Here is a 72,089-nt window from a genome sequence, read left to right on the forward strand (position 1 = left end):
TCGGGCCGTGGCGGGCCCCGGCTCCTGTGAGCGGCCGGGAACGACCTCCAAGCAGCGGCGGCAGCGCGTCTGCGGCCCCGGCGAACGACGGCAGCGGGCCGGTACCGAGGGCTGGTACCGAGGGCTGGATGTCACGGATCGGTACCGGGTGCTGGCTGTCACGGGCTGGCTGTCACGGGCTGGTTCCGAGGGCCGGTACCGGGTGCTGGCTGTCACGGGCTGGTTCCGAGGGCCGGTACCGGGTGCTGGCTGTCACAGGCTGGTTCTGAGGGCCGGTACCGGGTGCTGGCTGTCACGGGCTGGTTCCGAGGGCCGGTACCGGGTGCTGGCTGTCACAGGCTGGTTCTGAGGGCCGGTACCGGGTGCTGGCTGTCACGGGCTGGTTCCGAGGGCCGGTACCGGGTGCTGGCTGTCACAGGCTGGTTCTGAGGGCCGGTACCGGGTGCTGGCTGTCACGGGCTGGCTGTCACGGGCTGGCTGTCACAGGCTGGTTCCGAGGGCCGGTACCGGGTGCTGGCTGTCACGGGCTGGTTCCGAGGGCCGGTACCGGGTGCTGGCTGTCACGGGCTGGTTCCGAGGGCCGGTACCGGGTGCTGGCTCCGGGCAGCCCTCACTCTCCAGAGAAATGCCGAGCACTCGGCCGTCGTGGCGGCTCCGAAGCGGCGAAGCACGGCAGGACCGGTGCGGACGGGGAGGACAGCCAGGGAACAAGCGGGACCGCAGAGAAAAAAAGGCGAGGAGGGGAGTAAGGCCAAGCTAACAGTCGAGACGAGCCCCCGCTCCCTCCAATAAACCCAAAGAAGATGGTCCCCGGTTGTGTCACAGTTCCGTGCTTTGATGTGCTGGAGCTGCTGCCGTGGCCCGAGTGCCCCGCCGCGGACACTTTCTCTCCCCCGATGGACTGCCGGGGACCGGGCTGCCAGCATGTGTGTAATTATTCGCCTCATGTATAACATATGTTGAGGCATAAATAAAAATCAGATTGGTCCGTCTCAGACGTCGTATACCACAGACAGGACCAGGACAAGTTTTGGATGGCACAAGGCATCAGTGACACAGATGTCTGGGTTGGGGCATGCTGAGAGAAGCAGCAGAATCCAGGGAGAAGAGGGAAAGCGGGTTGAAATCCCGATGGACAACTTTCTGCACAAGGTCCTTCTTGCACACTTAACCCCCAATCTGGGAAGGAAGTGCTCCATTTGTCATGGCAATCTTCAGAGGGTGCTGAAGAGTGAGTCAGCTGAAAACGCCCCTTCCAAGCCATTTGCAATTTGGCTACTACGACTACTTCTTTCTCTCCTGGCCTTTTCCATTTCTTTGTGCAGCAGTTCAGAAGCAGAGCCAGTTCCAGTTCCAGCTGTGTTAAGGACGCTTAATGGCTGCTCTTTTTTTTCTTGTTGTTTCCATGCTGTTGCAAAGGACTGCTTGCTGGTGGCTTGTATTCTCAGACAACTGTTTATTTTCTTGTCATTTTCACTTCACTGGTTGACAGAAAATGGCCCTAATAAGCAATGACAATTGTTAATCTGGCAGCAAATCCCTCTCAGCTAGGGGCCAGACACAATATACCCCAAACTAACCCAGCGTGCCTCCCAGAGGCTGATCCCTGTCTCCACTGGCGAGAAATTCTCAAACACTTCATCACCCTTACTCTCCTTGAGGGCTTCTCTGTGTTCATACTGTGAATTTCTGCTCTTCTGGTCCTCACCCAGCAAGCTGGTGAGGTGCTGTTGGAGTGGAATGTTCATACAGATCACAGAAAACAATCAAAAAGTACATAGAAGAGAAAATGTGATTAATTTTGGGGGGTTTCACTGATTACATGTACATGTCACCTAGGTAGCTTATAGAACAAAATGTCTCTGGATGTTATTAAAAGTTGGAAACAAGCTGTACAGTTGAAAATCTCAGCAAAGAGTGGCCTCAGGCAGCTCTGCTTTTAAATCTTGATTTTATTTGTTGAACAGAACGTAAATAACATATCAGGAAGATTAAAAGGAGTGAAAGGCAGAGAAAACTCAGTTATGGTATGCTTTATATTAAGTAATTTCTTCAGTCAACCAAAACATGTTTCTCAGAGCTGAAGGGAACTTAGACATTGTTTTGGGTGCTATTTTTGAAAAATATTCTTACTGTTAGACATACAGACATCTGATTTAGTGAAGGGATGGAAGAACATTGTGTTCATACAAAATAGTAACTTTTCAAGCAGTGTGGTTGGCATTCTGTGATTTTTCATTAAGATGTGTCCTTACTGAAGTGATGAAGTATCTAGATAAATCTCCAGACATGAAAGTCTAATTTTTGATTAAAAGCAATAAATTCATGAAAATATGCTGCTGATTTGCATTTGTGATCAAAGTGTAAGTCATGCATGAGTCTGTGAAATGTGAGTGAATGGCAACTCCAGTAACCTTCAGACTTAAAGAAAGTGGATTAAATATTCTCATAAACAGCCAACAACAACAAAAAAAGAAAAAGTGAATTGCATGGAAAATGAGAAAACTTTTGGGAATATCCTGCTGTAAATAGGAATAGTCTTGGATGTGACACATATAGGTAGCCAAGATTAATAAAAACACACTGGAGTTACTGGTGCATGTTGGGCCTCTAATGTGACAGCATTATTCAGTGATCTTTTAGTCCTGTCTAAAAATTTGAGTGATAATTAAGAGTGATAGTAGGACAGGTGAATAGTGAAGCAGACTTAGAAAAGTAAAATTTCTTCCACCAGAGTGAAAACTTCATAGTGCTACAAGTGGCTGATACCTGCCTGGGGGCCAGTTAGCTGGGAGTGATGGTGCTGCAAATGAACCTGCCATGGGACCAAACTGCTGGAGCCCAAACTGGTCTGGACTGGAGTTTGCCTCGTGCTACTGCTTGGATAAGCACTGTCTGTTTTAAAAACAACAAAAAAGACAAAGACTGCTAAGTCTTCTCAGATGCACTAGTAATCCTGTCAGCAGGCAGTGATAACATATTTTAAGTGAAATGTCTGGAATCTGAGTCACTTTCACGTTGTTTGTTTAGCTTTTTTTCTTTTTATTTTTTTTTTACTCCAAATGTGTGAATCATGTGAAATAATTTGCACTTCAAAAGATGTTACCCAAGAACCTATCACTAAGTTCCCTGGAAATTACAAATTCTGAAAACAGGGTGGCATAAGGGCTTTTCTAAGTAACCAATTTTTGTCTTTCTCCATAAATATATACGTTTAGTAAGACATTTATGCACTCCCTTAGCCCTGTAGGTGTGGGATACAGGAAAACTTGGCTGTTTGATCTAGGTGAAAGAATGAATACCTGTTGTGTTTAACTGGGCATCTGTATCACCAATATGACAAGGAAGGGATAAAAGTCAGTTGAATGTTTATGGCTGCTTTAGAGAAGAGAGGAAAAGAGGATGAAGACTGTGAGTCAAGTAAATTTATTTCATAGCTAATGAATATTCTTTTTTGCGTTACAGAGCCCTCTTTTGTGGTATGGGAGAAGTAGGTATTGACTGTCCTTGTAGATGTGAGAGTGAGGAGCAACGGATTGCTATAGGAAGACTGAGAAATATGGAAGCTTTAGCTATTGGAAATCAATAATAAAATACACATTTTTTAAATAATAGAAATGTAGAAATCCATTCCTGGAACATTTTAATAGCATAATCTAATAGCAGCACTAGGCTCTTGAGCAGAAGCACTGTGGCTTCTCTCTTTTCAACTATGGAACTAATTAACTGTTGCTACTTCCAATTTTTAACCTCGGTCTATTGGTTCATTTCATTTTTATTCTGTCTTTAATCGTAGCACGTCCATCTCAGCTTTATGTGGCATCCAGGCTTAAAACGCTGTGAATGAGTGAAAGAGCAGACAGGAATGCCTCCAAGCTGAGCATACCCTGTGTGAAGGTTGTTTTCTATGGAATCGCTGTAGACACCCAACAGAGACAATTAGAATATATCTACTCCAAAATACCCTCTGGTAGAGCATTGGTGACTGGCTGATTAGAGGCACTTTTACAGCCCATGGAGATAATGAGACTCTGCTGCCACCTCAATAGAAGGGCACACAAAGGGCCAGAAAATTCCTTGTTGCTCAGCTTACAGAGGGCTGAAATCTGGCAAAGGACTTGCTTCCTTTTAGGGTTATATCCTTTAATTCCCATACTGATGGCTCATCTGGCTCATGGGCTCTACTCACTGTCCTTTAGAGCCTGCACTATTTTCTTTGCTGCATTTCTGCTGCACTACTGACTTAAAGAGGGATGTGTCTGCCAAACTCTGCTGCTGTCTCTTCTGCCACCTCTATGATTCTTGTTATTTCAGCAACGTTTGTGTGGGAGCTTTGGGGCTTTTCTTCTGCTTTATTGTTGTCCTGATATATTAAATTCAAAATAAAAATTAGGGATAATTACACAGGCTGTGATTATAAATAATTGATGTTTAGCAGCTAGTAATACAGATTAATGCTTGAGACATGAGGTTTGCAGCAAAGCTTGTTTATGTGCTGGTCAGATAGGATTTGATCAGAGTAGAGATTGACTCAGTCTTTGCAGGAGCGTGTTTAAGCTGGCATGAACTCCTCAGGGCACTAATAAAAGGTGTGGCACATGTCTAAGGCTGCAGAGTTGGGGACATTTTTGTTCTTTAACTCGGCAGTGACTCCTGGGGCTCTGGTGCATCCCTGTGTGAGCTGACTCCTGTGGCACCAGAGCTGATTCCCACTCTGAGGGTGGCTGCCTCCATCCCACCTGGGGAATGCAGAGTTAGAGCCTGAAAGTATTAACTAAGTACATGTTAATAAAAAGAGGTGGTGGAGGCTGAAAGCTTGCTTTTCCCACCAGTTTCCTCGTGTATTACAAAATGTGTGTCTGGAGAGGCAGTACAGGGTCTCTTGCAATAAATCTAGATTGGCCCTTGGCCAAGAGTAGTTACTGAGCTCAAGGATCTGGGCTTCTCCTGAGGAAATAAAAAAGCCTCAAACTCTTGTGTTTCTAGTTGCACAGTTTACATTGAATTAAAATATGTTTCATCTGTTTAGCAGTCTGAATAATAAAAGCTGTATACAGCTGCACTAGCACTGTGCTATGCATTTTAATGACAAGTTTGTGACTACACTGGAATTGTAACTGCTATTCAGATGTTTCTTAATGCAGCCCAAATATTTTATTAGGGCTTCTTTTAAGTATGCATGCCAGAGAGGGAGGGGAAAAGGAGAGTAAATAGCATTTAAGATTTTAATAATCTTTTGTTAAAGAGAGTTAATGTAAGGGAAATATGGAAATTGTATGTTTTCAGACTGACAAGCATAATAATTTTGCCACAACATGATTAAAATGACTGTCTAAATATTTGGAGTGTCTTCTAATAAAAATATATTCAGCCTGTTTTCCATGCTCAGATTAATTTGAAAGCAATAATGACATACAGTTCAAAAGAAGGTATTAAATCAGAAAGGACCACATTGTTCTCTCATGGAAACCGTGATTTAATATTCAGACTAAAGTCTTAAATGTTTGTGTATTTTGCCAGCTGTTTAGCAGCTTGAGGCACTTTGAATAGTTTCAACAAAATGACAATAAGACTTGGGCAAAGTAAGATTCATTAGTGGAAAAAACAGAATAAAGTAGACAAATAACACAAAGGAGGGGGGAATAGGAAGAAAAAAGGAAAATGGCAAAATTCCTTCGCTTCAGGTTGGGTTTTGATTTCTTTTTTTTAGTTTGAAAGGAGTATGTCTATAAATTGGAAAGCATTCTGCTCACAAGGGAAAGCCTTTAGACTGAAAAGTGATAATTACATATGGCTTGCAGTCCTCTTAATAATCTGTGGCATTTCCTTATGATGGCTTTTCCCTACAAACACAATAGGTACAAGTTACGAAGAGAACGCAGTTGTAGATGTTTCAGGCTTTAAAAAAATATCAGCTACTTACTGAATTAGTTAATAATAAAGCTTTATTCTAGTAGTATTTCTCATGATAGAAATGGATGGAGTGCCATGTGTTTTAGTACTTTAGTGCAAACATAGCTTGAACAGCAAAGAATGGAGCTGCACCTTGACTCTACCAGTGAGACAATGTACCTGTGACTTGTGACCTTTTGGTCTCAAAATTTGCTTAGCTTCTGAAGTGCTTTATGTGAGCATGTGAAGTAAATATTTTGAATTAAAAATGTAGTGATTGTCTGCAAATACAGAACACAGGATCAGGATGGTCACTGGTACTTTTGTCTTACAGCTTTGTGTTGTGCATTCCCTCTGATCGTGTGGAGTGTACTTTTATTGGGCTGCTCCTCTTTGGCTGTTGTGTCAGGTTTATCTTGTGTTGAGGAAGGTTTTGGCACTTAAGTTACTCAGCTGTTCAGTTAAGACTGAAGAATTCATGTCTGTAGAGAGAAGTGTTGAGAGCATTTGTACATGGTAAGGCCCAGTGGAGGTCCCCAGCCACCCTGGGGAGAATCAGAATAAGCCATCTTAGTGCAAGGGAAAGGATAATAAAACTTGTTTAGTCCTTGTCACACCGTATTGCAAAGCAGCATTAGACAAACATAATAAAAGTTGCATAATTAAATTCATTGCCATCAAACTATAGAAGCTATTCCTCACTTCAGATATTAAGACAAATTTAGAGTTCAGATTTGAGACAATGAAAAGCTCAGGTTTAGCTTGCTCACTTAGCCCTGGAGTTGAATGTTCTCTGAGGAATGTAGATTTTGGATCCCTTTGAACTAAATAGCAATTATGTATTTACCACTTTTCATAACCATTCCACTCCCTTTACATACAGAACACTGCCATGCATGCACACAATACCCCATCCCCCTTTTTTCTTTTAGGCTCCAGTTCATCACAAAAAATGCCTCACATGTGCCTGCCTTGCAGCTATAAATGAGGAATAAGAACACCTCCACACCTGTCCGTTCCTCAGTCTGCTTGTTAACTTGCAGTGCAAGGAGAGCTCAGTAAATCTAAGGCTGCATCTGGAGACAGTTTCTGGTGCTTTGGAAACATGGAGAAAGCTGCCCAGGTAGTTTTAATATGAAGGTAAATGGATAAAATGCACTTTTTAACGAGGGCAGTTAATTTTCAGTCATCATCAGTTTTCTTTCCCAAGGCAGGGCAGGCCACTGCCAAGCCAGGAAAGCTCTTTGGAGCCTGATGTAGGCAGCCATGGGATGTCACTGTTGCACTGCTCAACTCAGGCTCAGGGACAGCTTCTCTAGTAAAAATTCTCTCTCTTAAGGAAGATAAATAGATAAGAACTGGGGGAGGGGGATTCTGAGTCAGATTCATCCCCGTGAGTAAATTGAAGGCAGGAACTTAGAGAAGATTGAAACAAGATAGGCAGGGCTTTTTCCACCGGTGTCAAAGGTAGCAGAGTCCATTAAGGCACGGAGGTGAGCAGTTGCTTGATTGTGATGAAGGAAGGAGAAGGCTTTCACAGTGACAGATCCTTGCTTGATTGTTTTTAATTTTTATGGATGTATGAGGGACCAAAGCACAAAAAACTTTATTCAAGGAAGGGAAGAGGGACTAGGCAGTGTAGAATAGTTCTTCCTACGTCAGGATGAAGGCATTTTTTGTGCTAAATTTGAGTCTGTCCTGGTCCTTCCTTCATTCTTTAGGACATTGAAAATAAATCATTTGGGCTAATTTTAGTCCCCCCATGGTTACTGTATTCTTTCACTATTTCTGACAGTGGTATACTTTGAATAATAAACTCTTAATTTGTGTCTTGTGAACATGTGCATATTGTAATATTTTTCTGATAAATTTGATCCAAGTAGTGTGTAAATGTGTTTGTGAACAAGATGTATTTTGGATCTAGTAAGGAAAGAACAGATTTCCTAGTGTCATTATAGGTCTAGTTACAAAATAAAAATAGGCCTACTCATGCAGAGAAGATCAACAGCAATGGTTAGTCAAGAAATCTGTGTCAAAACTTATCCCCCATAGACTACACTGGTTTTATGTTTTGTATTTGCATAGTAATATCCAGGACAAGAACTTAATCTTGTAGCTTGCCATAGCTTACTTGTGAAAAAATAGTTTCAATTAAATTAGAAATGAGCACTATCTGTCACAAAAGTTGGTAAATAGATACACTGAGTTATAGGGAGATATTTCTGACTTTATTGGTGCACCTGGTTTTATTTAACACCTTAATAATCCAGAAGGTACTGTAAGCAGCATGGCAAATAAATTCACAAGTTGTATTACATTTTGAAAGAACTGTGAGATTGGATGATAACTTAAAGATCCTGCAGTTAGAAATAGGACAGAAATGAATAAATAATGTCATCTAGAAAGTATGCAAATGGAGAAACTAGTGTTTAATGTAGTAAGAGAGCAATACTTCAACACGGCAGAGATGAGATAGTGGAAACAGTATGGTTTTACAATGTGAAATGTGTGTGAAATAATGGGGAAGGGATTGTCAAGGAATAGTTAGAGGACTGTTATGTAATGAACTAGGCATAGAACAATGGTGAAGACTGAATTTCTACACTTGCTTCAACTTGCTGTGGATTTGGCAAATGAAATTCAAAATCATTAGTATCTTCTTTTTTGAAAGCTCCTATGTTCCTGATGCTATTATAAAAGTATTTTTTTATTTTCAATGAGATTTTAGCTTCTGGCATTTAAATAAGAAAACAAATTACCCCATAAGACAAGTAAAAAGAAACTGTTGATTATTAGAGAGATGCCTCTGCCTGAATTAAGGTGCAAATGAGGCCAAAGTCATAATAGAGATTTTATTTAACAGTAAATATGAGGTAGGGATAAAAATAAATGAAAAATAGTGGGTAGTGGGGGAAAAAGAGTTACAGGGAGACAGATTTAGTAGAAAGATATCACTGCTTATGGCTCCAGTGTCCTGTTGGTCCTCTCCTTCTGGGTTTCTTGGTGGTGGGGGTCCCACAAAACATGGATTTCAATGGGTTCAGTATGTTCAGATGTACCTGAAATGCCCAGCACCCCCACTGGGAGAAGTTTTACACTGTCTTTTACAGCACTCTGGATCTGTTCTAGCACAGGGGTTCAGGTGCAGTCCTTAGATGGAAAATGAATCTGGGGGAGTTTTGGGGGTCTTTGGTGGTTGATGATGGTTTCTGAAACATGACAGCTGCCTGCCTCACATCACAGCTGAGCCACTTGTGCTCCCTCAGGAGGGATGAATGTCCCTGGCCTGCATGGGAATGGGAATGGGAATGTCCTGTGCTCGGGGGTGGGTCAGTTTGGTGGTCACAGAGGAGCTGCTGCTTCTTTTCCCAGTTTGATATAATGGGAAAAGTCCTCTGATGATCTTCAACAGTGTTTAAGGCATTTATGATCTTTAATTTAATCTCCTAGGGAGATTCTAGTTTGGTTTTTTTGTGAGATTTTTTTGTGGTTTTTTGTTTTGTTTTGTTTTGTTGGTTTTCTTTTTGGTTTGGTTTGGTTTGGTTTTTTTTTTAAAGCACTGTGTTTTTAACCCTATCTTGGTATATTTAAGACTTAAGTTTTAAGTACTACTTTGGCAATACTGATCTCTTATGCACATCAAAAGTTGACATCAGTTACCAAAAGTAAAGGTGCAGGAGAAAAGTTCAGTAGAAATTGTTATTAAAGAACAAAAATTGCTGATACAGAAAAAAACAGTAAAATTAATAAATAATTTGCCAAAATGATGATAAAACATCTATATAATAAATATCTTAAAACACTGAAGGATAACAAGGTTTAGAAAACACAACAGCTTGCTTAAAGGACAAGTTGGAATAATGGGTGTTGTGAAACAAAAAGTAAAAAGGAATCAATATTTATTAAAGTGATGATTAAATTATTTTAGATAGTATAAATAATTTGAGGATGGAAGTGGGTTTAATAATTTTTGAAATGGAGCATGGAGTACAAAATTCAGAATTGGTAAGGGGATAAACCAGACACAACCTGTCCTGTTGCTAATACTGACCGCAGTGTGATGGTCTAAAGGCTTTGCACTTCTGCACCATCATAATGTTCACTATACTTTTATTGTAACATGTTGTTTGTCCTGAAAGAATAGCAAGATTGAAGGGAACTGATATTGGTGAAGACTACAAAATTAGGGTTGTTGTTGACAATATGATTACAGCAGAAAGTACTCTGAGAAGTCTTTAATAGGAAATAGGCTTTCTGAAAGACAAATCAGAAGACTGGAAAAGAAAGCTCCATTGTAAAACTAAGATAATCCATGTGGCTTTGGAGCAGGTTTTAAGAAATACATTCTTCAACTCAGTATTTTCCTCTATTAGAGGCATGATTTCTGTCTGCCACGTTCAGGAGCAGATGGGGAAATCCCAGAGATTGGTTTGTGCCAGCCCTTTTCCTGCCATAGTCGCTTTTACACATCAGCACTTCCTGGCCAGAATACATCAGTATGTGCCTTTGGGGGTGTACCTGTGTTCCTTTTTCTTTCTTTGAGAGGTCAAGGACAATATCAAACAGCTGAAGTTTTGGGGTCAAAATACCAAACTGCCCACTGTGAGAGAGCCAGCTTGACTATGAGGAAGCTTGCTCTTGGTACAATGTCAAAGACTGGCAAAAACCCATGTTCAATATTCCCAAGAGGGATATTTACCACTTAATGACAGTCAGGGTAGAGTATAAAACATCATAGCATGCTGCCTGTATACCCAGGAGTGTGATGGCAGGGGACACAAGAGAATTTGTATATTTTGTTAAAAAGAAGTGCCATCTTCACACAGAATTGGAAATGTTGGCCTCGACTATACAATGATGCAAATAAATGCTAGCAGCAGGTTTTCCATAGGTGGCTTTAGAAAGGATGGGAGTTCTTGTATTTAATGAATTTTTAGAGTTGACAAGAGCATTAACAGTTTTTTACTTTGAATGTTCATGTTTTAAAATTTGCTTTCTGATATATGCTGGTGACATTTTTTTCTAGCCCCATCTGGTTCTGTGCATATTTAACTTGTTTTGCCTTCCAGTCAATTACTGGAAACTTCCATTAACATCCAACCATGCGTTCTTCTCCCCATTATATCTTCAGCTACATGTGTTCCCTCAACATATATATTCAAATTTATGTTGCTAGAAAGTTTTGTCTCTGTTTACAAACACAACTGCTTTTAAATGTGTCAAGTAGCCTGTTGCAAAGTCTGAATGAGTGTATGCATGTATAAACTAGAGGAATTCCTGGGTAAATGTATAATGATTAGGAAGGAACCTTTAACTGAGCCAGAGAAAATGGCAGATGTGCATTTACAGGCTCTGATGCAGCAAAGCGCTTAAACACCTGTTTCACTTAAGAACACAGGCAACCCAATTGACATTAATGGGACTATTCAGGCTTAAAAATAAGTGCATAGATTGAAGAGCTGGATGGGAGCCAGGAATATTAACAGGCAGCAGCCATGGTATTTATGAATTGTCTTTTTCTCAGGCAGTAAGTTCATAAACCAGTATCTCTAACATTGGGACTGCTTCTGCTTTGTGCAGCCACAGAAACAGAAGAAACAGGAAGGATGGAATAGTTCTACAGAAAGGAATTAAAAATCTCAGAATCTTCTGCCAAACATGGAATACTTCAAAGATTGAAGAACCCATTTGAAAGTTAGGGATTTGGATCAGGCTGTCCACTTGATGTAGTAACTCAAACACAGACAAAGCATACCAAGGCCTGAAGTTTCCCTTCTATTAGCTGTACTTGTATGATGTCAGGTTAAAATACCCTATGCCAAACTTTCATGTTTTACAAGGATCTATTCTAAGGCTTCTAGCTGTGATGGGAAGAAACCTGTATTGGCTCAGAGTGGAACTTTGGTGAGTTTTTGTTTGCTTTTCATCCAATGAAAAGTGCCTTTCTAGCATGATACCTTTCAAAAATCTGTAAGGCATGTGTGTGTTTATGCTCTTACCTCTCTTTGGGCTAATGCTGCATCTTCAGACTGATTTTACCTACTGCTCAGTACAAATCTCTTTGGCTGTCTTGCAAGCAAAGAAAGTGATGCTGATAAATAAAAACAGAAGAATTTGCTGACTCTTCTGTCTGAAATCACACCAAGTACTAATGGAAATGCTGGTCTGCTTTGTTGGAAAGCAACTCAACACAGATTCTCCACTCTGTGAATCCCCCACTTCCACTGATAATGAAGAGAAATACCTTTCCTTACATCCTAATAAATCTGAAGAACGTTATGCAAATTGAAAAATGCACCTTTGTCAGAATGCTGTCAGGTAGCACCTTTCACTCTGGAGAACTATTTGTAAGCACAGGGAAACATCGAGAAAGTAGTAATAAATTGCTCTGGTACACTGTTCTGGCAGCTGTTAATAAATCAACGTGAAGGGGAGTTCTGAAGGGCAAAATGTTGCTGTCGGTAGGTGTCCAATTTAATTTTGCTCAAAATTAATATTTCAGATATGATAAGTGAGCTGGCAGGAACAGATTTCATGATTAATTCTATGGAGTCAGAAATGCTTTGATGGCACTTTAATAGCAGCTTCACTGATCTAAAAGTCCCTTCAACTAGCTGGTGTGCTTCAGTTCCCAAATTACATTATTAAACCTCTTTTGTTGGTTTGTAAATAATGAAATGTTGTGTCTTGAAAGGTGAAGTTTATACTGCTTCTAGTTCTACCCACGTAAAGTGATGGGGACTTGACTTGGATGTATAGTGGTTTAAACAAAATCAGTTAAAGGTCAACCCTTTTGAGAAAACAACCACAGGTTGTTTTGTTAGGTACCTAATTCTCTTGACCCTGCCAAGACCTTGATTTTGTGCTGGAGTGAAGTAGACAATGTCTGAAGGTTCATTAGTATCTACTTTGGGTCGACTGGGAAAGCTTTTAAATGTAGGATGATGTTAATAACAAATACGCATTTTGTTTCATAGTGAAGACCTTTCATCTCTGCATCTCAGGGACCTTTGCAAATGCTAATCAGTGAAGATTTGCTGTACCCTTGTCAAATTTCTTACCTAACATTTGTATATACAAACACATTTCTTTAATGGAGTTGTCCTTTGTATTGGACATTTGCTGATATGCCAGCTTCTGAAGGAGATTCTTCTATTATCATTTCACTGATAGAAAAACTGAGTTACAAAAGGGCAGGTTCACATCTAAGTTAAATGCCTTCTTGAATCTGTAAGTATTTTACAACCTTTTGCTGATAATTTTTCTTGTAAACCATAGACATTTTAAATCTTGAGACAGGCGTGGTTCTAGAAATTTGTAAAAGCAAATAGGAATGAGTTGAGTGTTTGGATGTACATATGCATATTAAAAATGAGAAGATGATTTATGCAATACAGATGAAAAATCATGCGGATGCATAAAATGTATAAGAAAACTGATTAACTTTAGCAATGTAAATTACCCTTATGTTTATGCATTTCTTCAATTTAGAATATTCATTAAAAGCCATAGGAACAAGACATGTTGCTAGTTGTTTCCAAGAAGGTAGCACTCAACCTGATTAACTTGTATTATTTTGAGCATAGTATATATATATATATATATATATAATTTGTGTAGAATTTACGGTTTGTGTCTTTCATAGAAAAGAGTGCACAGGATAAGTGAATGAAAGCTTATGTCAATTTTGTCCTGAAAGGAACTATTCAGATGGAGTTTACAGCAGCTCATCTATCCCTAATTTCCTCTGTTTATGTTAGAAGCTGGATTATGCCAGGTTCAACAGAGAGCCAGTAAAGTCAGCAAGCACCAGTGGCAAAAGTCATCTCACTGGCAGAAGCAATGTGTGGGGCAGAGGTGTGCTCTGAACTGCACCCAGTGTGCCTCAAATGTGCATGACAGCCCAGGGCATCCCCTAAATACTGCTGGTGACATTTGGGCTCGTCAGAAAGATGCTCCCTGGAGTGGGATTGTTTCCTGCATCGTGCACACCCACAGGGCACTGCTGCTGCTGGGGGCTCTGGTCAGGCTCTGGATCCTGGCTTTGTGTCACAGGATCTGAGCCCAGCTTTGCCAGAGGCTCACCAGTTTGGCTGTTCTGCTGTGCAAATACACTGTTGTTCCTGCTGAAAGCCATTAGGAAAAAACAATGTAAACCCAGCATTGTTTGCCATCCAAACTCCAGCTGTCAGGCACGGGAGAAGCATCATTTATTTCTGGGGGGCTTGCTTATATATCTGGAAGAGTAAATGAAAAGGTGAAAATGAAAAAATAAATTCTCTTATATAAATGAGCACTTGGATTATAAACTAGCCATAATGTTCTGTTTCTGTGGCAACACAGAGGGACTGAAGGCTCTTACAGTAGTAGTTCTCTGACTCACTCCTTGAAATTAATGCAGTCTTTTAATTTGAGGCTGTTGGTTTGGCAAAAGAACTTCAGAAGCAGCACTTTGATGTCTTTTTGTAGCTGAGGAAAAGCCTTTAATTAGGTCACCTAAACTTCATTTTCTTTTAAACTGTTCACTTTCACAATTCCTTTTTCCTTTCCTTCCTTTGATGTTACAAAAAATATGCCAGCAATATTTAAGTTTATTTATTATGCACTGGCATTAAACCTTTGCTATTAACATTTACTTATATGCTTGAAAATTGATTAATTAAGTGTAGAGGGAGAATTATTCATTCATGTTTCATTTAACATTCTACATGCTTGTTGTATACATATGTTGTGCTCTGTAGGGGTAACAACTGTTGTGGATGTAAAAGGGTGTTATGTCTCACAGCACAATGGCCTTCGTGGTCTTAATTTCATATGAAGGATGAAAATTAATTTTGACTAAGCCACTAAGAATGGATGAACTTTTGAGCTGAGCTGCAAAGTCAGACACAGACAGATCAGCCTAAATTATGGGAAAATATTATGTAAAGAATTCTACAGAAGCCAGTGTTGGAGTATGTTATTGCATTATCTAACAATTCTTTCTGTATATTGTTTGGGAGGTTCAGAGAAGGAAGATTTTGTTGTTGTGCACGTTCATACAGGCACAGTTTTGATCTGAGAGCTTATACAATTATTCTCATGCAAAGGGGGAGCAGAAGCAGTACCAAATGACCTGTCATGCAGTTAAAAGGATGGAATTCAGCCTGTGCAGTGGCACAGATCATTACCCACGCTCTGTTAATGTTCTGTATTAGCAGCCCCATACTGAGCACAGTGCTGGTTGTGGCTGGATCCTCACAGAGACAGATCCAGCTCTGGTAAATGGTGATGAATTCTTGTAATGCCAGTCTGCGAGGCATCTGATGAATGAAATGCATTTGCATGAAGCATTGAGTGTCTTTTGTGCTCCATCTGAGGGTCCTGCAGCTGAAGAAATGGCTTCATTTGGGGGATGTTGTGTTTATGGACAATTCTTCAGCCAAACCAGCAACTGATGGTGTTTTTCAGCAGCTGGTACAGCAAACCAGCTTCTCTTTCCAGGCTTAACATGCCCACCTGTGTCTCACCTTGCAAAGGACTGTAGGGACACGAAGTACTTCGTGAAAGTAAAAGTATTCAATTGGTATAATAAAGTGATTAGGAGGAAAAAAAGTAGACAAGGTTGGGAGCCTTAGATACCAATAGTTTCTATGAATATGGCACTGTACTGAGAAAAAAAAGTAGTAAATTGTAATTCTCTCAACAGTTTTAAATATGTCCTTACTTTAAAATCTCTTTTTGGTGGGTTTTTTCTTCTGTTTTTGAGGCAAATCCCAGTTTAAAACACAAATAAGTTGTGTATATACGATCAGAATACATAAATGTGTTCCTTTTATGTTGAGAAATGTGTCTCCTTGTCAGTTCACTGTTATGTGGCTGTTGTTTTTTTTACCTCCTGATGTGGTGATATATCAGAAAATCAGAACTGGGTAGCTAATAGCAGAGCTCTATTATGCCAAGAACAGGCTTCTTAAGAAAGGGAGCTATTTAGGAAAAGTAACTATACTTGTGCATTATAGGGTATAGAAAAGAGTTATTAGTCATCTTAATGCCTCTCTTTTTTTTAACTGAAGCACCATTGTTCCCTGCAGAACATTCCCCTTGTTCTCTGTAGCTTTCAGTAATCCAGATGGACAGAAATCCATTGTCAGTGCAATGAAACAAAACTGTAACAAAGAATGGGATCACAGCACCGTGTGCTGAGATTTTAGTCAGGTGCATGTGCTGAGCAGGGAAGCGTTGAAGGTTTTTGTGTCTGTAGAAGATGCAGACACAAAGTGAAGACGTCAGAGTGTGATCAGCAGCAAATAGTGTTCTTCCAGTAGGTTTATGTTTTGTTTTGTTTTGTTCTATTTTTTGTTTTTGTTTTTGTTTTTGTTTTTTCACAAAGAATAATGGAGGAGCAGGAGAAGAGGGTAGTCAAATATGAGATGAGTGGCATATAACAAAGAAGATTTTATGATCTACACTTCAGGAAACTTTGGCAGAAAAATCTGACACCTGATACATCATCTGGTGCATTCCAGAGGGGAAAAAATGTGTTCTTGGCAGTTTCTGTAAACACCTCAGAGATAAGAGCTGCCTCTGGCTCAGGAAAGCATGATGGTATTGAGAAAGAAGGGAACACTTGCAGATGTAGGGAAATTAATGTGAATTTGGTACTAAAATGATAATGGTCTCTTTCAGTGCATTGTAGATTAAAACTGAAGACACACAGTATGTTACATTTGTTTTTCCTGTTCCCTCGTGCTTTGATTGGTCTACATACATAGAATCATATTAATTGTATGTCATCTTACCAACTTCAATTGAAATTCAAGGCTGTAGCTTGCAGCCTTTTGGCTGAGATGCAGAAGAGCTTCTAGTAATATATTTTTGTAAAATAATTTACTGTCCCCATTTTTAAAAAAAGATTGTTTTTTTTCCCTTTTAATTTTTTTTAATTTCAATTTGTTGATTTATTTCTATTGCTTAGGGATATTTTTTTCTACTGATGGGTAATGATTAAAAAAGAACAAATCTCCCATATCAAAAGGTATTCCTAATATTCCCGTTATAGATAAACTAAGGTCAGGTTCAGTCCTGTACATACTGATAAATAAATATGTGTAATGGAAATCTTCCTGCAGGTTTAGGATGATTATCATCGTAGTTTCTTCTGCCATGAACGAAAGGGAGTCTGGAGCACACACAAAGAACATGTGTGCTTTCTAACAGGTTTTGTGATATTTCTTTAGGAGATACTGGTGAGTCTTACTGGAAGCAAGAGAAAGAATCAGATCTGTTTGTCAGTCCACACAAAGACATGGCTCTGTTCTACAAAATCATTCTTCCTTGTAAGGTGGTAGCATGAACAATGAACTTCTAAAACTCCTGTGTGCTTGATGGATTTGTACTCTGGATATTGACTGTTGTTCATAGTTCTTTTATTTGAATTTTGTGCTCTAAGGCTGAACTAAGTTTAAACTTGCATATCCGGGCTCCTGCTGAATTTTTGTGGTTTGTGCAGCCCTTCATAGCTGTGCAAAGTGACAATCAGATGCAGTGGGGTTTGATCTCCGGGACACAAACAGGTAAAGCCAGAGCATTTTCAGGCAGCTGCACTTGATTTTATACCTGTGCTAGCAAACTGTTGGGAGTCCACAAATTGAAAAGGTGTGAAAACCCCTTGGGTGTAAGATTCTGCCCAGCCAAGCATCCTGGCTCTGCTGTCCTGTCACAAAGCCAGCATTTGTACACTGCTCAAGTGGGTATGAATCTCTCCCATTCAGATTTAGTAGTAATTATGTACAGGATGTCAGACACTTCACACAGTCTGTGTCTGCACCAACATAAAAGACAGTAGAGAATTTAATTTGTAATCAGCATTGATGTTTCTGATTTGTAGAGTGACCTTGAGTATAGATTGGCTGCCCTTCTAGAGGCTTTTAGCAGGCTTCCCTCACGCTGTTTGCTCCCTGATGCTGTGTCTGAGGAGAAGAACACGTGGGTTTGTGGGTGTGGGTTGAGGAGAACCCCAGCTTGCCCTGGCAGTGGGAGCTCACAGCCCATAACCAGCCATGTCCTGGGCATCAGGAGCAGTGTGGGCAGCAGGTCCAGGGAGGGGTTCTGCCCCTCTGCTCTGGTGAGACCCTACCTGGAGCACTGTGTCCAGCTCTGGGGCCACAGAATAACGATGGGGGCTGCTGGAGCAAGTCAGAGAAGGCCATGAAGATGCTCCAAGGGCTGGAGTCCCCCTGCTCTGGAGCCAGGCTGGGAGAGCTGGGAGTATTCACCTGGAGAACGATCCAGGGAGACCTGAGAGCTCCTTCCAGTGCCTGAAGGGCCTCCAACAGAGCTGGAGATGGGCTTGGGACAAGGGTCTGGAGTGGCAGGACAAAGGAGCATGGCTTCAAACTGTCCGAGGGCAGGTTAGATGGGATATTGGGAAGTAATTCTCCCCTGTGAGGGCCCTGGCACAGGTTGTCCAGAGAAGCTGTGGCTGCCCCATCACTGGAAGTGCTCAAGGCCAGGTTGGACAGGGCTTGGAGCAACCTGGAATGGTGGAAGGAGTCCCTGCCCGTGCCAGGGGGTGGAATGAGATTATCTGTAAGGACCCTTCCAACCCAAACCATTCTATGCTATTTACTTTGTGATAGTCACTGTAAGACTGTGTGAAAATGTAATTTCTGGACTATTTTGAAACCATTCATCGTTAGTGAGATTTTGTGAAATAAAGGATCAACAGTACCCTTTAGTTCATACTTGCTTTTCTTATTCCTAGACACTTGGGACCTTGTAAATGATAACCTTGGACAGCAAAGCATAAGAGTATCTGCCCAACACAAAGGTTCTTTCATCTTTCATGGAGGATCTGTCATCTAATTGACACCTTTAGTCTGAATTTTCTGAAACCATGTTGCTCTTAATAAATGTTAACTAAGCATTAACCTGTCATTGATCTGTACATGTTAAGGAAAAGCAAAGCCAGCATGCTGAGGAGCACTTTAGATTTGCAATTTGTGGTAAAGTGCTCTGATTTTACAAGAATGAAGCAGTAACACTCAGTGCCATATATGATCAGTGGCAAAACAAATGGCATGACTGAAGGACAGGCTGCTTTCAGGATAGCATGACTGCTGGTTCAGTCCTCAGGTGGAATATAAGTCCTAGACTGTTCAGGGATGGCTGATTTTATCGGTGCAATGTACTCACATAATCCTTTAGTCCTTTTCTTGATGTTGTGGGAGGTCTTGAATGTCCTGAATATCTGTTATTTTTGCTTTCTTAACTCTGCCATCCCTCTATAGCTTACCAGTGGTTTCTGTTACACAGAAGTGGTTCAATGTTCAGCACAAGCATTTCCAAGGTCTCTTGGAAATGTTAACTGGGATGAAGGTAGTTCCTTGAGCAAGGAAGCTTCCAGTGGCAATGGGAGTTTTTAGCTTACACAATCTATTACCAGTTGTGCTTAGGAAATAGAATTGTGACCAGCCTAGTCTAGTCAAATGCTGCCACAACAGCTGGGCTGAAACAGAGTGTTGACAAACTGTGCGGGGCAGCTGTCTGGCAAACTGGGCTTTTTTGAGTCAGTCTTGTTTCAATTTCTTCAGAGGAATAATTTATTCCATTGCAACTCTGTCCACAATAAAGCTTTTATAAACATGTTATAAACATGACTAATAAATGTTGCAAAATCCTGTTCTTAGTGTTATCTTAAGGAGTTTTGTTATACCTGTCCTTATTACTTAGTTCTTATAAACAACTGGGCATAGAGAGAGGACTGAGGAGAAAGGGACTCACCCTTGTGCTCTTGCACCACCAAGTAAATTTATTTTATTTTCTCTTCTGGTTAAAGTGCTAAAGAGGAAGGTAGTTTGAAGTATATTTAAGGGAAAATGCCATTTCTAGCTATTAGATGTGTCTTGTTTCTCATAAAGATTCGTTCCACTATAATCACAAAAGAGAGACTTTTAATTAGACTTTTTTTAATTACCCATTAGCTAAAACAAATATCAATACTTTACTCATATATGACTTGATAGAAAATTGCTAATGTAATTAGATTTTTATAGTGTTAATGATCTCATTTCTTATTAGTAAGAATTAAATCTAAAGCAAGATTGTATGAAAAATTGTTGCTGCCTGCTTTCCTCCCCTTAAATATAAAGCAGTTGTATATATGTGAAATCAGTTTTCTCTTGTTCTTTGAAGTCATGTAGTGCTGTGGTATTTTAGTTTAACTAGCCTAATCCAGGAGGATTTTCAAGTGAATCTGAAAGGCAGAACATTTTAAGTGTAGTTAAGAGGGCTTGGTACTCCTAGAAATATTGCAGCAAGCACTGAGATGCTGTAAAAGAAAACAAAAAAAACCCCTTAGACTCAAGATTTACAGGTAATCTGCAGTAACCAGTCACTGTAGCTATACTAATAAGTAGCTGTGGAAAGGTTTTTCTTTAAAAATTCTGCCAAAATTTGGCCAGTGGAAGAGAGTGTTCTGATAAGTGGTTCAGTTTGCATACCTCTGCTGCTGTCGAGATTTCACAGGTGACCTTGTTGAAAATGTGAATTAGCTATATCAGGTGACACATCAAAATACTTTCTGGAAACAGCCCCAGGCTTTGACCTTTCAAAATCCAAATCTGGACTGCTGGAACATGAGCATAAAAATTGCAGAGAAGTTGTATGACTCAGGAATCAGACTAAGGAGTAAACTACATGCCAATGCTAGAAGAGAAGATTAATAAAAATCATAGATAGTTGTATGAGTAATTTGAAATATGGGTAGTAAATCCACAAATTAAACTTCATTAGGATGCTTAAAGATCAGGGTTCTAGATAGCTTAAAGCAGAATATAGTGCACACTGTGGCTCTGGATATAAAGGCCTGTAGAGTTACACCTCTGTAATTCCCATGTTATTTGTACAGACACAAATGCAAGAGGCTGAAATTAGTCACGAGGCTTTTACACCCATGTCCTCAATTTATATCCAAATCCAGGATTTACATGTCACTGTCAAGGCAAAACTGCATGAATCTTTCTCTTAAAACAAAAGCCGAACACTCAGCAAAAGAAACCCCGATAACTGTGCTCATATTTCTTTCCAACCTAATATATTTCTAGTTTCAGAGCCTGTCATTACTTTTGCTGTATTTCTTTGTGACAGAACATTGCATTCAGGCCCTTAGGCTGCCTTTCATCCTGGCATTCAATAATAATGGACAGAGTGTAAAGATCTGTAATCAAAAGGTAAACACTGCAGCATTGTGTACAAATAACTCTTGAGATATTTATCCTGAAAGACATCCAGGTTAACATTTTAGCTGAGGACACCAGGGAAAACATTCCTGGTGGTGAGTGAGTTCCTTTCTTGTGTTTGTTTTTGTTCTGTTTGGTGTTCAGGTGTTTCCCAAGCACACTGAGCTGTGTGAGCTCACAGCACAGAGCTGCTGCAGCAGTGATGCCATTTTAATGTGACAGCTCTGAAATTCGCCCACTCCTGTTTTCTTGTTCTTGTCCTGATTCCCCTTTAAGCAGCAGGGGCTGGAGGGGTCCTACTGCCCTGTCTAAACATAAATGTTGTACCACTTCAGCACTCATGATTAGTGTCACTAAATCACTTCTGCCCTCACAGAGCTGTGGTAGCAGATTCAGTTAATCTGGTGTACACACTCTTCAATTCCATGACCTGTTTCCTTTTCCCAGAAGGACCAAGCCCTGTGGTATGAGGTGCTTTCTAGAGGGCTGTTTATCACTGTGACCTATGCCATTTTAGGAATTGCACCCTAACTTGGTTACAGTGTGAGTGGGCAAGCAGAGGAGACAGCTGTCGAAGGAGACAACACAAATCAAGGTAGATTAAATGGGGTGGTGAAAAGCAAGAGATTTCTTGCAAGCAGTAATTTCTTTGGTTTTTCAGAACTGTAAAAGATCTGTATCAAGTGCCACGGTTTGAAGGCTGTCTGAGGAGACAGACCCACTGGACTCCTTGCTGCAAGCCCTGCTGACAGGCTCCAGGGCTGCTTTGGGTCTCACCTGTGCAGAAGACAGGCTGCTCTCTTGATTTGGGCAGTGCCTTGTGTGTGGGAAGGTACCATGGGGATGAGCTGCAGCCTTCCAGCGAGTCTCTTAATCAGGCACATTCCTTGGACGCCTCCACTTCTTTATCAAAAAATTTGTTTCATGGCCATCTGGCGCTCCCTGACAACATCTGTGACATTACCCTCTTCTTCAGCATTTGAACTTCTGCAGGGACACTCACAGCACCACCACTCATAGAGGCCAGTAAGGAACTGAAGGAGAAGCAGCTGCTGTCTAGTCTGGGCATTTTTGGGCCTCTGATCCCAGTTTAACTTTGTCAAAACTTTTGAGCCTTTAAAGAGACTTGCAGGAATTCATAACTCCTGTTAGGCTAACTTCCTTATATTTTAATATATGCTAGACCCCTTGAATCCAAGCAAGTGGTTACAAATTCCTAGGTAAATTACATATGATCTCAGATTTTACAAAGTTTTTTCCTTCTCTGCTACCCTTAGATATTGCTGGAACAAAGCCATATGAAGAAGATTGTGTCTCTTACTAGAGAATGTAATAATTGTTTACCTTATTATTCACTTGAACTTGGATTAGATGGAAAATCAGAGAATAAAGAGAGAATTTAAGTAATCTTATCCAGGCTTTTCATTTTGCTTCTGTTTCTTCAGCCATTACATGCATGATAAAGCGAGCACTCTGTACAAAAGGTACTTAGGCCTTGCACAAAACATCATGTTAACTTATGACAAATGGAATTGTCTCAGCTACAAACTCATGATACAGTTCCTAAAAGTGTTTCAGCTTGGCCCCAACAGTAACATGTGGAGCCCTGGATGTCAATGTCCAGTGCTCTCTAATGTCTGCTTCCATCCACAGCCTGTTTCTTCAGCTTTTCAGCTGTCTGATCTCTTGTACACAGCTGCTACCATGCAGCTTATTGCAGGTATTTCAAGACTTAGCTGATGCTTTTTTGTGTCTGTAGTATTAATGTCTGTTGTGGTTTAATCCCAGCTGGCAGCTAAACACCACGTAGCCACTCACTCATTCCCCTCCTTCCTTCCACTGGGGAGGTGAATCAAAAAGAAAAGGTGGGTTGAGATGCTCACTTTATTTGAGACAAAAGAGAGGAGAGAAGGTATGAAGAATAAAACCCATGAGAAGCAGGTGATGCACAATGCAATTGCTCACCACCTACTGCTAGATGTCCAGCAGTGATCACCAATTCCCAGCCAGCTCCCCCAGTTTTTATACAGGACATGACATTCTGTGGTGTGGAATATCCTTCTTGCCTTGTCTTCAGGTCAGCTGTCCTGGCTCTGCTCTCTCCCAACTTGTGCCCCTGTGCTGACAGGGCATGGAAACCTGAAAAATCCTGGAGTGTAAGCACTACTTGGAAAAGAACAAAACATCTCTGCGTTATCAACATATTTTAACACTAAATTCAAAGCACAGAACTGTACCTGCTACTAAAAGAAAATCAATTCTATCCCAGTCAAAACCAGGACATGACCCTGGAGGAAGCGGGCTGGACAGGATGGAGCTCTGGGGGAGGTGGCAATGCCTGGTCCCACCCTGGCTCTGATCTCTCCCAGTGCTTGGCAGCTCAGCCTCTTTGTATGTGATGTGCTTATGATGAGGAGAGAGCAGGATAAAGGCCCTGAGCAAGGTGGAAGCAGGGAGAGAATTGTGGTGTTCCCAGGGCTGCTCAGGAAGCAGGGTGAGAGTGCTGACATGTCATTAGCCTCTCAGGATTGTGTCTGGGCCATCAAATCTTATTTATCACTGTTATATCTTTCCTTTCAAGGTTTCCTTGGCTTCCTGTATCTCCTGTTTTGTTTTCTGATAAAGAACTGAAATACCATGGAGACAAACTCCTTATAAACACCAAGCAGACAGGTAGGTCAGCCAGTTTTCAGCACATTATTTTACATGACATATTGAGTGGGAGCACAGTGAAGGCTGGCAAAACATCCAGTTATACTGAAACCAATCAATTGTCTCATGCAGTGGATACAGATGATTCTGTTCATAATAAAAGAAGAATAAGCTCTCTGAGAAACCAGAAGTGACATGCTGTGTGATGCATCTCTCTGTCACAATTTGAAAAATCAGATAGATAATTTAATTACGTTCTTTTTTCATCCATACTGTTTTCAACAGCAGCAACTTTAATCTGCCTTCCCATACCAGATTTATCCCTTAGTCAGGGATTACTAAGTCATCTTTAATTACATCAAAGTTAACAGGAATACTTGCAAATTAAAACAGCACTCACTAAGAATAAGTCTGGGTGAGTCACATTTGAACTTTTATCCTGAGGTATAAAATAAAAAAAATTTAAAAAAAGGAAAAATATTTAATTCTCATGACAACCTGTTGGTGACAGCAAAGTTTCATTTAAGTGCAGCATGCATTGAAAAACAAGCAGGAATAAACCAAGCTGAGCCCTGCATATTCTCAGAGAGAGGTGGACTCAACAGATTTTCATTAAATTGCTTAATTATGTTTATATAAGAAGCACCTGGTTTCTTCTAGTTTTAAGGTGACTGTCTGACCCAGCAATGCCTTGGCAGGTAAAACAGTGACTGCAAACAAAATTGCAGATGGTAGGGTAGGGAGAACTCATTGTTTCTTTTAGGGAAGAACAAAAATTCTCAGAGAGCAAATTAAAACCCATCTTTCAAATGGAATCACTGTGTTGTTCCACTTTGTGGGCAAATAAAAGGGTTGTGATCGGGTGTGGGGCATGAAATAGCACTTCAGTTGATTTGATTTAGGTCACCTCTTTCTCAAAGCCTAGGTTGGGTTAGGAAGTGTTTGCTCCTATTGTGACCCATGCCTGAGGAGATAAAGGACCCTCCTCCAAGTTCTGAGTGGGCATCTAGGGCAGGAAAATTCAGGTAAACTTATTTATTTACCTAGGGCATGTGCTGTAGAAAATTGTCTAAATATAGATCTTGTTAATGGGTAAATAAGGCAGTAGGATTAGATATGTATCACATATTTACTGAAGTTGGAAAAGAGACCAAGGTCTCTTTAAAACTGTTTTGGGGGACAAATTTTCCTTCTACCCCATTGAATTCACTGGAGTTTAGAGAACCAAAATCATTCATATGAGGGTTTATTGAGGCCTGAAATGTTGCCAACAGTCAAACATGGTTTGACTGAACAAATATGGTTTCTTTGGCAAGCCTGGCTTGATGATTGAGTATTGAACGATGTATAAGTTCTTTAATAAAGCTCTTTCCCTCCTCTTTATCCTCCAGTGCTGACAGTAAAGGCTGTTTTGTACAGACCCACTGTATCTAAGCAGGATGCTGGGAGCAAAATTCAGCTGAAACATGTCCACAAAAAGATGCAAAGTTTACTGTGAATGGAAAACTTCAAGTTTCATAAAGCAGCAGCTGAGTCATGGTAGTTGACTGTAGCTTAGATTCTTCCTACCTTTCTCCAGATAAGTGGATTTCAGTGGATGTCTTTGGAGTTAAATGCCATGAAGGAAGATGGAGGAAAATAAGCAAAGAAACAGACTTGGTTTGGGATTTTTTTGGTGGTTGCTTTTTTTTCTGTATGTACGTAAAGGTACAATAGTGTAAGTGGCAAAAATGAAGTGATGGCACCTTTAATTTTGTCTGATCAGCCGTAACTCTAGATCTTCAGACAGATTTCCTGGACATGAATCATCAAGTCAGCTTAAAATATGTGAAATGATTGATACCAATTTTCTGTTGAGAAAGTCACATTTATTTAAACTGCAAGCTTTCCCTAATGAAATAGTCTGCCAAAATCTGGGCTGTTGTCCACAGAATGCATAGGCTGAAAAACAAAGCATGTTGATTGCTAGGAAAGACCTATTTTTGCTGTCAATCATGGCTTTTTTATTTCAAGCTGGACCAAAATTTGGACATAATTTTGTATGCCTGTTGCAACAAGTCCATGGCATTTCAAGAAATACAGGGATTGTGTATTCAGGGGAAATAAAACTTCACCCCAGATTTTGTCCTTTTTCATCTTCTTTGTGCTAGTTTGAGCAGATTCAGTGATGTGTTTCTCATTCCTGTGGAAACAGTATTTTCCCTGTGTTCTTGCTCTACTGGAACATTTTGTAGTGACAAATCCACAGAAATAATTTTAAGAAATCAGGGTATCTTTGCATAACCCCATGAGCCATATTATCAGTCCCTATCTGAGGAAGGGACAAAACAGGGTTAAATGCTTCAGTTTTTCTCTAAGGATGGGAGTTTCTGAAACCTTTAAATGGGAAACCAGAGATACCAGATTTGTCAAGCACTTCTCACAGAATAAGCTTTTCCTCAGAATTTTCAAGTGCTGAGGATGACTTACTACTTTAATTAACAATGTTTTAAAGGGTGCAAAGACTTTTCCTAACTCTGACTTGCACAGTTGGTGTCTTCCTCGTGTCCCCTTCCCTCCTCCATCAGATGAACTGTTCTGCTAAAAGGCCAATTTAATCATTATAAAGGGATTTTCATAGTCGTGATGAGGTAAAGCAGAGTGTGAAGACGTAGGAGTTTGTATTTAATGGGGAACTGATTAAAGGAGGATTGATTGCTGAGCAGATAGTTCAGACAGGCATGAATATATAAAAAGAAAATACACATATGCATATGTATAGCCTTATCAATGTGATACTAATTGATGGAGAGAGTATAGATGTTAAATAGACATCTACTTGGAGGGCTCACTGGAATATGGATTAGCAGCAAATCCAGCTGCCCATTTCCAGTGTCACTATGCTGCCCCTCATCGTGTCCTGCTGTGATGTGACACTGCCCTACCCTGCAAAGCGCGATGTCGTCGGTCGCTCCTCACATGGGGCACCTTTTGCTGTTTCTTGCCCCTAAAACAGGGCACCAATCTGATGGTGGTCACACAACTGACACCAGCATCAGTCCCTTCTTATCTAAAATCTTCCCCTGATTGATGGTGGGCTCAAAAGATTAATGCTGAAGACGGGAGCAAGCATCAGCAGTTTATTAAAGCCCTCTGCCTTTTGTGTTACAATCCCAGGAGCAGCACCACACAATGCATACTCCTTCCTCTCACAGCACAACCTGCTAGCTCTAACAACACCTCTCTCCTCCTGACTCTTTATACCTTTTCTCTCACTTGCATAACACCTGTGTGCCCTTTTACTCTTTAGTGATTGGTCACATCAGCATTCTGTGCTTCTCCTCCTTCAGTGCTGTTCTGTCTCACGCAGCTGCAACTTACCAGGGGCAAGAATGCCTGCAGCACTCTCTCTATTCTCTTCCAACCCATTCTCCCTCAGAGCAACAGAATCTACCCTATTGCATTGGGAAGAGGGGAAATAAACTTTTGCCTTCTCTCAGTTTGGATAGCAAGTCTGTTAGTAGTTCTTGCAGTGTTTGAAGTGGGTTGAGAGGGCAAGTGTCCATGGTTCACTAGTTCAGCATGTCTGTGCAGATAATGTAAATTAATGTGTGGTTAAAGCTCCTGGCAAGTTGTTGCTCTCTGCATTGGAGCACTGTACAGGGAGCTGGAGGTACACAGACAGACATGGGTTACAGGCAGAAGAAGAATTATTAAGTCAATATAAATAAAGACAATATTCATACAAGTTGGTTCCTCTTGGCAGATTCTGGCAGTGGGGAAATTGCAGATAAATGCAGAAAAATGTTCTGATTATTGCATTCACATTTACTGGCAGGTAAAATAGACCAATTTGCCTAATTCTTAATTTTACAGCTGTAGCCCTTGATTTTGGGTCCCTCCTCCTGTAATCCGAAGGATTTGGCAAGGGCTGGTGTGGCTGCTGGGGGGACTGAAGTCAAAGGAAGCACAGAAGCAGGAAAGCCTCCACTCCTCAGTCCTGCTGTGTCAGCCAGCAAGGGGAAGCACGAGCTCTGCAACTTAAGTGGTATAGATGTGTTTGGCTGCTAGTCTTTTGTAGTTGATAAAGAGGGAAGCAAAGCTATGAGCAGATCTGAGAAGGGGTGGTTTTTGCCTATTGAAAGGGGAATGATAAATACAGTAGTTTTGCTTGAGACAGCTGGCTCAAATCATATAACCAGACCTCTTTTCTTGTGCTATCCTGGAGACTAGAAATTTATTTTAAAATTATGTGTAAAATTAACTCTTGTCAGTATGTGTTGTTGGAAAGGCTCTCCGAGTTACAGAGGCACAGGGGAGTTGAACACTAAATGCATGACATTAAACCTTGTAAGGTATGGAATCATGTGGATGAGGCTGTGTTCTGTGTTCCTGCTGAAGGCTGCCTGTTAGGGAGCAGTCTGAGAGGGACACGAAGGAGACCAAAGCAAGGTACCCTGGAGGGAAAATAAGTCATCATTTTATTCTTCATTTGTATTTGCAGAATGTGAAGCTGAGGTTGCATTTGCTGCCAGCTGGGTGCAGCCTGGGCTATGTTTCTGTTTCTGTCACTGATTTATCTCAGCAGATAAGTTTCTCCAGTTTCTGTCTCTCCAGGTACATGTTGATAATTGAGGATGTTGTGATAGTTACTGTGTAAAGATGATACTGCAAGTTGTTTTCTTAGTGAGAGAATCTGGAGGAGGTCTTTAGATCTGAGCAGAGCATGGTTCTGTGTCCTGTAATAACAGCTCTGGTTGTTTTGTTTTTGCAGGATTTCAAATCCAAGAGATTAGGCAAGAGGAGTGTGGGAGTTAATGTATAGTCTATTTTAATCTGTTTCTTCTATTTTTAATGTATTTTATTGTGATCAGATAATGTAAAGATTGACTTGGAAATGTCCCATTGACTGATCTAGTAAGGAGAAAACAGCACATGAAAATGTTTTGTAAAGCAGTATAACAGCTTCAGTGGCAAGGAACCACAGGCTTGGGTCTGCTCCAGCATCTGCCAAATGAAGTAACTGAAACTCCTGTTTATTACACGGCATAAAAGAAATGGAATAATACTGTTAAGAGTGTTATCTTTGGAAAATGGCTGCACCTCACTGAAGCATGACTATAATGATGGGGAATTATGCTGCTAAAGCACACCAGTTTTGTGGCACAGTCACTAAAACATGTACTCTGTGGTGTTCTTCGTAAAGGCTTTATTGCAGATACTCTTGTATTAACATATTGTCATGAGGCCAAAATTGGCACTGCTTTTGTCTGGAGCATTCTGGAGGGAAACCACAGTTTGTCCTGCCCTTTATCTAGGGCTTATAAGTGAAAGAAAACCACTTAGTAGGATTTGTAGTCCTCATTACATGATTGTGATACTGGATTTATCTTGTCCTATGGGTAAATGCTGCTTGTCCTCTCCATTTCTTTGCAGAGTGGTTCAGATGAAGCACTCTCAGGACACAGCAAATGCTAATGGTAGTAGGATTATATTCTGGAGAAAATGAGACAAGACTGTTTTACAACAACTTTGCTGCTTGTCATAATAACCAGCTGAGTACTGTGGGTATGATTGTGGCTGTTGGCCACTTCTGTATTTTTTGACTCAGAATCTTACTAAGGACCAGCTATTCACTGTTGAAATTAAAGACCATTTTAATGGCAGCAAACTGTTGCTGCACATAGCTCCAGCCCACTTCTGAAGTGTCTTCTGTCTTATATCTAGAGCTGGATGCCAGGTGATCCAGTAAGGATGTATCAATTTCTGACAAATATGCATTCATATTTGCATATCATTACATTCTTTTGGGCAACATTTTTAAATCATGCCCTCAATTTCACCACTCACTGCATCAGCTTTGAGGAGAGGCCTCATTTCACTGCTGGAAAGTAAATGACTGTGTGTACTTAGGTGTGAATTGTTGGTGAGGTGCTTTCTGTGTCCATGGCTTTAAACATGCAAAGAGGGAAGGGGCAGTGCAGCCTCGGAGCCCTGGCAGTCATTCCACCTGCAGCTCAGCATCCTGCTGCAAAATGACAAGCATGCTCACTGCTCTTTCATGGAGACTAAATGGTTTGGCCATTTTATTCCACGCATGAAAAACAAACAATGATTGCAAAAATACAATTTTCCTATACACAAATCAAAGGAGAGTTCTTTATTTAGTACCTGCTTTGCTGTGGTTGCAGGGACTGTTACATGGGGTAGCTTGCTGGAGAAAGTTTTTGGGATGATAATGTAGAAGCTAAAGTTCTATGATGCTAATAGGGAATGACTTGTGGGATGATTTCAGGCTTCCATGGCTGCTCTGATGTTTTCACAAAGTACCCCTGTACCAGCACAGGCCAAGGAAAGCAATGCCTGATGCTCCCATCTGCAAGTGCTGGACCCTCAAGGGTAGGAGTTGCAAGGTCATCTTGGAAAAGGAGCTGTCTCCTTAGTTTTTCAAAAGTAAATGTTTTTTGTAAATGAACAAATGAAAGTAAATGAATGGAGTAATGTTTCTCTCCATTCTCCTACACTCCCCATTTATTTTCTGTCTTTCAGAATGAATCCCTTTGCCTGCATCAATATGTTCTGCCATCTTCCATGCTTGGGGGACAAAATGTAAGTTTTGTTCCTTCAGAACTGTCATGTAGTTATGATAAATACAACTGGTTTTAAGAGTAGTGAGAGCAGGAATGGAGAAGCCTGTTATATATTTAAAAAGGCAGTTCACCCACCCCTACCTGAGAAGTAATAGGTAAGTTCTTTGGGAATGCTTCCTTTCCCTCCTGCTCTGTAGTCTTCAGACAAGCAGTACAAGACATTGGAGATAGTTATTAATAGGTTTTCCTGTATCTTCCTCTTTGTTTTTATTCCTCTTTATCCACTCAGCTTGCACATTCTGATCTCTATTACTGTTTTAACACTCTTCCCTTTTGCATTGATCTGTTTCTTATTCTATTTTCCTTTCACCTTTTCTTCCAGGCTTCCTTCCAGTCTTGCTTTCTGCCCCTTACTCCCTAAAAGTGAAGGCACACCAGGGCAAACTGTAGGCATAGAGGAGCTTGCAGGGAATTCAGACTGACACTTTCCTCATGGAAATATCAGTAGTGCCCATTCTCTGTTTTTTCCATCTTCTTTCCCCATGCTGGGCATGAGCTACAGCCAATGGAAAACGCATGAAGAAATTATTTTCTGGGTTTGTGTCACTTCATCCATTCCCACATCTCCAAAGAATTTTGTCTCTCACCTGTTTGCAAAGGGCTGCACTAATTCAGAAACTCACAGTGAACTATGAAGCCTTCTGCCTGTTTTTGTTAGTTTTTTTTTTTGCCACCTACAGACACTTGAAGCATTCTAAAGTTCCTCTAGAGAGGAGTATTTTCACTTGGGTAATTACAGCAGCATGAATCCCAGAAGATTGTGTTTACTTGTTGTCAGTGCCAGCAGTGCAGTTCTCCCCATCTCTTTCCCACAGTCGTGGCACAGTCCAGGTAAGTCACTTGTGGCACGTTCTGCATCCTTGTGGGCTCGTGGAGGAAAGAGGATGTTTTGTGCTGGCAGAAGCAGCTCTTTGGGTAAACCTCTGTAAGAGCAAGGCATTACTAATTTCAGTGTTACAAATGTCTCTGCATCTAATGACTATTTTATATATTCTGACCTTTATTTCATGGCCTTTATCATGATGATATCTTAGTGCTGAAAGAAGATTTTTGGCTTTGTAAGCTTTAGATATTGATTTTTCCTTTAACTGCCTCCTCTGATTCAAGGAAAAAGAGAAATATGTAATTTTAACTAGTGCAACTTATATCACAGCCAGATTCAATATTAATGCACTAGATAGGAATACATCAAATATTGCCTTTTAATACCCTTACCAGTGCTTTTAGTGCAGTTCTTTGTTCTGCAAGCTCAACATGTAGGGATTTTTAAAAAACTTCTTAAAAAATAGGATGTTAAATGTCATTTCATGTTGATTCTTAGCACTTTAATAGATGTCTACTATCAATAGCAATGTCCTGGAGGCACCCATTGAAACCACACTGCCTACACCATTTCTTTAACTGGAATCATACTCATTGCTTCTAATGTGGACATGATATTATTCAAGTCAAGTCCTTGGATATCATGTGTGAGTCCAGGTCTCTGTAAATAGAAATGTCAGTGCTGCTGGCCATGAGCTGGGTGTGAGGTCTTTTCTTTGTTACCCACATGACAATGTGCTGTGTCCTTGGGTGGAGATAGTGGAAGTCTTTGTTTCAGTCTGTTCACCCAAAAAATAAGCTGAGTGCTAGCCAAGATTTGACATATTTAAAAAGTATTAATCAACCTTCCTAATAGTTGCTATTCAGCTAATCACACTCAAAATGGCAAATGATTGTAAAGATGTCAAAGAGATATGCAGAACACCCACCGTTTTGAGCTCTTCCCATTCTCATTAAAATAAGCTCTTATGGCCCAGCTAGTGTAATCACGTGATAAAATACTCGAATTAAGAGCATTTAATAAAAAAACATGGTGGGGAGCTTTGTTAAAGATCTCTTTAGTGTATTTTTGCATTCATGTTGAGGACATTAGAAATAATTTAATCATTGCTGATTATACGAATGTGAGAAATAATGGGATCATTGCCTTATCACACGTGGGCTAATTCAAAGGCTTATTATTTATTTATCAAGCATTAAGCATCAAATCAATTTGGCTTGATACTTGAAAGCAGGAAATTTAAGATGAAATTTAAAAGGAAGATTAAGAAGTAAGATTAAACCTAACAAGAGCAGAACTATTTTGCTTGCTGGAGTCGAGTCACACCTGCAAAAAGTTTACAGAATAGATGGATAAAGTCAGTCTTAACCTAATGGTAATGTATTGTAGAATCAATGGCCTGTGGTTTTGGACAGAGTTTCATTTTCAGTGTCTCCACATCTTTAGTTTTCTTGTGATCCACAGCTAAAGTTACTTTGAGGTTCCCAAACAAACCTTTTTTGCTCTTATTCTTCCTTTAATAAAAATATTTTCTTCTTTATATTGGTCTATAAACTGAATACTATTAGACACACTAGAATAAAGTCCTTTTTTCAGTACATTTGGATTTTTTTTTAAAGGTAAAATGATTAGGGCTGAGGTTCAAAAGCCCAGAGTTCAGTGAGTTGCTCTCCTTTTTCTGTAGCAGTGTGGGTATATGTGTCTATATGGTGCTTTGTTTTCACTACAGAAATACATTCTTTTATGTGTAAAAGCAAATTCAGAGAATGGACCTTCCAGAAACTGGATACCAAGCCCATCAGAAGGGGGAAATAGGACAAAAGATGAATCTTTTGTTGGCTTTGATGGAATTGTGTAATTTTCCCCCTAAAGAGGAAAGAGTTTCACTTGAGTCAGGAAGATTTTCACAATGTTAGAGAAGAATGGAGATATCAGTGTTAATTATGGAGGAGTGATCCTCTGCTGCTATTTCCTGGTGGATTTTTTGCTGTCTGTGTTTGAGGTCTTGATTGTGAGAGAAGATGGTTAAAAAAAAAAAAAAAAAAAGGCTTGAGGGAGAGGGAGTTCTTGGATTTTGCAAACCCAGTTCCTTTTCCTCTGAATTATATAGAAGCTCTCTGGTTTGTCTCTTCACAGACTGGACAGTTTACAAACCTGCCTGGTGGCCAGAGAGGTCTCTGCTTCACTTCTCGAGGTTCTCCCCTTTCCAGCAGAGCTCAGGGTGTCCCATCCTCTCCAGCACTGTGAGCAGGCACTGTCTGCAGTGTGTGATCAGCTGGGCTCACCATTTCCATGGTCAAAAACAAAGCTCAGCCATGACCTTTCCCAGAGCTGTCCAAGAGCCCTGCCCTGCCTTCCTCGGCTCTGAAGCTTTCCCTGGCTGCCATAAGATGAGCAGGGATATGTGAGGGCATGAAGTCCCCTGCATATTTTATGCTTGCTGAATTAATCTCACTTAATACGAGCTGTCAGACAACATTACTATAATTTATTTACATAACTTGAGGAATTTACTTCACATTAATTTAACCTTGCAGAATGTGTAACGTGTGTTTGTGCTGCTGCCCTGGGTTTCCTGGAGTCAGCCCTGCTCAAGTGTTTCTCAGTTTGTAATTGATTTGTCTTCCAGCTGCTAATGTGAAGGGTGAACCTAAACACTGTTGTTACAAAGATCTGATACTTGGAGCTCTCTTTATTGTTGCATTTATTGAATTAAATGAACTGCTCTGCCTTGTACTTAATTCAATGAAAAATATGTTCCAATTAGATTCTTTTCTTTCTAAAGCAACACCCACAATTCTGACCTTGCTTTTTACAAAGTAAAAATCTATACTTATAAGGAGGAAAAGCTATATTTTGTTCAAGCACTTTTTTGGGTGTATTAAGAGGCTGATTTTGTTCTCACTTGAGACAGGCACCGTGTTCACAGTTAGACTGCAGTTCTGGTGCCCTTAAAATGTTCACAGCATAAGAAAGTAGCAATGGATGGGTGCCTGTAGCTCTTGGTTCTTCTCTCTGTGGGCAATGTTACACTGTGCCTCAGTTTGAAGGTTTGTTGTATTTTGATTTCATTAAAAAATAATCAAAACTGATTCTTCTGTAACTTCCTCAGCTGTTCCCTTTCCCAGTTGTCTGTAAAAGCACTCACTATTGGGGTTTATGCCAAATCTAAGAAAAAACTCAGATCCTCTTGCTCTACAGGTTGTTTATGTTTTGACCTGATGTATAAGATCTGTGGGATATAGAGTTGGAATTGCTATTGCATTTGAAACTCTAATATAAAACACACTTTTATAATTTGTAAGGGACAAGCATGGGAAAATTGGCCTGTTGCCATACTGTTTTAAGTGTTGTGAGATGTAGGATTTATCTCCTAAAATAGAAGCTTGATCTGAAGTGAATGGACTTGATTTTAAAGGAGTGAGGGCACTAGATGATGGCTTCTGCAGGAAATCTGTCCCTTGTTTCTGCTTTTAGGGACCATGAGGGGGAAAGGGACAGGAATATATTCAAGGTGCCCTAGTTACCAAAGGAGTGTCCCACAGCAGAATTGATAGAGCACCTCCTTTCCAGAACAGAAAATCTGTCACCTCATTAAGCACTGTGGATATCAAATTTACCTGAGGTGCACACTGGAGAGGGAAGGTCCATTTAATGAAACCAAGAGGTGGCTTGAAGCTCAGAAGCCTTCTCATAAGGGAATACTCTCACTGCAACAATAAAAATGAGAACTCACATTGTACAGGTCCCAAATGTCTCAAAATTCTGAAAAAGGGCCCATTTCTGATAACATCTTGGCTCCTCTTGCCTCTGGGCAGGACTCTGCTCTCTCCTCCAGATCCCTGTACCTCTGATAGCAAGGAGCTGACTCAAAGGCAAGAAAGCAAACTTTCTTGAAATGAAAGAAACAAGAAAGCAGATAAGCTTTTGCACAAATCAATGTCACTGTGATCAAATTGTGTGCATTCCCATGAAAGAAATATTTTCTTTTTCATCTCTTTGTTGCATAGGGGAGAGGCCAGTTCCTGCTTTCATTTATAACATGAGCAGAGTGGTTTGTCCAGAAGAACTTTGCCTCTGATGTAAAATTAAATGTGAGACAACTTTAAATGACTCAGCTATGGAGGTAACTATTTATTTTTCAGAATTTTACAGCCAGATTGTTCCTTTGTCACAGGAAAAGAGGGCATGAAACTATTTTTGGCCTTGTTGTCCAAGCCACATTATCTTTTTCTCCATGCCATCCTTTCCTCCTTCCCACTGGTGGCAAGTTCAAGGACAAGCCCAGGCATTCAGAGAAGGCTGGAGGTTTTGCCTTAAAACCATCTGATCTGTTTTATGGAGGCAGAGGAGGAAGATTAAGAGGCAGTGTCTCACTCAGACTGCTGAGTGCAAGGTTTCCTCAAGCCTTTTTCCCTGCCACTCACTGCCCCATCTTGGAGATGCTTCCCTAGGGGAAGACAGAGTAGTGTCAAGGTAGAAAATCATTCCAGAACACAAGTAGGTGTCTTCTGGTTGAAAATAAATGAAAACTCTTTTGTGATTTTGGACCAGCACCTGAATTCTGAGGAAGGAGAATATTTTATTAAAAGGGCAAACAGACCCCAGTGGAGGGGCAGATGCTCTGCTGGGGTCAATGGCACTGAAGCAGGGCTCTGTTGGACAGCATGCCCCATAAAGCTTAGCACTAGGGAAGAAAATTATATTACAGGAGAGAGATTTATGTTTGCAATTCCTTAAAGCAATTTTATTGTGTTCTTGGTGGGTTTTACCATATTGGTTTAGCTACTGCTGTTCATGGAAGTTTCCTTTAGTAGCAGAAATATTGCCACAACTTTGTTTCTTGCAAGTCACTTGTCAGGAAAGATTAATGAAGCTTCTGCTCATCAGGATAGTACTTAAATGCTTAGTTATCCAAAGGTGCCGTGCATGATAATTTTGAATTTCCTCTTTCTGTTTCATTTCCCTGTCTGTTCAGTTCTGCTTTCTAAGTGTCTGAGTTCATTTTCATTATTTCTTTGTCCGTTCCACTTAAAATCTCGATTTTCTGTATGTCTTCTGCAGTTCTCTGGAGAGTTATTTAGCATGAGAATGAAGGGGGTGCTTGCCATGTCTGCTGCTGGAGAACAAACTGCTGTTCCTTTACCATCTCCTAATGGCCTGAAATCTTTTAGCAGGACCTGTCCCAGCTCTTCTCTGCACACATCCATGTGTTCTGCATTAGCTCTTAGGGTAAACCCCATCATTCTTCTTTCAGCTTTTCACATGTTTGTTTCATTTAGAACACATTAGCTACATATGTAACTCATACTAATGATGTCATGTTGGCCTCATGCAAAATTGGAAGTTCATAATATTCTTTTTCTTATTAGAAGAGTGGGAAATCCTCCTTTCAGTGCAGTACTCCTTTATTTTGAGTGTAATACAAGTATAGATTTATTAGCATACAAGTGTACTGTACCATTTATAAGTAGATACTTTATCTCTGATTTTAATTAGAAGGCACTGCTGTCTCTGCTGAACAAAGGGAAGATGGACTTGAAGTTCATTGCACAGTTCTGGAAATCTAAAAAACTTTCCACAAAAACAGTTTAGGTAAGAAACCTCTTGTGATAAGTGTTGGGAGCTTTGTCCTGCTCTCAGCTGAGAAATAAACCCAAGGATGTGAGCAGTTTATGTTTCCTGAAATATGTAGTTCTCACATTTTTTCCCAGTATTTCTAGGATCAGTTTTCCTGCTGCTCCATTCTGCAGCATTGTGCTGAAATCATCTGGGGTATTGCACTTGAATTTTGTGGGGTTTTTTTGTTAGTTTTTTGTTTTGTTTTGTTTTTTTCTGGGTTTTTCTGTTGTTTTGTTTTTTGGTTTTTTTTTTGTAGAGCCATATTGACAAGGGGCTGGCATTTAAACAACTGTAAGGAAAAAAACCCCTTGGGCTTGGTCAGGTTTTGGGCAAAGAAGTATTTTGAAAGGATGAAATTATTAAAGAGGCCAGCTTTGAGAAAGTTGCCATTTGTAGAAATTATGTATTGGTAGGTTTTATGGTTTTAACTATGCTCTACAGCTTTACAATTATTTTCCTCATCAAAGTTTTTAGCTTTCATTCAGAACTAGGACATGCAAATCACCAGAGCCTTTTAATGAGGAAAGTGTGATACATACAGGTTGAGAATAGAAATAATGAGTGTTAAGAGAATACAATAACTTTGTTCAGATACTTAAACTGTGAAACTTAGGGACAGGACTTCCTCTAGTGGGTGTAAAGGAAGCTGGAAAAGGCAACATTTTGGTTAAGGACTGGCATGGAGAAGCTCTCAGGCTTTTGAGATCTGCCTGTTTGAGACTGCCTAAGGGAAGGAAATGTTTCTCCTGTTGAGGGAACAGTGATGGGCCAAGTGCACCAGTAAAGAGGGGCTGTGGGCAGGCAGGGTGACACTGCCCAAGCTTTGTGTTTGACTTTTAGGCATTAGGGGATAGGGAAGAGTTTCATCACTTTCAGTTTTTGCTATAAGACTTTTTGTTTGTTTGTTTTTTAAAGTGTGATAGAGTTAAAGGTGTGGGCTTAAAGTTGAAAACAGCCACAGAGATTTCAAATTCAGCCCATCTGCCCAGCATGGAGTGAGGTGCCTTGGTGTTTTCTGTGACAGAGGTATGGCTGATCCACTGTCTCTGTGAACCCTTCAAACTGCATCCCTGTCCAGTTTGACCACTGAGATGCTGTGAAGCCCTGCTTGAAACCTGAACCTTGTATTGATTATTTCTTTCTCTTTGTGCCCTTCTCCTTTGGCAGGAAGATGTTTGCACTTCAAGGAAGTAGGAAATCAAATCCAGAGACAGGAGAGGAGATGAGCTGTTAGAATTTGATGATAATAGCTGGCACAGAGGGGAGTGCAGATAAGCTCTTTCTAAGAATAATGGCAATATAAATAAGCAAGCAATTTACTGATGTCCAGTAGTGTCCTGGAGAGTTTCTTCATGTCATTACTATTGAAAGGAAAAGGGGTTGTGGGCAGTCTAGATGGAGATGATCCTCTTGCAGTCTGGTGTAACTTCCTTGGATTTGCTTCCCAAGTGAACCAAGTCACATTTTTAAATATTAGTTATTATGAGTCTTGTGCTCTCTTTCTCTTCAAAGACTAACTGCTGAGGACATGTGGAGTGTTGTGTGGCAATCACTTGCAGATGCAGTACTGCTTTTCAAAATGATGTCATAGCTCTGTGTGCTATGAGGACATGATTTGTTTTTATGAAGAATGGATTATTCTCTGTAGAAGACATAAAGGCTGACATATGGGATTTATTTTCTAAAGAGCTAATATAAATGAAATGCTTAAATAAGGCTGTATTTTCAAAGTTTGAAGTATGAGGCGATCCTTTTCCTGCTGACTGCTTCTTCAGCAGCTTTTTATTTCAGTTAAAAAAAAAAGAAGAGAAATTTCTCTTTTATTTTACCTGCTATTCTTTGTGCTGATTTCTTTTTTGGGAACACAAGTGAGAACAACATCCATGTCTTACGTCCTCTCCTTTTTCCTGGGGTTGTCAAAGGGTCTTGCCTGGATAGAGATTATATTTAATAAGGATCAGTCTCCACCATAACCTTCACACTTTCTAACCTGTTTTTCCTTTATTTATTTTCTGTTAACACTGACATTACCATCCAGAGCTTTTCCCAGTATACTTTGGGTAGGTATACTTTGTGGCAAGTTTGTTTTTGCCTGTCTGACTCTCCCCTTGGAAATAGACTCTGCCCTTGATAAGTTTCCAGATGTGTTGGGGTTATGCTGAAAGTGTTAGAAAGGACTTTTCTCTGCTTAAGGAAAGAAGCTAAACTTTCATCTTGAACTGGTTGTGGCAGCAGGAGAACCATTTAAATTGTTTATACTGCTCCATTTTCTTATTATTGCCTCAATTGATTCTAGTTGGTTTGCTTAATCTTTCAGATTATCTTGAATTCTTTTTTCCTGTTTACCAGCTGAACACATTTCTTTGTAAATAGAAAACTCTTGCACTCAAGTCAATGACTCTTGAATTTTCAGAGTGCCTGTTAGGAGTTGCTTTCAGTTGAAGAGGTCACAGCAATATCACAGATGCACAGATTGCTACCCGATTAATACAATTATCAACATGGAGAAATTATTAGTTGAGTGTTTGCATTTGAATATAGCTTTTATTTTAATGCATACTTTGAAAAGCATATTTTAAGGAGACAAGTTTAAATTGAAAATGTTCCCAAGGAATGTTTTCTGTCTTTTCTGCAGATCAAAGTGGCAAAAGCCATTTAACAGTTTGTCTGTCTTTGAAATCTAATGGGTTTTCTGCATTTCTCTAAATACAATAACTGGACACAAGATTAATATTCCTTTTTAATGCTGTAAAAGCCAGTGTTACACTACTTAGCATTCTTAAGACTTTTACAATGGAGATTTTTATTATGTCACATATATAAGCAATTATGTTTGACAATTTAGATGCAAAGTTGAATTGGCAGCCACTTCAGCATTCTCACCAATAAAAACATTAAGCATGTCTATTAAAACAGTTTCTTCTATAATTTATTTTTCATAAGCTTTCAGCTGTGTCACAAAAACCTCCTGTCTCTTTTACAGTTAATTTCCTGCAGACTACTTTACAATTTAGACGTGAAAACTCTTTTTGTGATTAGTTTGTCATAAAAGGGCCAAGTTCTGATGGTATCAAACAGCTAGAATTACACAGGAGCTTTCTGAAGATGTGTAAAACAAAATTTGCTGTGTGAAAGCATAGCACATTCCTGATGCAAAACCATTCTGAGGTCAGGGAGAGTCTGTGGCTCGCTGGGGCTGTGCTGGTGGAGAAGGGCTCTGTTGTGTTTGCTGCCCTGGGAGCCAGCCTGGCAGGCTCAAGGGTGAGCAGCTCAGACAATAAAGTTCTGCCTGCACCCTCCATTTGCTTACCTGTGTCATAAGGTAGAATGCAAAACTTTAAAATAAACCTAGCAGGAAAAAAAAGGAAAAAAAAGGATTCCTTTCAAGCACAGAAAAAAAATATTTTCTAATGTATGTTAAGCTGGCAACTTATGTGCAATGTGGTGAAATAGCTTTTTTAGGTCAATATTACTTTTTAGGTTACCCATTTCTTTTATAAATTATTTAAATAGGGCTACAATCCAGTATGTGATCATCAGTGAATATCATAAAAATAATATAAAAAGTTCTAATTCATACTCTGGTCCTGCATGTGTGTGTTAAAAAAAATGCAGAAGTTTGTTGTAGTCATATAGTCATCTAAGGAAAGCTTATGGGATTAAATATTATTGTGTTTTCTGTACAAGAAGAATGAGAGAGTTAATTGTGATCTTTGAACCTATTTATCATGCAAAAAGGAGAAATAAAAAGCTCCAAATATAATGTTTATTGAAGGAAACATATATTCAAATATTCCTTGGATGAGGGGAGAAAGGTGCAAATTCAGTGGCCTATCAGGGTATGTGTATAAAAATAAAATATGCAATGATGCTGTAAATGCTGCTGAGTCAATTTTACTTGTGAAAACATTGATTTACTTTCGTCCAGTGGAGCAATTGTGAGATTCAAATGAAGCACCCCTGTTTGTGGCTGGGAATCCTCTCTGGGACAGCAGCTGGTGGTGAGGCTGGTGGGTGGGCACGAGCCAGGTACCCCAGAGCTGGAGTGAATAATGCTCCCAAACAAACAACAAACAAATAACAATGTTTGTTATCAACCTTTTTCATGTGAGATTCCAGCAGGCCCAGTCAGTGTGTGCTGACTTACAAGAGTCTTTGACAGGAGTTTGAATGTTACAAGTATGAGGTAAAAGCTGATCTCTTTACAGCTAAATTGCAAATCATGTGTTTGCCTCAGAAATCTGCCATTCAGAGTTACTTATTATAAGTTATGATGGTTCTGTTTGGAATAGATTAAGAAAGATGAAATGCAACATTTGGATACTGGAAATGTCTCATCTACAAAATGCTGCAAGTAAGGAAGTTAGAGGCTGGGATGCTGTTCAGAATATGTGTTTGAATAGTGAATTCTTTTGTGTAGATAGCAGTATTTCCTTGGATATTCTTCTGTTAGAAACAGGCACAAGATGTATTTAATAAATGAGCAATTAGGAACCCTAACTGGTGCTTTAGCTAGCAGACCAAAAATGCAGTGAGCTGTGCTTTGTGTTTGGCTAGGAAGCAATAAAGTAGTAGGGAAATTTGACTATGGAAGCTGGAATATTGCTTTGCATCTCACAGAGGGCTGCAGATTTAATTCTGAGCTGTGATGGACGGTTCCTGCAGTCAGGGTGTTTGGGAGACAGAGCAGCAGAGAGAGCTGGGTGCTCCATGGTTCTTTCCAAGCCTCTTTTCACCTCTTCAGTCCCACATCTTTATACCATTCAGAGCATTCATCCTTCTGTGCCCACTTGCCCCATGCACTGCTCTAACAAGTGGGACTGAAAGAACATGATTATGCATCCCTGAAGCACATTCCTAAATCTCTGTGAGAAGAGGGGAAGAATTAGCATAGAATATTTTAGAACTTGAATGAGAAAATGCTTCACTCACTGTAACTTCCAGCTGGTTCCCTTTTCTTAGTATGCTATTAAATGATCTTACTCTGTGTCAAACTTGTGGAAAGCAGAAGTCTTGTGATTACTAATTTTATAAAATGTCAATAACAGAGAGCTCCAATAAATTAAATTTATTGACAATCACCTTTTTCTCCCTGTTATAGAACATTTCAACTCAATTTCAGAACAATTTCTGGCTTTAATAAGAAATGTGAACAATATCTTGAGCAACCACCTTGTTCCTGTTACTTGCTAATCTTATTTTTATGAAGATAATTTCTGATGCTTTGTACATTGTAGGCTTTTTACATTTAGCCAGTGATCAAAGTTGTATAACAATAAGCCATAGTTTGACTACTATTCAAAGTAGTAATGTCATTTGCAGATTAATTTGCCAATTCATTCACTGCTCATTTCATATCAAATAAATAATATCCAACAATCACTCAAACACTGATGACATTTCTGCTTAGATCCATTGGTAAAGCTCCATTTATTGGAATAAAACAGGACAGCAAATTGAGTTTGTATATGCAGGGAGTGGGTTTGAAATTGGGAGAAAGTAGTTTCAATGTGGAACTATAGTGTCATCTTTATTTATAGGAAGAAATGCTTGTGTAGTGGTTCCTTGAAAACTGAATCAGAGAGATGGGTTTCCCAGGATTTGCTGTGTCTGCCTGAGCTGCTGTAAATATTTAAGTTTTCTTATGGATGTAAGGACATCAGATGGTGGAGAAAACAAATGTTGAGAAACAGAAGAAAGGAAAACAGTAGAAAATAGTCAAATGTTCTGCTGCATTTCTTCTAGTGCATGTAAAGCAAAATACCACAGTCCTCTCGAACATCTTGCAGTGAGGCAGTGGAAAGTTTCTTTCAGTGCTGTCCTCCACCCCCTGTAGTTAGTTCTGGCCTTCTGCAAGGTGGAATGTTCCTTAAGAATTATTTTAATCTTTTTATTGTAAGAAATGCAGCAATGCTGTAAGCAAATCAGCTATCATGCATGTGTTTACTGTGTATTAGCAAATGATATAAATTAATCTCTTCAGTGTTCAGATTAAATACATACTATTAATGTAGGAGTCCAGGACTGAAACCTTCCTTTTTCATTTTAAAAATAAAGTTTTTTTTTCCCCTAAAACTTAGCAATGTTTATAAGAAAACATATGCAATGACTTCAGGATGAAGATATTGTGTGTATTGTCTTGATATGTGTCCATCCTCAGAGTGATCTGTGTCAGCAGCAGTGGTAGCTGCAGGTGATGTTTCTTCAGTCCTGAGATCAGGATGGATTTCCTCACCCTGTCTTGTGTGAGTTTTCTGACTTCAGTGCTAAGTTAATGAGCTCTCCTCTTTAGGTCTAATAAACTTTTAAGAAAGCTAAATTTTGGGACTAGGAATCAGTGTTTTCAAGTACAGAGGTTTTATGGGAATCAGGACTCTGGACTGGACCTGTATATTTTATATTACCTTCATAGATGTTTGTTTTAAGTAACTTGCTTAAAAGGGAGAGAAGTTTTCATTTTGTTTTCCTAGAATCTCTGTTGTTTTCCTCCTACACAACATACCAATGATTTCCATCTTATCCTTCTTTTTGTAAAACAAATGTGATTTGCTACTAGGACACTGTTTGAAGTTCATATTGAGATAGGTGATTTCGTGAATGACCTGTTATGTGAGATACCTTTGTTAACTTTGTAGGTTTTGAACTGACCATTGGGATCATCTCTCTGCCTTTTTTCAAAATGTTTTAAGAGTTCCATTTATTTCCTCCAGCTGAAAGTCAGTATCAACATACGTATGTCCTGTTTCAGAGGCATCAGAAACAAATAATCAGTATTTTAAATAATCTCGAGGGGTGATACACTTGAGTGTAGATCAAGGGAGACACCTTACTTACATTTAACTGTGATTCTGTGAAATGAGGTTTTATTGTAGCAGACTGTGGGAGGAAAAGAGAGGGAAAATAGCTGTGAAACCACTAATTTGCACCTTATGAATATTTATATGCAAAAAACCTTTTGTGGGTGTTTGTGAAATAGATGGTGAAATCAAACCATACCCACCAGCAAGTGCAGCTGTCAGTAGGTGCTTCTACACACAGAAGAATCGTGGTTCACACAATTCTGGTTCAGCCACAGGCATGCTGGCTTTGCTTTTTGAATATTGATTTTCTAGTACAGTCCCTCATTTTAGGAAATCTTGTAATCTGTGTGGAAAACTTTTACTTACATAAACTGCTGATAGCAGTTATCAAGGTAGGTGTCTTGGTTTTGTAGCAGTGATCTGTATGTTTATTTTCTGTATGCACGAAACAGATACATGATTTTGTCAATGAATGGATGTATTGCTACTATAGCAGCCATGCTCTTTTTGACTTCTGATTTTTTTTGAATTTTGTTTCTGTTTCTATTGATGAGCTTTTGTATATTTCCCCCTTACCTTTTGCAGTATTGCTCTGTAAAGTTAAATACCTGGGATTACCTCTGCCAGAGAGTGTAAGAGAGGTTTTGGAACTGCAGTAGAGGGAAGAAGTGCAGAACAGAAAGAACAGAGCAGGAAGAGCAGCTGAAGAAATTCTTGTGCCATGTGATGTATCTAACAGGGATGGATCTTTACAAGTGTCCTGGTTTGTCCAGGGATAATCAACCCAGGACAACAAGCCAGAAAGGCTGGTAAATCCATGAGGTATTTAAATCAGGCTCAAACACTAGCATACATCTAGGTTAACAGTTTATAATGTACTAAATGGATATTTGAAAACCTTGATAAACCTCCCACACTACTCAAGCAATCTTTAATCTTCTTCCCTGTCCTCATTTCGTACCTCTGCAGAGTTTCAGCTTGGACCTGACAATGTTGTCAGGTGCATCAGGGAGGAAGATTTTGATTTCCTTCCTTGCTAAATAAGCCAATGAAGAAACATAACAATCAGTCTATTGCATTGCTTTCAAAGGGTCTAGACAGTATGATGTAATTTTTGTGTGTACTTTTCTTATTAGACTTGTTCATCCTAAATCCTTTTCCTTTTACTCTTATATCCATAGTAACCAAAGAAACCCCAGAGTGGTTCAGTGAGATGTTTTCTACATCTGTAGAAACACAGAAGAATGCTGAGCAAGTTCCAGGCACTTTTGGGCTACAGAAAGACAAACAATGAGTTAAAGATGTGATAAAGAGCTAAGTGAGGGTTTCTTAGTATGTGATTTGTTAAAAGGTTTAACAAGAGCACATGTGAAGGTGAAGTGGGCAGTTTTGGAGCAGGACTAGGTAAGAGAGGTGAGCAGATAAAGAAGGCCCTGAGAATTTAGTGGGATGGGATTAGCCAGTGAGACTGCCTGTCTGTCTCAGTGGAGTGATGCAGACTGCTGGATCTATGGTTCATTTCCCTGTGCTGCTGGCGATTTCTGGGGTGACCTTCTGGTATTCCCAGAACCCGTATTTGAAAGTATGAATCTGCTCTGAGGCATAAGGTTTATTTGCAAAAGCATCTTAGTTAAAGAACATCTGCCTTGATTCAGCTTGTGTTTTAAGCTTGCTTGTGAAAACAGGAGTGTTTAATGAAGTGCCTGCTATTGTTTTGTGGAGCCAGAAGGCGTTCAAATACCTTTTAAAACAAACAAACAAACAAAAATCCACCAATCTCCCCAACCAAAGAACAAACCAACCAACAACATTATAAAAAAACCAAAAAAACCCCAAAAATACATCAAACCCCAAACCAGACTCATCATCCTTCTGCTTCATCTATAAAATGTGGATAAAATTTGCTGGTTTCACCAGGGGTGTGCATACAGACAATAAACCATTTCAGATGATGTTGTATGATGTATAGACATTGTAAGAGGTGCAGTAATTGTAAGAAAAATAGCTGTAGTCTATGAACTGGTCAGAAGTCATCCTTTGGTAGTGTCAGTCAGTGAGAATGTTGCAATGGTTCCAGCCATAGAGCAACAATTTCTGGAATAATGGTCATAGATAATTATGACTGGTTATGATTTTAAGAGAGTAAGAGATGAAATCTGAATTATGTCACTTAGCATTGTTGTCTTTTGATGTTTTGGGGATTAGGGACAGGGAATGAAATCTTCTCTTATTCCTAAGAAAATTATTCCAGAGAGAGCTATAATGATGTAATGCATCCAAAGATAGCTCTGTCTCTTTCACAAGGCTGTCTATCACACTTAATTAGCTGTTCACAATCCATTTAATGTTCTTGTTGGAACCCTTATCTGGAGCTTTAGAGTGCCAGGCCAAAACTTGAGACTTTTGCAGTTGTAGTGACTTTATATTAAAAGGATAAATGAGCTATGACTGGTTATCCAGATTTTGTCTAAGGACAAAATCTTCACAGAAAAACTATTTCACAGCTCTGAGTTCCTCAGAAGATGGAATAAGTGCTCTTAAAATTATATTTGTGCATGTGTATATAGTTACCAAGGGCCTAAACTTCACATTTATTATTACTGTTGAACAAATTAACTTTTCAAGACTTCAGCTTTGTTAGAACAGCAAAGTGGCAGCATGTTCAACTTTCACAGGTCCTCACCATCTGCTAGGACAGCAATGAACCAGCAGTGTAATCTTGCTGTGTTGACAACCAGCTTAGTTAGGATGATTTGGAAATTGGACCACTGTTGAAATAAATATTCTACTTCCCCTGGGCAGCTCGTTGAAATTCTTTCCATCACTTGTAATTTATCCAGCATAAAGTTGGGATTGAGTGTTGTGTTGATGTTGCCTGAATTAACAGTGTTGCACAGCACTCCTTCAGGGTCCTGGCAGTGGCTTGGAGGTGAGATGGGAACACCTTATCCAGGCTGGAGTGATGCAAATGAGAAAACAATGTCTGTTTCTTCATTTAGACATTTGTTGAAGATACACTGTAGCTGAAAAAATGTGGGGTGACTGACTCCCAAACCATAACGTTTATCTTTAGTGTAATAAACACTAAAGGAGACCAGTGCTAAATAGATGTCTGCTGTAAAGAGTTGCATTGCATGATCTGGAAGAAGAGTTAGATGTTGTTCAGTAAGTATTTCAGAGTTCACTAGAACACTGAAAAGAGCCTGAAGTCAGAAGACTGGTGAAAGAAAGATAAGTTAGGTAGAGATAAGCAGGTTCTGTTGTAATTTGATATTACATTCTGAGAGGATTCTTTCAAATTACTTCAGAATTAAATCTCTACAGAGGAAATTAAAAACTCATGAAGTGACTTCTTTAATTTTATCCAGTCATGTGTAACCTTCTAATTTAAGTAAACTCTGCTACGACATTTAATGTAAATAAGACTGCAGATATGTGACATTGATGGGGCTGGTGAGGATTAACCACTCTGCCTTCTACAGTGTCCCAGTGTGAAACCAAGGGATCTTTTTCCATTAGATTTTACAAACATATTTCTTTCTTTTTTTTTTTTTCTTTTTTTTACAAACATCAATAGATTTTATAATCATTCCAATTCATGTCACAGAAGAGCTTCCCATTTGCAAACAACAAAATGGATCTGGCATTTGAAGCGTGTTCCTCAAGCTATTCTGTCCACACCCCAGCAAGCCCAAGTTGCTGTGGGTCAATGGCTTGGCACCCTGGCTCTAGAAACAAACTCACCAGGACTTTAGACAGGGCTTGCTGGAGGGCAGGATGCTCTTCCACCTCAAAATATGGATATACAACACAGACATGATAATAAAATTCCAGATAGGATTCATGATTATTCATGCATTTAAATGATTTTTTTTTGTTGTTCTCATAATGAATCTCTTACTTTGTACCTTAATTTTCTTAGCACATATATTATGATTAAAGATTTTATTTGTCAGCTCAAAAAATAAATGTTAGCTTGCATGTTTTGAACTCTTTTACAGAAAATTTCATCATTGCTTCCTACTGCTTTCTTCCTTCAGCATTTGAAGCAGGAGCTTAATTTATAATGTTTGGGGTGTTTTCCAATTAAGTAGAGGAAGAAGTGTCAGCTTCACTTTTTCTGTATAAACAATAGATTGGACTTCAAAGATATGATGTGTCAGAAGTTATTTGGTACCCACAACTAAAAATAAACTAGTTGATAGTGAAAGGAACTTAAAATAAAAGAAAATGTTTGTCATCACTGAAAAGGTCCCTTGGAATAGAGGCTGTTGGCTAAAGGACTGAATGATTAATTTTTTACATTTCTTGGTGAGAATTGCCAGTGACCCAATTGTGTCCTCACAGCCTCAAGGAAGTGCCAGTATGTTCACTAATTTCACTGGGACAGTCACTGCTGAGGTTCCAGCATTCCCAGATCCAAATCTGGAGACAGATCCCCAGAACTGCAGTGCTGGGCCCCAGTTAAATGGACTTTTGTGAGGTGGTGCTCAGTGTGTGCAGGGACCACAGAGAGCAGAGATATCTGTGCTGAGTCACTGCTGTCTTCAGGGAGACTTTGTGTTTCACTGTAAAACAACATTTAAGACCTAGGTGCACAGAGCTTCTTGTGTAACAGGTGACTTGGTCTTTTCAAGTTTGCAGGTGTAGATAAAAAGGGGAAAAAAAGTAATTTTTGTAATTATTGGAGTTCTCTACATTGGATCAAGTACAAACTCTGGTATTTACTTTCCTGATTAGGATGACATGACTGTTGTAAATGAAGAGAAAAATAAATTAAAATTTCCATAATAAAATACGTATTTTCTTTGTGGTTCAAGCTACCCCGTCCCCAGGTTGATAATATTGTTTGCCCACAGTTAAAGATATTTCAAAATGTAATTGTAACTATTTGCTATGGCTGACTGTTAGAATGAGAGATCATGCATTTCAATCTCATAACCAGAAATTAAAAATGAAGGACTGACCACTTGACACCATTGTAGTTCTTGAAATAAAGCCTGTTGAGCTCAATTTGTTGTGGCTGCCCACCAATTTGAATACATGATGAAATTGCTTTTAGAAGATGGTGCTATAATAATTGATGGCACACTGAAAGTGCCCAAAACAGAATAGAAATACTGCTCTGTTAACCCTTTTTTTAAAAAAATCCTTTTTTTTAAAATAGAGTTTTTGAAATGCACATGTGACATTTGTTCTAACCTCTGGAAGGGTAGTTTGGTTTTTTTCCCTCCCCTATTCTGGACAAACCTGTGATAATTTCAGTCTTTCAACAAGGTACTTGGAAGAGTACATTATATTCTGTGGATGAATTATTTCTGTACTCCAGAGAAACTGTTGTTTCCCCTCAGAGCTGCATAAAAAAGGAAAATGAATGTTGGTGGTAAGGCAGTGATAAAATGCATTGCAGGCAATTACAGGCAGGAAATACTGAGTTTCCACTACCTTAGAAGCTATACTGATAGAAGAAACCTTACCTTTACATCTCTTTGGAATCTATATAAACTCACATACATTTCTGAATTCTCAACCTGTCCTCTCCCCAAGGCTCTAATTATTCTGTATCAGGAGCCTCTTAATTTGTGCTCTGGGATGAATTTCCATTTATGTACCTGTATCAAAGCTTTGGTTCCTATATTCTGGAATTCAGCTTTGAAAATGATGGGCTAGGGGTTTTTCTGTCAACTACTTTAATTTTTCTAAAGAGCCACATTATATATTCATCAAAATAAAACATAATCAAAAGTAGGATTTAAAAGTGTCAGTCAACAGACCTAATGTTGCAAAAGGTGATTCTCTTCTCCATTACAATTGTTTCTCCCTATTTTTCCTATTTCTCACAAAGGAACTCAGTGCAAGTGTGTGGAATATAATTCTGCTCGAGTTCTTGTGTGAAGACTTCACTTTCTTCTTTCTATGTAACGTTAATTGAGTGTCCTATGTCCTCAGTGTGTATAATGCATTAAAAATCAGAGAATTTAATGCTGTAATTATGAAAGCTTCAAGGAAGAAGCCTGTTGAAATCACTTCAGATAGGTTATCAGCTTTACCTTTCCAAATATGTTCTATAATAGAAGCTGATTTCCTAAAGAGTTTTGTCTCACGCATATATCTGGCTGAGAGTGGCTGTTGCACACTAGGGTATGAATAAATTATTTCCATAGCTATAATGCATTTTTTTTTTCAGTATGGGCCTTAGTCTTTCCTTTTCCTTAAAAGCATCATTTGGCTGCCAAATTGAAAACTCTGAAAAGAGACAAAAATGAGTGTTCACATTTGAAATGCAACAACCCATTGAGGTCAGAGAGAAGCTGCAGCAAATTATGTCCTGTCTCTTTTCTAAATAATTGGTATTGGAGCTACTAGTCAAGTTGAATGTGATAACTAGAATTTAAAAATCATATGTTGATATTCAAAAGAATTAGATATTTTTGATATTTTCAGTAAATTCACTTATTTTTCTATATGTGCAAGACTTTAACTGTCTTAGGTATAATTATTCTTCCATATTTTTTGGGGTGGCGTGTGTGTATTTATACAATAACCATATTTTCATATTCACTGGAAATGCCTGGAAGTCAATCAGAATGGCTCAGGTGATGCAGTTGTTGTAAGGAGGCTTTTTTAACTGCAGTGAGGGAAGGGGGCTTTCAAACACACACAACCATTGGAGCAAGATGTAATCAATCTAGCGAGAGGAACAGACCCAATGAGAGCCAAAAGAGGGCAAGAAGGCACAGAGAGCAGTTCTGAATTTCTGTTCAGACAATGCAGAAGGGCAAAGGAGAAAACAAAAGTCAGGGAAATTGCCCTGGTGTTGGGATCCAAAATAAAAGCCTCCCTGAACTCCTCAGAGAGAGAAAAGAATTGAAATACATTAAACCATAGATATAAAGTGTAGATTTTAGTTTTAAGTAAGTAAAAATATAGCTTAAGTGCCCTAAGAGTCTGTGTTAGCTAGTGAAAAGCCTTATTATCCAGCTTAAAGTTAAGTGATAATACCCTTCAAAGATTCAACTTATCTCTAGACATAATGAAAATATAGTCTACATTCTTAGATAAGAACAGATAGAATTACTCACATAAACAGATAATACCCTATACGTAAGATTTAAGTAAAAAGAACATTGCTTTTACATGTTAGGATTAAATTCAGGTTGGTGTAAAAAGTATTGTTTTAGAAGCATGTTTTTAGCTGATTGGATAATTTATTAATTTAATCCCCTTTTTAGGGATCAAAGAGGAACGATGACAGAAGAAATGAGAACATCTGAAGAAGAACAGCAGCACCAGCATCATCACCAGCTGCTCTTGTGGCCCAGGACAGCAGAACTCCACACCAAGAAGCTGCTGCCCCAAACATCAAGACCTTACACCAGAGAGCTGCTGCTCAGAACTCGGGACTTTATGCCAAAAGCTTTTGGCAAATACTGCAATTCTCTGAATTCTCTTTGCCTTTGAGACTTGTGCTTTTATACAATAAATACCTTTCTAGCAACCATCAACTGCTCGTGTCTCTTTGAGAGCTGGAAATATTTCTGGAATCCCCATTGAAACTCCACACCCTGGTAACCATTTCAAAATAAGTGAGGGCATCCTTGCTGAACATTGTGAATTTTGGATCAGATTCATTTCTGCTGTACTGGCCCCTGGAAGTAGTAAAACATTACAGTGCTTGGGGAAGGGGTGATGCTGCAGAACAAAGGAGTGAATTGTGCAGCTGCCAAGGCCACACCTCATGGGCAAGGGATGTAACCCTGTGAAGAGCCATGGGACTGTGGCTTTGACACAATCTTCAATTTGTGCTTGTGTACAAATTGTGTACTTGTGTTTTTCTCATGAATGGAGATGTATTTAGAAAACTAGGCATGGAGACCAATCTTCTGTAAGGCCTGTCCAGCAGGTCATATCCCACAGGCCAGAAATTATTTTCCAAATTGTAATGAAGAAATATTATTACCATGCTCCTCAAAATATCAGAGAATAGTTGCTGGATACCTTGAATAGTGTTACTTTTTATCTGAAATTGTACTTCAAAGTCAGTGGAAATGTTTCATTGATCAGGTTCTTAAGTGCCATTCCTCAAACCACTCAGGTGTAGGTGACTGTATTGAGCCGTGAGATAAACATTGAGGTGCTCATGAATAAAGAAACTCCTGGGGAAATGAGAAGCTGAAGGTTTAGTGGTTGTTAATGCCAGCAGGGTGCTTGTGACATGGAGCATAGCATGGGAAAAAAACCCAAAACTTTGAAGAGGTCTTCCCCCTGGAGTTTTGTGCCTGGGATGAGTGCCACAATTCCTGATGGTGGGCATGAGAGTGCTGAGCTTGGCAGGCTGCTGCAGTGAGCTTTGTGGGGTGTTCTGTCTCTCTGCTCGGGCACTGCAGTCACTGATAGCTGAATTCCTTGTTCCCAACTGCTATTCAGCATTTACAGGGTCCCCCTGGCCCTAGATAGCTCCTACTCTATGAAATAATTATCGGTGCAGAGTGAGTCTTAGCTTATTTCTTGCCCATTAACTAAACTTTGGTCCCTGCTATAAAAACACTCTTTAATGAAGAATTAATTTGGCTTAGTTTGTTGTTTTGTTTAGAAGTGGTTGTTAATATATGTTGTTTTCTTCTGAGGGATCCAGTATGCACTGGGAGGGGAGGAGAAAGCTAACTTTCATGATTTGGATTTGGGTGTTAAGATTCATGACTTATTCATCTTGCTGGGCCACTGAAGATTGTAATTAAACCTGACAGCACTTTGCAGTGATTAAGTGATAAGCATTACATGGCATGCATTAAAATGAATATTTTTGTTTCTTCTTATTTTGAGATATTCAGGTCCCAGTATCTCTTAAAAAATAATTAAGAAAATGTAGATCTCACGTGATCTACGTTTTCTTCACCTCCCACTCACATGCTTAAAAGAGCAGATAATAGGCTTTCTGCACTTTAGAAATGGCTCTTTATTCAGGTCAGAGTTAATCTTACTGTAGTTAAAAATGGATTATCAGACATGGAGCCCTCCCCAACAGTGGCTGGGAGTCAGAGCTCATCTGGCAAAACTCGCCTTTTTTTTCCTTTTCTTTCTGCTGATCCCTTGGGATGATCCCCAGCTGTTCCTAGCTGTGAGCAGCAGCATGCCAATTTCAATTAACATTTCCTTTAAAACAAATGTTATCATCTGCTTTAGTGCTTGTGACGTTCCATTTCTAAGGAGGATAACAGGAGATGCAGGTGGATGGCTTTGTTGGGTACAGGACAGTGTCACTGCTTTGGTGAACATCATTAACCACTATCCAGCATTTCTTCAGGTTCCTTGTGATTGTTAAAGGTCAAACCAAGGCTGGAAGAGGGAATTCTCTGACATAAGGGCATTTCTTTTCCTTTAACATTGCTGTTAAACTCTTGGGCTGCTTTCTCATTGTGATCACCAGCCCAAGGCTTTTGAAAAGTGCTTTGCTGTTGCAGGTCTTCAGAGCTGCTGATTCCATCTCTGTGAATAAATTATGTTGTTAGATTGCTGATTTTGCCAGAGGAGAAGGCAGCAAGAAAATTTTGCTGAGTTATCCTAAATTGTGTTTTTCTCAGGCACCGGAAACGAGAAGTAATTTTGAAAATCATTTTAGGTTACCAGAATATACATTTCCCTCTGAAAACCCTCATTTAACTCTTTTAAGTCTTTAAAAATTAAGATACATACACATTTTTAAGCAAAAATCCAAGTGCTTTCTTTTGAGAATTTTGACAATTCTGAGGTTTTTCAGTTCTTCTTGTATTTGTTACTATGTGGAATCTTGTTTTTGTCTTTTCAATCTCCCTCCCAACATGACCCCTTGTAATTTTGCCTGTAATTGTTTGGCTCTTCCAATCCTGTCTTTTTTTATGACTTTTTCACCAAGCATCAAACACAGGGATGTCTTAAACAGTCGTTGTGACAATCCAAATAACTGTGTGTGCCCATGTGTTAAAAACTTGGAAAAAACAAGACAGAAAAATAAACGGTTCCTGGTCCAAAACAAGTAAGTACTGAACTTCTTCCTGACTCTTCATTGACAAGAAAGTTCCAAGTCCTTTTTGGCCTGAAATGAAAGTAATATGTTGGGAGTAGTGAAAAATGGGAAAGCCAAGACTTTCTTTTATTTTTTTTTAAGAACATAAAGAAAAGGGGGTGAGGGAGGCCACAGGCCCAAAATATGCACAGAGAGTATTTCAGTCAGATGTCACGTGCCAAATAATCCCTTATTAGTGGTTCTTGTCACTTGATAATTTTTCATGGTTATTTATGCTGCCAGAGCTCTATGGAGTGGAGTCATCATCCAGGCAGGTCCATGGTGCTGCATTGTGGACAGTGCACCTGATATTTAAATATATTTGAATTGTTTCAGAGATGGAAATCGTGGCTCTGCTGACCAGGAGCTCAGAAGCTGGAGTTGGGTGATATCCCTGTTCTGCCTGGTCCTGGAACCTGTTTTAAACAGATGCAGTTTCCTGATGCTTTGGAGAAGATTTCCTGAGCCTCTGTAATAAATAAAAAAGAGTGAAAAAAATTGAAAATAAGACAAAGTGACCAGAATTGAATCCATCTGAATTCACAATTATAAGTGGTCAAGGGTGTGTTGTTGGCTACTGAAAAAGGCTCAAGACAGCTTAAGCAGTTTTTCAAGTGGTAACTTCAAAAGATGTGCAGGTATTCAGGTGTGTTTTTTGAGAAAACATTACTCTTCAGCTTTATCTTTAGGCCTTTCTTGGTGTTTCACTGAATTTAATAAATAATTCTCGATATTTTGCTTTGTATTCTTTTTTTAAACAAAATTAGTGTCTATCTCCATTCAAGTATTCATAATTCATTTATTCTAAATTCCTTTTCAGCTACTTGAGGAAAATTGTATTTTATGTCACATTTGGAACAAGAAATGTAGAGCAGTGAGGAGTGAAGGCTGTTATCTTATTCATATGACAAAGGCATATATTATTCATACTGTAATACTCAAACTGCAGGAATTGATAGATGGGGCTTATATAGTCAACTCTCAAGCAAACTGAAAATATTTTTTTTAAAAATAAACTGCTTTCTGAGTGGTTAATTCAAAATCAGATGGATTACTGGCAAGATACGCCATGTGATTATTTTTACTGTAGGGACTCAAACTACCTGCATATATTTTCTCTACTGAGACTAGAAAGTCTTAATGCATTTATTTTTCCTTCTGTTCGGCTGATTTAAAATCTGAAAAAGAGACCAGTGGATCAATAATTTAGTGCAGTCAGATGAAAAGTGTCTTAACCTGTTGGTTCAATTGTAGGATATTATGGAGTCTTACATACTGAACAACTGCATTTCGATTGTATAATCCATATTCAAAGTAACATCTAGTGGAAGGAAAATTAGCCTTTGTGGAGGAAGTGAACACTGGTGTCTGCTCCTTTTATATTGTATATAAAATATACAACATAAAATATACAATATAAAAATTATATTGTATAGAAAACATAAAATAATACTGTGGGATTATTCCTCACTCATCCCTCACCCCACTGTGTTAGGGCTACAGTGAAATGAAAAGAAAGTTAAGTTTTTAAGAAGTTAAAAACACAAGGTTCTTAAAATTATGGCTGTCACAGAGATATTTATGAAAAACAAGATCCCAAATCAGTCTGACTAGATCTCTTAAAATATTTTCACTCAATGACCTTACTAATGATTTAGGAAGAGATTTAGAAAAGTCAGTGCTGCTCCTGCAATAAGGTACCAGGTAGAGTGAAATGAGTTTATTCCTTGTGACAGAGATCTTGTCTCATATTCACAGTGGTGACTTGGTCCCTTTGCTAGCAGAGGTTGTTTATATCTTCCTACATGGTTGAGGCTGCTTGTGTGCTGAAGTTTTTCTTCTCCTTCACAAGCAGACTGCTTGTGTACATCACAGAGGTTGTGATCACTTTTTTTGATCAGTTAGGAAATCCATTTCAGATGTTTCTTGTTTTTTCTCTGCAGTTACAGAAAAGACCAACCAAGAACTGGTCAAGTTTTTGTTTTGTGAAAAAGAATTGTTTAAAACCACATTTTTTATTTAAGTGTTGGAATATGGTATCCTTAATCTGTCTAGTGTCTGTCTAGTTCTAGATCTATTTATAAAAAGAATACAAGGAGATTATTCACTTCTCTTGTTAGTTTTATATAAAAATTTATAATCTGTGTTGTCATTTGGAAATGACATCAAATTTGGAAGCACACTATTCATGTTTCAGGAATACCCTTCTTGGTATCTGCCACTTGCCAGGGTCTTATTGTGCTGGGGTTTGAATAATTTGGTTTTCTTATGAAGGGCAAAAGCAATAAGAATGGTTCTCACTGAAACTTGTGTAACCCTGCTGCTTGTTTCAGTGATGGTACATTTAACCACTGGTTTATTACAGATGATATTCATGTGTAATTTGATCAGCCATAGCAGCCAAGGAGATGACAAGGGTGTTGTACAAACCAGTATTGATCTGTTCAGCATTTGGTTTTAAGATCCTGTGTTAACTTTGATTACAGTTGCTAAATTCCCACTTCCCTTTAATCTTTTTTTCTCTCAAGTGGAGAGCGCCTTTCTTATTTCTTAATTCTGAGAAAACTAGCCCAAAAGATGTAACTTGTAAAAAATCATAGCATACCCTGTGTTTTCTCAGCATTAAGCTCAGAGATGAACATGACTGAAAATCAATACTGTGCTTGGCCTGCAGCCTTGTCATTTATTGATCTACATGTCGTTTGTCTCCATAGAAAATGCAATTATTGCTTAAATACAATACAGTATTTTGCTAATAGGATACAAATGTCACCACTGAGTAAAAAAGGTCACACTTGCATGTAAATGATTGTCAACCCAATCCCATGCTCGTTGCTGCTGTTATTTTGAAGAAGCTGTCACGAAATGGGAGGCCTAGGTGTAATTCTGCTGGCATTAATGGGGGCTCAGCTGTTGGTTTAAGTGGCACCAGTGGCTCCAGTTCTCTGGACTTACACAGGTGCTTTGTGCTTCAGTTTTACAGAGCTCAGTCAGGTGGGATTTTCATTTTTTTTTTGGTTACAGCTTTGGAGGTATTGAGAAAAATCTTCACGTAGAAGAAATAGAGGACAAAAAGAAGTAGGAATTCAAGAAAGATTGTGGAATTTGCTGGAAGAGCTGAATGACTAATGCCATGCAGAGAAACAAACTTTCACCTCTGTTATAGGAGGATGTGGAATGGCCTTAACTCTTTAACATGATAACATGGTTATCACTTGATAACGTGCCCAGGCCTGACACACCATGTTCAGTAGGGGAACTTTAATGCTTATGAAATACATGTACCATCTTCTAATAAAGGAGAATGACCTAATTCACTTTAAAGCTTTGGGTGTCCTGAATGAAATTTCCCTTTGTGAATAAGAAATATATTGACATTAATAGCAGTACATTTATATAGAGCTTTAGGAATTTGCTTCTGTTTGCACAAAGATATTTTTTACCAGTGTGGCTAATCTAAATAATCAGGAATGTCAAGCTTTGTAATTTAATGCACCTATTTTAATATTAATTTAAATTCTAAAGAACTAGGATTTAATATCATTGGGGGTCTGTCTCTGTTGTCTATGTTGGTTAAAGACTCAATATCTATATGTTAAAAAACACTGAAAGGTGATAATTTTTGTTTCTTACCATCATTAGCTTAGCTACTTTGCTCTGAAGAAAACTCGTGGCTATTCAAGTGTCAGGAAAATCAGAGCTGTTGGTAACCATGATGTTTTTTTCTTCTCTTGGACAGCTTCCATCATTCCCTTGGCTAAAATATTTTAGTCTGTATCATGAGTAATATTGTGCTTTGTACTTCTGGCTGCCACTCTGTGCAGGAGGTGTTACCATAGCTCAGTCAGTATTTTACTGATCCAGGGACAGTCCATGGTCAAGTCCATTTCCACTGGACCTTCAGCCCAATGCCCTTTGTTCATCTGCACCTCCTGCTGCTGCTCATGGTGAGAGCAGTGCCAGGATCCCTGCAGGGCAGCAGATCTGAAACCCCTGCAGCAGGCTCAGGAAGCTGGGCCCGAGCTCCAGCTGCAGCATTTGGAATGTCAGTGGGGTGTTTTCCCTTTATTTTCTTTCTCAAAGTTGTTTGAAAGGTGGAGGTGTGAGATTTCACTGTTGAAATGAGATGTGAACCTCTATATGCAAATAATAAATATGGAAAATGATAAATTGATGGTAAGTTAATAGATAATTTCAATGTTCTGACTATGGGCCTTTGAGGGTAAGTTTATCAATATTCAGCACTCTTTCCCTAGCTTTTATAAGGTAACAGAAAAGACTCTTATTCTATTTATTCTGTGTATCTATATAAATATAGATATTATTATCTATATAAATATATATAATACAGATATTATATATCTATTTATCTTTATCCATTTATTCTATTTCCCTTCTTTTTTTTGGGGGGGGGGGGTTGGCTTTTTTTTTTTTTTTTTTTTTTTAGCTAATTCAAATCAAGGAGTAAGGTGGCTGAGAGTCTAAAGTCAGTGATTTCTTATTTTCCTCTCAAGGGTAGTATTGTTTGAGTGGCTGTGATTCTAATTGCAGCAGTATTACATGCTGTGAGAGCAGATTCAACCCACCCAGGACTTTGCATTTAGAAAGAAATAAAAAAGGAAAAAAAAACCCAAAACAAGGAACAACCCCCCTATACCCCAACTGCTTGATTTTTCCAAATAAATGCCTGTAGATATCCTGCAACACTGATTAAATGGCCAAAGTATTTTCCTTTACAGATTTGATGCCACATTCTCTTTTGAATTCAATTTCCAAATGCATGACAAGTGCTGAGAAAGGTAATTCCATGTGAAAAATATCAAATTCTTTAAGAGATTTTCATGCCAGCTGTTCTTTTTTCTAATTTTCCTAAAGGAGAACCAGTCTGGAAATACTCTCTCTAGAACTGGCTGCCAGACCGTCAGTAATGTGAAGCTGATCCAAAAAATAAAAATCAAAAATAATTCCCCCTCCCTGCAGGCAGCACATGCACACACACACACAAACCCCTCACAACTAGGCAAGTGTGAGCTTTATTCTAAGGCTTCCTTCACCAGTATCTTTTAATTATGGATATTTCAGTTGCACCTGAATTTTTTAGGGATAAGTATCTTTTCTTTCTCTTTATATATATATATATATATATATATACACCTCCTAATTATGGATAGCTATGTATCTTGAAGATCATCTCTCTGTCTCTCTGAATTGATGGCTCAATATCTCCCAAGGAAAAGTCTCTGGCACCTGTGTTGGAAGAGTACACAGATTCCTCTGTCAGGTTAGCAGAGCAGCCCAGGGTCCAGCTGTGGAGGCTGCTGGTGCAGCTGGGAGCACTGGTTGTACCTGGGCTGGACCTGCTGGGTGTTGAGATGCCACAGGGTGCAAGAATAGGGTATCAGAATTACAGGGATTTTTTTTTCTTGATTTATCAAACAAATTATTTATGCATGCTTGCAGCTCTAATGGGGGTGTTTAAAAGAAATTAATGCACGTCTCATAGCTTGTCCTTCATTAGAAAGAAAGGCCAAACCAATATAATATATGTAGTTTTATTGATTGTACAGTTAGATTTAGAAAAAATATGCTTTGCCACTGATGAGATTTTCTACTCAGATGACACTAAATGTAATTTTCTTTGAATAAAGTGCAGATTTTGAATAAAGTTTTAATAAGCTGCTGATAGAAATCATCTTCCATGGATCTCATATCAGTTTAAGTGTTTTTCTCAATTGGATGCAGCTCCAAATGAAGGAAATAAGCAGAAGAGTAGAAAGCACGGAAACCTTGCAATATATCTCACAAAACCCCTCTCTCATGCCCTTTATCATGGTGCCATTGAGCACAGCTTGTCTCTGACTGCGAGCTCCAGCGCTGTCTGAAACCCCCAGCACAGAGTCCCAGCTTTGTCTGAGATAAATTATCTAGTGGGATGTTGAAAGCAGCATTTAAAAATATCTGTAGTGCAAGGAACAAGCTCTTCCCTCTTAGAGTGCTTGGTGAGAGCTGAGAAAGTCACAGAATATTGCAGAGAGCTCACAAGCATGAAAGATGTGTATTGTTCTTCCTTTTAATCTGCATTTATTCTTGAAGCTGCAAGACTCTCTGCATTTGGTTGATTTTATCTTTTGTTTCCCATTAACTTAAGTTTCCCATTTAATGAATCCCTACTTTCTATTTTAACTCCTGGTTGTATTTTTCCTTCTTGCCTGTCCTTCTACCTGCCCTGAGTCATTTTTTTGTTTTCTAGTGCTGCACTGTTGCAGTGTGGCTACAGAACCTGCTTCAAACTGGCAAAGAAGAGGACAGGGGGAATGAGCCAGGTCAGGAAACATGTGCCAGTGCTTAAAGAAGTCATCTTGGCTTTGGAGCAGAGGCTCCATGCCAGTGACAACTGGCTGGTAGATGGCAGTTCAAAATCCAGCAAATGGAGTTTAAAGAGTTGGTTTAAAGCACTGTGCATCTGCTAGTCTCATATCATTCATTTTGGTGTCATGTTTGTGACTGGCAGTCTTTGATACAGGTGAAGAGAATGCAATCAGCAAATTATGATGTGCCAACTCTGAATGGCACCACAAGAAACATCAGGCCTTTCTTTCTTCTCTCTCTTTTTAATGGGCATTGGAGGTATTTGACTCACATGAAGAAAGGCAGTAATGTGCTAAAGAATGCCTGTTTTGTAGAAGAATAACATAGTCAATTTAAGGGATTATTTTTGTTTTCTTTTTTTCATCATATTCCCAAGGGTTTGTACCTCTATAAAAGCAGTTTGGTAAGTACCTGGACCTGTTCTTTTTGAACAGCATCAAACACTAGAATAAAACTGAATATCTCATTCTGAGTACTCCTTTGGCAGCATAAAGTTCTACTAATATCAGTATTCCTTCACTATTTCGATGGGGATGCTTGCTTCAGTCCAATTAATGGAATTACATGGAGGTAGGAGTGCCATAGCAGTGAGAAGAATCAGGCCAAGACACTTAATTTCACTTTAGCCAAGCACAGAATTTTTTCTACCTTTTGGAGCTTTGTACAAGTTTGTGAGCAATAATTTAGTTCTTTGAAAAATGGTATGCCACTACTTTGTACAGATTTAATATATGTGAGATATATATAAAGGAAAAAATTGTATTAGACAAGTACAACTCTCCAATTTCTCAACACTTAACATAAATAATTGCTGTACTGTGAAGATTTAAATGGGGATTGCCACTTCTATAATTAATACTTTTTTGTTTCATCCTCCTTACTAATTGAAAATGGGCTTTCAATGCAGAATGCTTTGAAATTGTGTGAAGAGATGGAATTGGAAATGAACTTAATTAACTACAAACTGTCCAAATCAATCAGTGTTTCACAGTGCCTTTGTAATATACAGAGTTCATAATTTACTTGAGACCTGCCATAATACATATGCCATAATTGCAAAGTAATCATGCTAAGAGTGTCCAAAATTTAGTGTTGTGCTCTGATGATCTATTGGAATGAAATGTCTATGTGCTCACACACTAAAATGGATTGGGGGCAAAAGGGTGGATTTTTCCATTAACCAAACCAAGAACTTCTATGAATTTGGGCATTTCTCCAAGTGTGGCAGGGCTTTCAGGTGTTAATAGCTAGAAAAAGTCCTTTGACTTCAAGCAGTTTAGTATTTCAAATGGTAGTGTTCTTGCTACACTATCTGTAATATTTGCAGCTTCAAAACAATAAGTTTATATAAGAAGATCAGGGAAAATAAATCCCATGGAAAAAATACTTGGCAAAATTTCTGTAAATTTTCAGAAAGCTTTTGCAAGTGAAGCTTCTGCAGACTCAAGGCTATTGAAAATCTCTGCCTGGTTTTTTCTATTGGGGTTGAGGTTTGTTTACAACTTTACAAAATTTTTTGTACACAAATTTAGTAACTCTTTACAAAAAAAGGACAGTTTTTGGTTTGCCAAAAAATAGGTTTGCCTTTGTACCTTGTAAATAGCTTGGTTCTGCCTGTACAGTTACTCTGCTTATGTTTTTAGTACTTCTAGAGATTTGGACTTCTTCATGCATGTCTGTGTTGCTCAGATTATTGACTTGGTAATGCAGCCCAGGGTGGTTATATCTGGCTTTCCCCATCAAAACTTACTTGATTTGAAGAGTTTTGCAGCTTGAAAATTCTTCTTTGTGTTATTCTTCTACATTTCAATCACTATTTTCTGTCCTTATTTTTCTCTTGCCTTTAAATCTCTGATTTCCATTAAACAAACCTTTTTACTGGAGCAGAAAAATCTAGCAGATTCTAGAAATTCCAAAACTGACTCAAGTCTCAAAATCTCTGTGCTTCCAAAGCTTCTATCTTAATTTCTCATCTCAAACAGATCTTCTAGAAAGTTGATTAACAAACATCTGATGGGCTGCAAAGTATATTAATTCTGAATGCTCCAAGATCCTTCCTGTCAGAAATCCTTTTGACTGTGACACAGCTGTGGATATTTTCTGGCCACAGGGTACAGAACTACCAGGAGTCTGGGACAGTGCTGAGTTCTGGCCTTTCTGAATCACACTATTTCCAGTTTGCATGTGACTTATTTTCTTAATCCTGACACTGATGGTGTAATGTCATTACTCTGATGTGGTAGATTTGCTATTTTGCTGGTATGAAACCTCCCCTGTCCTTCTCAAAGAGAACTTCTGAGAATGGACCCATAGCATATTTATTATAGATGTTTTATATATTACTTAAATACTATACAAATAAAATAACTGGAGACACAGTGTTCATTAGTGATAGCTGCCCAGGATACCAGGTACTGCCACATCCTTGTCACACCTAAAGCCATTTTTATTATGGTCAGCTGCTAATGCCTGGGCCTTTTCATGTCTTGTGGAGTTATATGAGGTGTGTTATGCTGACACTGTGGAATTTTTAAGTGATTCTTGTGTTTATTATTTGAAATTCTGAGGGTGACAGGGCTGCTAAACCTAATTGAAAGGGTTTTTGCCTGATTAATTTTATGGACTCTGTTAAAAGGGTTTGATTTTTTTGGCTGGCTTAAAATAATCAGAGTACAGTGTTTTGCCCTTGTCTTTCAGGGAACAGAGAGTGCTGTTTTATTCACTTGTGTAGGCTGCTTGTTCTCTTTGGTATTGTAACAGAACATTCTGGTAATGACAGTGGCCTTCATGAATGTGTTCTATTAACAGGACTTTATGAAAACAGAGAAAAAATATGAATAATGTACTCAGACTGACTGTGTGTTTAGAGAAAATAAATGCTTTCTAAACTATGGAACTATGGAATAATATAAGAAAATTAACTGACTTGTGCTATAAAAATGGCAAGTGCAAGGCTAAAATTTATCCTCCTTTCCCACACCAAGAAAACTGTTAAGTCTCCTCTTTTCTTGTCTTTTATATGTGTACTCCTGGTGCAGATATCCAAATAAACAGGTTGGTTTCTGTAGCACTCCTCTGTACTCAATGTTCATATGGAAAGTTAGCTGTTAACTCTTTAAGGTTGCTTACCCTGAAATCTGCTCCCTGGCGTGTCTCCTTCCCTCTCTCCTCCTTTATTTCCCTTATTTGCCTCCCATTTATTTCTCTCTCCAAAAGGAGACAGCCAGGCTTGCTGAGGGTGTGATGCATCAGTGTGAATGCAGTCAGCTGCAGATGTCAGGAGCCCCACCTGAGCGAAATTCCTGCTGTGTGACACAGCATCCCCTGTCAAGGGTGGGAAAAGATCCAGGAGAAGGCTAAGAAGCTAATGAAGTAAAGCTTGTTTGATTAATAGCTAGAGAACAGGCTGATGCCCGGACTGAGGCCCCAGACAAGGACAGGCCAGACAAACACATCTTTTATTTCCCCAGAATGTCACCCTTCATGGATAGAAAATGGAAACAAGGCACTTTTCCCCTCCCTTCCTCCAACACTTCTCCAAAAGTTATGCTTTCTGCTGGTGTCCATGTTCTCTATCTGTTTACATGAACAATACATAGTTCAGTTCACACACCTCCTTTTTCCTAGCAGAAAGTCTCCCAGGATGCAGATCTTGGGATGAAGCTTTTTCTTGGCTCCTTCAACATCTGCATTCTTTTCCTGGGATCACAGGGGGGAAAATGCTGCCTGCAAATATTCCAAAGATATTTCACAGAACTTGTTGCTTATTCCATGGGCCGAAGTGTGATTTGTGCCTCTGTAGGTGATGGGCCTGACATTTTTTCCTTGCAGTCTGTGGTGGGAAGGGTTTTGATGTTTAATGAACTGGCAGGTACTGCCCCTGTAGAGAGGGGTGTAAAGCTGGGCAGTGGTAGAACTCCAGTTGGTGTCTCCTCCTGGCAGGGAGGGCTCCAGCAGTGCTGGGGGGCACACTAAGCTGGCCTTGAAAACACCCAGCTGAACAAGCTCTTTTTCATATAATAGATGAGCAGTTCTCTTAGTCCAGCCAAAATGCTTGGGCTAGTCCCTCCAGACCTTCACCACAATGTGCCTGTAACTCTTCTGCCAGCTACCCGTATGTCAGGTATCTGTGGCTTGGCCCAGCAGGGATTAGCTGGCCAGGATGGAGTCAGCAGGAACTGGACTGGCTGTCTGGAGCAATGTGAGAGCAAAATGAGAAGTTAAATATCCAATAAGGGGGATATAAAATGGTGTCCAGAGAGCAGAGGTCAAAGGAAGCAGCAGGCACAGAGAAGGGATTGTGGGGCTGCCAGAGAGAACTGACTGCTCAAGGTGTGTAATTCATATTTATGTAGAAATCACTATGCAAGCTGTCTGGGCAGGGAGGCCAGTGACAGCTGAGCAGACACATACCTGGGACTGAGCCCAGCCTGCAAGCTTAGGGAAGTTTCCTGGGAAGCAAGTACCAGCCACTTTTTTGGAAGGATGATAAGGTGGCACTTACTGCAGTGGGGACAACAAGCTGTCCTGTTATTAGGAACTGCCAGCTGTCTTCAAGTGTAGCACTGCTGCCATCACAAATAGAGAAACTTTTCCCCTGATATCAATAAGCCTGCAAACACGAATATTTGGAATATTCAATGTCCCTGTTTACATGGCAGCACTGAACTAAGTGCTTGGACAGGTGAGTGTTCCCTCCGACAGTCTGCAGCCAGTAAACAGACATTTTGATGAACAGGCAACTAAGCACTGCTGTGCATGGGCAAGTCACTATTGATTTAGGTAATCTCATGCCCATAAAGGATTTTTCCATCACTTGCTAAGAAACAAGAAGCAGCAGATAAAGATAAGTTTCATCAGAAAGAGGTCATTGCTGGAAATCCTTTTGCCTTTGAGCCTAATGTATGAAAAAACAGACAAGTCTGCCTAAACAAAATAAAACAGAAAGCCAGATAATACCCATAAAGCTTCCAGATGCTGCTTTTTAGTCCACAGAGCCCCAGAAACAGATGAAGGGCAATTCAATTGCCCTGAATGATACTCAATAGTGAATGATACTTAATGATACTCAATACATGTTTTATTTCAAAAGGCCAGCTGCTCTAAATGCCATTGACAAACACAATGTAATGTTCTAGTGTTAGTGTCTGTGTAAAACTGTACACCATTTTAGGCATTTTGTGGCTTGTAGGCATCAAATAGTTCACCTTGATACACAACAGAAAAGCTGACTGGGCACAACAGTGATATGGAATACTCTCTTTAGATTTGCTTTTAATTCCAGATTTATTGGCATCATACAAGTGCAAAGAATAGTAATACTTACATTTGTTTATTTGTTTTAATAAGCAAAGCTATGCAAAAATATGATTCTTTGAGGTTAAAACAGATTTCTGTGAAATCTTTCATCATGTCTGTAGTCAGCACAGACCATGCCTCGAGTACTGTCCAGTTCTGGGCCATTTATTTCAAGAAAGACATTGGGGTGCTGGAGTGTGTGCAGAGAAGGCAAATCAGGCTGAAGGGTGTAGAGGGTAAAGCCCTGTGGCAGCAGCTGAAGGAGCTGGGGGTGTTTAGGGTGAGAAAAGGGATGTTCAGGGGAGACCTTACTACTCTCTGCAACTCCCTGAGAGGAGGGTGGAGCAAGGTGGGGGTCAGCCTTTCCTGCCAGGAGCCAGTGACAGGACAAGAGATGTGTGACAAGGACAAGTGACAGGACATCCTGAGATGTGCCAGGGCAGGGTTAGGCTGGATATCACAAAGTATTTCTTCACTGAAAAGGGTGATCAGGCATTGGAAAGGGCTGCCCAGAGAGGTGGTGGAGTCACCCCCCCGATGGTGTCCAAGAAATGACTGAGTTTGGCATTCAGTGCTGTGGTTTAGGTGGTGACTGATCAAAGGCTGGGCTAGATGATCTTGGAGGTCTTTTCCATGATTTGGAGGAGGATGGATGGAGGTCTTAACAGTTCTCTGTGTCATGCTAAGCTGATGTCTTGGGGGGACTTCTTCAGGGAAAGAAACCTGTAAGATGGAGCAGTGTAGCTGTGGATGGGTTTGGATTTGTTGCTGTGCTGTAAGCACACATTCATGTGGGAATATGGATGTAGGTTTGTGTTACAGCACGTGCTGCAGTGAGAGCCCAGAGAGCCCTGTGTCCCTGAGCCCAGAGCACACCACAGAAAATGCTGACCATTTAAAATGAGAGGATGCAATCTGACAACTGGTTTATTGAACACAGCCTTAAATAGGTTCAGGGACGAGAGCACAGGGCTGGGCTAAGGGCACAGGGTTAAATGAGGGGAAAAAGGGGTGGCTTTGTGGGTTGAGGTCCAGCAGGGACAAGGGAAAGTCGTGCAGGGCACTGGTTAAAGACTGGGAGAACCAAGGGGATAACAGGGGTGGAACAGCGTGGCAAACAGAGCCAATGGGGGTTAAGGGAAGGAAGAACATTCCAGGAGGGGTACATGAATGGTAAACGGGGGCTGGACAAGGGTGACATCAATCCCCACACACTGTCAGAACTCCAGAACCCAAAAAGCACCAACACATGGCTGCAAAGCCCGTGGGAACAAGGTTTTCCCCACCCTAATAACCCTAATGCTTGGAGAAGCATCTCCCTTCTCCCGTGCTGCCCCCTCCAGGGTCCAGGCACCCCAGCCACAGGTCCCTGGGCTTCCACAGGTTTGAATGTGAGGTTAAAAGGAAAAGTTGTTGTCAGTGCATTTTAGGAGATTAATATTTTATATAAACTAAATTGACAGTTGCTGTGCAGAGCTCACAAAGAACCAGTAATAAGGCAAAAGTTAGGAACCACTTCACAGGAATGGGTTTCTTTAAATCTATTGCTAAGGAAGTGCTGCAGATGAGTGTTTTGGTCTCTCTCTGTTGGGTCAATAATATTATCTAAGCAGGCAGGGCTGAAGCCTTACTGAAGTTACTGCAGAAGTGGTGGGAATGTTTTGCTTTGCAAAGGCTGTTGGACTGGTGGATTTCTGCCCTCCCAAAGACTGTTGAATTGAACCAAGTCCCTCAACCTCTTCCAGGCCAGCTCCAGTCTGGGAGTTGTGATGTACTAGCAAAATGTTGTGTTTCGAGACAGTAATATCAGGAAAGGGAATTTAGATGCTAAATAAGTTCTGTATAAGGAAATAAACTCACATCATTGAATTTCATGTTAAATTTCTCCTGCAGCTTACTATCATTCTCTTTGAGAAGGCCTTACACATTCAATTGAATCTCATAAGAACTGTGACAGAATTAGCTAAGAAGCTTGTTTTCATTATTTCACATTATTTCACTCATTTTACTTTATCACTTCATTATCTCAGTAATTGTTCTCCACTTCATTTAAACTAATCAACTATTTGTTATGGTCATTCTTTAGTTTAGTTCTCTCTTAGGAATCTGGGTTCTTTAGGATATCGAATTGAGCTAAATGTCTGGAATAGCAAGAATGAAGGGAGAAGGAGAGTTGAGGCCAATGAATATTCTTTGTGCTGCTCTTGGGCATTTATGATGTGTAACTTGCACTGAAATGAGGTGCACTATGGAATTGAACTGCTAGGAATGAATGTCTGTGACAAGGGCAGAGAGTGCATCTCAGGCACTCTCACTTAAAAGCCTTATCAGCCCAGGGTGTAGCATGCTGGTGACTGCTAGGGTAGGAGGAATATATATATATATATATATATATATGAACACTGTAGCACCCTGTTATCTTTAAAATAAAGTGGGTTTGACCATACTGATTTTGCAAATAGTATATTTCATCATTTATTTGGGAATCCAGCATTGCTGTACAATTTTTGAAACTGAAAATACAGAGAACTTCAGAGTTCTCTACAAGCAAATTTCAGTAAATCAGTACATCCTCTGAGTATGACAAAACAGTTAAACTGTTGTTTCAAATTCTAGATCACACTGTTTTCATCACTCTTTAATCTCATATTCTCCTTTAAATTATAAATTGCCCAAGTGGCTTGGACTAAGCCAAGGGAACTTTTGGGATGTGTTTAATATGGTTTTATTAGCTTTACTAAGGCTCAGGGTATGATCTGGTGTGTTGGAGATGTATCTATATTCAGTGATGCCTCTCCCAGGATTCATTCTCCTTTAATGATCAGTGAGAGACAGTGGCAGTGTGTGATGTATGTTTTAGCATGTCTGATGAATTTCTGCAGTTAAAAACTCTGTCACTGTTATTTACCCTGTGTTATTTACACTGCAAACCTCCAGGAGGCCCCAGCCCCATTGCACTAGGCACTGTAAAAGTGCAGATAGTATTTGTATTTTTTAGCTGCTTTTCCTGAGAATTAGAGGCAAAGGTAAGATTTGAAAGAAGTGTGAGTCATTGGCTGATACGTGATTGATGGTGGTGTGTTAATTCAGGGATTCTTGGCTTTCTAGGAATTTTAACATTAATGGGCTCTCTGCTAACTTTGTCTTCAAGATCCTGTTTTGCTCTTTGGCTCAGGAAAGGGGGCTACTAAGTAAATTCAGGAATCATTAAATTCTCTAAAACTTCAAGAAACAAAACTACATGATGAAGGGAGAGTCTCTGGAACAGAGTGAATCTGAGCTCTTCAGTGCTGATTTTATTTAATAATAAAATAGATTTGAATGTTATTATTTGAAGCTTGGTCTACTTGATACAACATTTATGAGTAATATACTTTTCTGTGGCCAAGCTCAGTCAGTTTAGTAAATTCTGAGGTGCATTTATTAAGAAATTAAGAAGGGCTTTCTGTAACAAAAAGGCTGCCCAAGATCATACAAGGTTTTATAAACATTCTGAGTTTTCCACCACTGTCATGGTGAGAGACATGGGAAAGACCCATTAAAAACATCCTAATTTGGTTTTAATGCCAAAATAAGCCATCTTCCTTAAACAGGCCAAATGTAACTCAGTAAAGAACAGATACCTCAGAAGAATATGAATGCATCAGAATGCTTATTTAAAAAAAAAAAAAAAAAGTTAGTGGGGTAGAATAGCACTTTGTGCTCTTGAAAGAGTAAATATGTCTATTTAAGCAGATGCATAGTTTTTGTCTACAGTGGTAGAATTTTAAGGTCTTTGTAAGTAATGATCCAAATTAATCAGTTGCTATGGCTTAGTATTCCTGAATATAGATTATCTTCAGGAACTGTAACAAATGAACCCCTGAAGACAGGGTTTCACTAAAGCACTTTCTGGTGTTTTTAGTTTTGTGTTGCTTCTTTTAATCAACTCTAAGGCAGAATTTAGTTTGAAATGAATTATTTCTAAGTCATGTAATATTTAGACTAAAATGATACTGAATGATGGAGCAAAACACCTTTATGGAGCTCTGTTTTACAGAATTGAAACCCACTAAGATTAGCAGCTATGAAAATTTGTTATTGAAGAGCTTGACTTGGTGAGTATTATAAATTCAATGTAAAAACCTTAAAAATCATTATGTATTTCTTGCCCTCAATAGGTACAGAGAGGACTTAATATCCCAATGTTCTTAAAAACTGAGAGTCTTTCCACAATGGATTCAACCCAAAACTTTGTAATATTAACCATGCAGAAAAAGTTCAAAGTGACTTAGCTACATCCTCTCCCATTTCAGTGAAGGCCTGCTGTGCTGTGGAGACATAAAACCAACAGCTGCTAAATTACTGTAGTGCTTTTAATGCCTTCCACATTTACTGATAGGAGCTGCTATCACAATGAGACACACCAAAACCCTACTTTTGCATGGATCTCTCCTTTTTTAATAGTTTCTGAACTTTATAGTAAAAGCTTTACTATGGCAAATGTTCCTGTTATATTTTTTAGCAATCTTCCTAATAACTAATTGAAACTTATCTGAAACCTAATCTTTTCCTACTCTGCTGTAAGAATTATCCTAATTTCAGAACTAGTGTTCTCTTTGACTGTTTTACATGTAATAAAATGGACTATTTGAAATTCTGGAATAAGTATATGAGGGTGTGCTTAAGACCTAAAAGACTCTTAAAAGCAGAGTTTAGAAAGGGAATCTTGTTGTGACCAGCTAAATTTATTGTCTCTTTGGTAAAGCATGATTTGCCATGCTCTGCTCTGGAGTGAGACACAAGTGTGTGTTGAACACCCTGCAGTGTGATGTGACTGACACCTGCCATGTGCTTGTCCTCATCTGCCTTTCCCTGAGGAGGGAAGGCCAAGCATATTTGGGAAATGCAAGAGAACAGTTTAGAAGTGCAGGCAGGCAGCCCTTCTTGCAGAAGAGATGTGTTGCAACATCCTATGGAAGCTGTAACTTTCCTAAGCCCTTGCAGATGTTTTCCTGGTACAGCACAGTGCTATAATTGGAGAGAGAGATTGCACACCTTTATGCAGGTGGGAATCCTCTAGCCTGATGGGGATATTGATTTTTGTGGAGATCTTAGAGAAAGCAAGTATTCCATGAGCTTTCCTAGAGCTGTGAACCAAATTCTTCAGTAGCTGATTCCATTGCTGTTGTGGCTGGTGCCAGCTCTGGAAATCATAGCTTGTTTGTTTTGTTAAGCTCAGCTTTGTGTAGTACCTTCTGTTTCTTCTCCTTTGCTGTAGGTGAAAAGACAGATCACCCCTGAAATTAAAATAGTATGTCATATCATCTTCTAAGAGGTCAAAGAGAGAAAAATGAGGAAAGAAAAGAAATCAAAAAACAAAACAACTACCAAAAACTCACATGGAAAAGGCTGTAATTCTTATGCAGATACAGCTAGAGGAAGGTGACTACCATGGAGTGAAAAGGTGAGGGATTGATCAACGCCTGTAACTTCAGTGGCTGTTATCTGTGCCTCTGCTCATTGATGAATTGCATGGAAGACAGGCTTTCTCAGTTGTTACTCTGAAGGTCTGTGGACTTATTCTATAGTAACCCTGCTTTCTTTATCCTTTCCACATAGCCCCAGTTCCCAGAGATCCGCAGGACTTACTCTGTGTGCCTGTACTTTCTCATTTCACTGATAAACTGATATCCTTTCAGGGATAAAACTAATTATTTCCTTGATAACATTTTTCTTGGAACACAGCAGGTATTTTCAGTACCTTCAAGATTTAAATTAATTGATGAACATCTTTAACTATGACTCTTAAAATTGTTGTGACTTGCATATCACAGCCAAAACCTCAATGCCAAAGGTTTATTGATGTTTGGTGTTGCTGGCTTATTAAAAATGCAGGAAGGAAATTGGCATTCCTTATCTTTTTGCTGTATACTTCCAGATAAGTAGAAACAGTTTAATCTTTGTTTCCTGTAACAAGGTATTGGATTCTGACAACAGGGATGATTCTAGAAGCTTAAGCATCCCTTTCCAACAAACTTTTTGGTGTAGGAGATTTTTTAGTTTTTAAACCGAAAAAATTCCCACTAAAAAAAAAAAAAAAAGAAAATTAAAAATTGAATAGAACAGTAGGAATGCAGTTGCAGGCTCATGTATACAGGCACATATATATATATATATATATATGTATATCAATGTGTTTGGAGCCAACACTGACTATAGTTGGTTCATTTGCATTCACTTGAATACGTCCTCAGACTTTTGGACTGTGAGTAATAAAATGCACCTGTGCCATGCACAGCACTGAGAGATTAATGCAGACAGTGTCCTCATGATTTGCTTGTCCCACTGAATATTTTGGAGCTGTCCCTTTCGCTGTCAGGACTTGATTGCAGTGCTCATAACCTCCCAGCTGGTGAGTCAAAGATACACTCAGACCTGGCATTTAGGCTATTACAGCCCCAGTACAACACACTCATTGTCTAAAAAAGCTCAGTCCTCATCTTCATTATCAACACTGTTATTTTTTCTTTAGTTAAGAGATTGATTCCTTTAACAATGCAGAGTGGAAGGAATAAACTTCTTGCAGATCAATAGCATAGCACTCTTTCTTTTCTTGCCTCAGACAATCCTGGACAAAGCTGTTTTAAATTGCTTATCTTACTGACTTAGTGGCTAAGGTAGAGAGAGCAGAAACCTCTGTTTTTAATTTTTGCTTATTTATTTATTTAATTGTCATCTGGATTTTGGCTGCCTACTTGC

The 72,089-nt window shown here is 39.3% G+C and overlaps 2 long non-coding RNA genes across 2 annotated transcripts; both read left to right on the top strand.

Moving 5' to 3' along the window:
- Positions 1–24,571: 24,571 nt before the first annotated feature.
- Positions 24,572–51,804, top strand: LOC147650387 (uncharacterized). Its single transcript, XR_015276694.1, has 2 exons — positions 24,572–24,790; positions 50,872–51,804. It is a non-coding gene; the product is annotated as an uncharacterized LOC147650387 (long non-coding RNA).
- Positions 51,805–52,834: 1,030 nt separating this feature from the next.
- LOC147650388 (uncharacterized) lies at positions 52,835–53,648 on the top strand. Its single transcript, XR_015276695.1, has 2 exons — positions 52,835–52,866; positions 53,532–53,648. It is a non-coding gene; the product is annotated as an uncharacterized LOC147650388 (long non-coding RNA).
- The last annotated feature ends 18,441 nt before the right edge of the window (positions 53,649–72,089 follow it).

Source organism: Cyanistes caeruleus, chromosome 15 (genome assembly GCF_971803275.1).
Source record: "Cyanistes caeruleus chromosome 15, bCyaCae1.hap1.1, whole genome shotgun sequence".
In the NCBI taxonomy this organism is placed as follows: Eukaryota; Metazoa; Chordata; class Aves; order Passeriformes; family Paridae; genus Cyanistes; species Cyanistes caeruleus.